A 59865-nucleotide genomic window follows, 5' to 3' on the forward strand; every position below is an offset into this window, starting at 1 on the left:
TACTAGTAAAGACTTAATTAGGTCATCACAAGATCTTGGAATCAAAATTCACTTTCACCACTTACTCTCTACAAATAATAATAATAATAATAAATAAATAAATAAAATTAGTATATGATGGCACCAAAGCCAGCATTCACAAGCAAAAAATTTAATAAATTAAAGTATTTATAAGCAGCATAGATTTATGTAGAAAATATTCTGGGTCAAGATAGATAAAACGTTTTCATTAAAAAGAAAAAACGGAGCAACTCTTCATTCATAAACCAATATTTTCACTAGTAAGATAAATTTCAAACTATAAGAAAAATAAAGAGTTTATATCATCTATTGGGATACTAAATAAAAAAAAATTATTATAAATTCTACTAGTCAACACGTTTCTACTAAAATAAAGAACAAAAAAGAATAGACCACGTAGGTTATGGTGTGTGTCAAACCAAAGGAGTAGTTGACATCTACCCTAATGAACTGGTGACCGACACCACATTACTGTCCATTAAGCTGAAAGCAAAATTAAGAATCATTAGAGATGTTGATAATACTGATGTTGATATGAGATCAGTAAAGATTTCTCAGAAATCATCAAAGAGATTCCTCCAGCACAGAGATTAAAGCTCTTCATGGCCCCCCATCCACCCCATGCACAAACATAACCAGCCTGTCAACTTAGCTAAGAGCTCCCCCCATCGACGTCTTTCCTTTCTCCTCTTTAGTGCCACCAAATGCACAAGAACCACACAGAGGAGTGAGACAAGAAGCTCCTCCTCCTTCTCCTCCTCTCTTTCTCCGGCTTCAACCATGGGCTCCTTGTTTGAAATTCTCCAAAAGAAAAGGTTCTTGCCCACCATGCCTTACCAGGATGACCTCCCCACCTTCCAAGCCCAGAAGGACACCCATCTCATAGGCCTAAGGAAGAGGATCTCCTCCTACTCGGTCAAGATCCAGCCCCTGTCCACAGCCTCCTCCGACTGGGTCTTCAGGAAGTCTAAGTCCATGTCGTCCATCGGCGAGTTCGCCGGCGGCCCTCTGAGGAGGTGGTGGGATCGGTGGTGGGGGTGGGTCCTTTCCAGGAAGCCGGCGTTCGCGCAGGACATTGAGATGAACGAGGAGGAGACAGCCCTGCTCGGGTGCCGCAGCAAGGGCAGCTGGCAGCACATCTTCTACAAGCTGCGCTCGGAGGCCAGGAAGCTCGTGCGATCCAACACTACTCTTCCGACCACGCAGGGATTTAGGTATGACTCGTTCAGCTATGCGCAAAACTTCGACGACGGGAAGCGAGAAGAGCAATGAAGAGTCGTGGCTCGGAAACTACTACTGTGATCTGCGTGTGTTTTACTACCGAATCCGTGCTATATATTCTATTCCTTTTTCTTTCGGGTGCAGAAATTTATGAGCATGCAATGATCTATCCGCTTTTGCTGTCAGAAATCTTCCACTTGACAAGAAGAGATCCGTATAGAATCGAAATGTCTGATGCGAGACAAGCCGGTTTACAGCCAGCAAACAGTCTCTCGGAAGATGATTTCTTCTGCTATCAATCATGGAATTGTTCTTTGTGCTACTGTTCTTGTTATTCTTTTCTGAAGCAAATAAGAACTGTAAATGTTTTGTGTGTGACTTATAGTACTTCCAAGTTGTATTACTACACAATTTGTGGTTAAGGAAGACAGGCTTATGCCATACTATCTCACTTGTTCTCCTCTTTGAAGTCATAGCATCTGTGCAATGCATTAAATTCAGATCCATTTGGTAATGGATGCTCACCCTTCTTCTTTTCCAACTCTGCAGCAGGAGTCACATGAACAGACTGAGGATGAATATGAGAAGTAAACACTGCATTAACAAATGTGTCTGGCTACATCCAACCTAGTAAAATATTGTGACAAGAAAATGCCAACTCACATGAAGCGTGAGAACATGATAATGGAGGGGACATGTGACATGCCACCTACATCTGGTCCTGCAAGCTGCAACCACCGTCGTGTGCTTTCATATATGTATATATATATATATATATATTAGCTGTACATGAATCGAAAGTTCTTATGCGCATTATAACAGAGAGGATATGGCTAATGCATCCACGTTGTGTTTGTTGGTCAGTAGCTTTCTTTTTGTCCAAGCTTTAACAGTGTGCATAAAATTGTCACTGTTTTCGATAGATCTCTCACCTTTGAGTGGTATGGAGTTGTCTTGCAAACTGGATGATAGACCCGATCTACTGAGAGTGACCAATTAAAAAGTAGCCTCATTTCTACACTATCATTACTTCAACCAAGGATTTGTTAGCATTTATGCATATTTTTCTAATTCGCAGTTGATAAATTTGTTTGGTCAATGAAGAATTTATGTTCGATTCTTTTTACTTGAGGAAAAGAATTCCTTTGAAATTAGTGATTTGATGTTCCATAAATCTCATCATATATACTTAAGGATTTTCTTCGTTCGATTGAGAGAGAGAGAGAGTGAGCGAGCGAGAGAGAGAGAGAGAGAGAGAGAGAGAGAGAGAGAGAGAGAGAGAGAGAGAGAGATTATTGGAATTTTACTCTCTTCAACATTAATATGGACACATTATTGGAATTTTACACATACAAACAAATTCAGCTTGATTATATATAGATAGTAAAAATAAACTGGCAGCATGCACTTTTTGTAAAGTGAATTTTATGTATGCAAACACATACACTATTCTTAAAATACTTTCTACATTCATTTTATAACTGAAATACACAATCATTGTTTTCTTGGAAACAAAGAAGAAAGATGATCCATTTTTTCCAGCTAGGCTGTTACATTCTTGTGCTCCCTCCTGTTGGGAAGCTGCTGCTAAACACAAGTTTAGACTTGAGATGGCTGAAAGATACAAAAGGAAGAAATAAAAAATGGTTATCAAAGACACAAACAAATAAACTCATTGAGGTACATCAAAATTTAATATCATGGTTGAAAACCTTCATCAATTTAAGAAAACAGGTCACTAAACAAAGAGGAAGTTTCATCCAATTTTAGCAGATGTACAGACAACTGGGGAGGCGTCTTCCATAGGAAATGTTATTACTATTTAGTTCTCAACATTAAGTGCATTGAACTGGGAAATATATGGAATATATCTTTTCCTAAAAGAAAAAGGAAAAATATCATGTCAATTTTTGAAGGGGGAAAAAAGAAAATTCTGATTTGAATGTTGTCGATGTATGTTGGCCTCAAATCTCAGTACCAAATGAGATGTTAGCAAATTGGGAAAAGAGAATTCATACTTGTCGAGGAGCATTTGCTTTGTTGTTATGAATCATATGAATATAAATTGATCACAACAATATCTATTTTAATAAAAGAGAAAACAATACATATTTCTTTTGTTTAAATCAATTACTGTGATATATATACAACAAAAGTAAACAATTGCAGGGAAGAAAAAAATAGCAAAAAGAAGATAATCATACGACTGATAAAGGATTCACGAAATAATTAAGTGAAGAGAAAAAGAATTAATAAGAAATGCATAACATTATATGATATGAAAAATACCATATATCTTTTCAGAATCCAGTTTCTGCCTTGATCTAAAATGCATCTCATCTCATTTACTAGGCTCTTTCATTTTATCCAAATATAAATTTGCAATAATTCTCATGCCATGAAGTTACATAAAAATAAAATCTACAGCATAGGGTTTATTTTCTTTTCCCGCAAACAAAACCGAACATAAATAGACAATAAGCATTAAAACTTACCCATCGTACAAGTCCGTGGCAAATCGAGATCCGTTGTGGCAGATGAACCACAGCAAAGTAAGGATCAATATATCTACCAAAGTTAAGACAAACAGCAGTCGAGCACAATTGTTTATCATGTAATAAACTGAGTGAACGAAAAAAAGCAAGTCGATCTGTTTGATGCATTGACATGAAGTACGCAAAACTTTCCTAGGAAAAGAGAGATGAAGTTTAGGGAGATGAATTGGGTGTTTCAGACGGAGGTGGATGAAGGTAAACAGAGAAGGATACTGAAGAGGCAGCGCTCCCACCAGTCGAGCATGTACAGACCCATGGTCACGTTGTACAGATGCACCTTTCGGCTCACCCAGTTCATCTTCTTCCTTCTCTCTCCTCCTGCCGTCCCAGAGATGCTTGAGAAGAGAGCGGAAACGAATCCATCTATCTATATAAAGAGAGCGAGAGAGAGCAGCCCACTTGCTGCAGGAAGTCAACCGTCGATGGTCGTAGTTGGGAGGATGGTAGCCGGGAAGAAGACGGCGTGGGAGGAGGAATTGATCGAAGAAAAAGGGACTTGGAAAACCAACGCGAGTACCGTGAAACGATGGGCCCAACCTGTGGCTCTCCAATAGCCACTCGGGTATGTCGGTGGATACGGAGGAAGAACTTAACCTCAAGCAGTCATCTGACCCTTTCGGAGGGTGAGAACTTGTGCCGTCTTCCACGAGCAGTTCAGAGTAATGGTTTGATCACCGAGTCTTGGGTCAGCGAAAGAATTCAAGTCCATCTTGGCCTGCATCATGTGATGGCCACAAAAGAATGGAAACAAGGCCGTGTCATGTACGGCTGCACTTTAATTTGTCAATGAATTGGAAGACTGTACGAGGGAAAATTACTGTTTCATTGTTATTAGTATATGTTGGGACTGCAGTGGTGCAGCTGAATGGGCGTCCAAAGTTGACCTTAGCTTTGTTCGTCATGTTGCCTGGTCGTCTGACTTCGGTGCCAAGGTTGACCGAGTTTTGTTGCGGACGCCTCCACCTTTCTTTCTTATAAACGAAAGAGAAAAACATTGAGCGGTGGAAATGGAATTGGAAGATTGAAACATGGATGATTACGAGTATTATTGAAAGAAATATATGAAAAGAGTAAGTTTGAAGGGGTATCTTATATATGCAATTTTGTCCGTTTTTATTTTGAGATAATAAATCAAGAATTGATTCATCTCCCTGCCATTGCCATGTACCCACTGTCAAAGTATCCGGCTTCATATGTAGATCATTAATATCTTTCTAAATTGTTCTTATAAGTATGTCTTTATTTATAAGCTAATTATATATTATTCTTTATAATTAGTTATTTTTAATATTTTAGATATTATACTTTCAAAATTATATTAAGATTTCTAGACTTATAAAAGTGAAATATTTAATCACGTTTTTTATCATATTTTGTTAATTTTGTTGATGAAAATACTGTACGATTTACCATTGAGCGTTTGTTGTATTACTGTCAATAAAGTTAACGGGACAAGAAAAAACAAGATTAAATATTTTATTTTTTTAAGTATAGAGATTTCAATATAATATTTAAAAGTATAAGGATTAGAACGTTAAAGATAACTAATTACAGGAGATAATATATAATTAGTCGATTATGATTATAACAACACTTATGTCATTTGCTTCTTTAATAATATATTCATCGGACATTAGGTTTGAATTAACCCTTTGAAGAATTTGCAACAACATTTATATTATTAGTTTCTATAATAATATATTCATGTAGAAGGAGGGTTCTAAGAAATAAAAGGATTTGACATATCACTTGATTTTTCTAAAATAAAATTTATTTTTTTACTTTTGATAGTCGAAGATAAGTGGATAACTTTCATAAAAATCAAATAGAGTCTAAAAACTACCTCCACAATTTCTAGCTTTCTATATCATCCACAGAACATTAGTAATAAAAACGTAAAAGGAAGTTTAGAATGGTGTGGATTATCAATTCCTTACTAATCCATATACCATCCACCCATTGATTAAAACAAAAAAGAAAAACTTAATTTGATTTGCAAGGAAGCCTCATATAACTGCACGCATACCAGTAAAAGGGGCATTTAAAGAAAATATACCATAAAGATTTGGCCACACAAAAGGCAATTGAGAATATTATCTAAGTCAAAGCTGCTTAGGGATAACTTTCAAAGTATAATCATTCATCTCAGGGTTAATTATATATTATCTTTCTTTTATAATTAGTTATTTTTAATATTTTTAATTTTTATATTTTAAAAATTATATTTGAATTTTTATCATTATGAAAGTGAAATATTTAATATCGTTTCTCCTCATGCCACCAACTTTACTGACGAAAATACCGTAGAGTTTACAACTGAGAACGCATTAACTTTATCTCACCTTATTTTACTATTGGGCATATACAGTATTTTCGTTAATAAAATCGATGATATAAGAAGATTCAAGATTAAATATTTTATTTTTGTAAGTATTATTAGGACTATTTCGGCACTAAGAGGAGGGGATGAATTAGTGCTTTCTTAAAACTTCCGAGGATTCAAAATTTTCATTCGATAAAGCTCGGGAAAGCATTTAAACTTAGAGAGCAATTGATCTTAGATTCTTTTACTCTATTCGTGCCTTCATAAGTTACTTCTAGTGTGTGTCAAATCTCATGCACAGTTTCACATAAAGAAATACGATTAAACTCATTTTTGCCTAAGACGCAAAATAGAGCCTTCATAGTTCTAGCATTTAAAAAAAAATATTTTCTTCTCTAGATCAATCCATTCGTTTATTGAGGGTTTTTGAAAGTCATTTTCAATCATATTTCATAAATTTAAATCTATAGAAAGTAAAAAAACTTTCTATGATTAAAAAATTTTATTCGATAGAGCTCATATCAGAAAACATTTAAACTTATAGAGCAAGTAAGAGTAATAAGCAAATAAATCAATAAATAATGATAATGAAAACCATGAAGGAAATATAAATTGAGTTTATAGTGGTTGGGTCGTCATGACCTATGTCCACTTCCGATTCCTCTTAGCTCGAGGCCATCGGTTTTCACTACCGATCTTCTTTCCAACAAACGAATATCAACTATTTTTACAACTCTTTCTCATTTTCACAGGCTCAAGAGAGAACTTTTACACCTCTCTTTTGTAAGTGTTCCCTCTCACACCTCCCTTGGGACTATCACTAAGCTCTAGAAGGAGGGACTCATAGAGTTTTTGTTCTACTTTCATGTGTTTATCAAGAAAAAATTTGTAGAGTATTTATAGACCCAAAATGACTTCAAAAATTGAAGCCAAAATTTAAATTCTTGGGTTTTTTGGGTATTGGTGATACCACCGCTAATATTGGGTGGTACCACTACCTATCAATTTGACACTAGGCAATACCACTACCCAGTTTGGTGGTACCATCACTTGACACACTAACACTGGACAGTACAATCGCTCGACATAGTCTCGAAGACTGTGTCTAGACGGTACCACCGCCTGACATAATTTGAGAAATTGTGTTTGGCGATACTACTACCAAACCCTACTACAAGTCACAGAATGGGCTAAATAGCAAGCCCAATTCAGCATTGATTCAAGCCCAATTGGCTCATAATTTAGTTGACATTGTATCATCCTGAACTCAATTAATCCTAAACCAACTCGATCTAAACACATGATTATAAGCATGAATCCTATGTTATCCAACATGTCATTGGTTCATCCGGCTCTTCATCTGATCGTTTGGTGCATCATTCTCTCCTTCGATGTATTGCCCAATCGGCATGTTGACCTTTGCAACATCCGATTTTCTTGGCACAATATTCGATCATTCGACTTGATGGCCGAACTCACGATATGAAGTCCTTTTGTCGGTACGTCAACCGATCATCCGGTTCGATGTCCAATCTCTTAATATATTTCACTTCGGCCTAACATCTTATTCCTTTTGCTTTAATCGATTTATCTTTTTTGATCGAAGTCAATCCTGCGTTACTCAAAACATAGATTAGATCATAATTTCATCAATTGATTTCATTATCAAAATTTGAGATTCAACGAGTATAAATATACCTATATAGTCTTTCAAAATATAGGGATCGAGAGTAACTAATTAAAGGGGATAATAAATCATTAACTCTCATCCGATGACTTTTATTTAGTTGGATCAATGAGCAGCGGACAAGTGCAAGCAATGTCCCTTTTATCAAACTTCCAAATCCATGAAGATATAAGTTACTCTTTTATGCGGCCTGTGCCATGAGGAGACTGCATATGCTTTTCTCTAACTATCAATAAACTTAAAAAATAAAAATATTTTTTTATTAAATGCAATTACTTAACATCTTTCATTGAGTTTTATCGGGGCACGAACTACATATGAAATAATCACAATTAAGCCTATAATCTTCCACTCCCATGTGTTGCTAGAATTTAATTTCTCACTCTAAACTTTTGCACGCAACAATACTGGATTATGTTGAGCTCCAAAGTCTCAAACAAATTCTAATCAACCCCCTTGATTAAGCACGATCTCCGATTCAAGTTGGGGAGCACAAGCACAACCATTACATCTATTAAACTAAGCAAAATTGCATTTGGATTACATGTAGAAAAATATATTTTTGTACAAAATAATCTATATATAGTTAATCAAATTAGTGGTAGAAAAATGCAATTATATTTTGTGGGGTTGGAAATGGGCCCAATCATGGGTATAATTCAACCCAAATCGACATATAATTGCTGACAATTATATTCAAATAAGTCTACACATCTACAAATTAATTCCATGAGAACCTATTTTGGTCTCAAACATACAATTATCTAGAGAAAATAGTGTCATTGTTCCAATTTGAAAGATCATGTGGTTAAGAATTAACGGACTTTTAATCCTGTCTTTCTACTCTCCCAAATCTTTTTGTTTATTTATTTTAATATGTTCCTGATAAATTTAATCATCATGCCAAAACATTCTAAATAAATTTAATAAATATATGTCCCAAAACGTTTTAAGACATGATAAGATATATTAGAGCAATATCATATAGACATAATAAGAACTTCAAATTGATAGCAAATAAGATTTCCTCAACTACACGAGGAAATCTCTCTACTCTGTTGAAGAAATCCTTTATTATGTTGAAGAAAATCTTATCTGCTATCACAAATAACTTATTGTTGGACTATTCGTACTACTTGCAATTCATAATGACTTATAATATGTAGGTTTATAAATATAAGACATGCAAAGCACATTGAAATCTAACAATATTGATATGGGAAATCAAACTGCGGCAGCCTTCAGATATATTTACTTGTCATCCACATTCTCATTTATTGGATATACGAGATAGGATCGATGATCATAAATTTCATCATACTTGAAACCCAAACTAATTGATCTTAAGCTCAATTACAGATGCATAAATTCTTCTTCTCCCTCCCTTTTGCAATCACATAATAATATTCCGAACCTTTTAAATCTTTTTTATGTTAAAAAGATATAAAAAAGAGACGGAAATTGAAGGAAAAAACAAGTTACTTAACAACTAAGTATTTGGGTCAAACACAACCGAAACCTTCCTACCTTTCCCCCCTTTTAGTCTTTTTTTTTTCCTTTCTCCTGATTTGGTCAGACCGATTTATTTCCACATTCACAATATATTTTATACTTGCAATCACCATCATCATAAGTCTTTAAAGCCAATTTGGACTGACTTGAGTCAAATTACCTTTGTCTTTCCCATCTATATTCTACAGTGCTCCGGTTTGCCTTCTTATGATATTTCCCATCTAAATAGTTAATAAGAACTCTATTATTTTTAAGATTTTAGATTATTCATGCTCATTGAATGATAGGTTTCAAACCCATATGATCGAGTTGTTTGAAGAAAAGTTTACCTTGATTAGGATTGACTCGCTTTGGTAGAAGCATGACAAGAGATGAAGAATTTGAGCTTGTGTGACATAAGGTCGAAGCTACTTAATTGCTTGTCTTAGTAGGATAGTGAAATCAAACCATCTAGAAATGAAGACACGGAGGACTTGCTCACGAAATAGACTTTCTTCTATTTGTTAATTGAGACATACGATCACCATCATATTTTCTACACCAAAGTCATCACCTCACTAAGAAAAACCATGCATTAGAGAGGCAGCACAATCATATTGGGAGGAGAGTTCTGTTTAGTAGTGCAGGCAATCCCGTACCCTAAAAGCCATGGCAAGAACATGTTTTATTCTTTTTCTAAGTTTTTCTACATTTATTTACTTCTTTATTTAATGCAAGGATAAGTTAAAAGATTAATGGATGATACCTGATTTATATGGGGTTTAGGTTCAATCATCTATCTGACTTAATACCATCTTCTAAATGAAAGTTTTGATGGAGGAGAGAACTATCACAAAAAGTCCAAGCGTAAAATCGAAAAAAAAAATGCTTGTAAAGCTAAAGTAATAGCTACAAGACTTAAAACGACGAGATTAGAAGCATGATAGAAGACTTATAAATGCGTAAGAATGTAGATTGTCTTTGGACATCTCGTAGGTACTCTCAACATGTTATGTATCAATATCAGTTTCAAACTCCTTATTCTTTCATACTGTTGGATCCTTCTCCTGAGGTTTGTATAGCAGGCAGTAGGTTTTGAGAACTTCTAGCAATAGTTGGATGAATCTTTGATGTGGAGTTTTGGATTTTGAGGAAGAAGGATGTGATTGGAGGATGGGTTACAACGGCATAGAACCCTCCTCTTCTCTCTTTTACTCTTTTCTCTTCTTCCTTCTAAGGCTGAAAAAGCTTAGACTAGCTAGGCTTTGTTGGGGACTTCTTTTAGTTTCTTTTAGATGGGGGCACATTAGTTATTTTATGGGGAGAGGGGTGCCCTAAGCCCTTAAGATTTAAGGACTTTTTCTTGTAGAGCATGTGAATTAATACTTTCCTTATGGGGGTGTCGTACCCCTCTTGCTTGGTGGCTATCCCTATTTGGGCGAGGGATGCTATAATTCAAGTCCTATTGAGGCTTAGATTGAGATGTGATTGCTAAAATTTAGGCTTCACTTGGCCAAACAGGACTAAATGATGTTGAGATCATCCTTGATTATAACTCTCCTAATTAGGTAATTCACATTCTATTGAATCTTGAATTAAAGTTGGGGAAACACAGTTTCAGTAGCTTCTTAAGAGAACCATCTTACTACACTTGGTTTCTACCCTTTGTATCCAATTTAGAAGATAACTTTAATGCCTCATTAGGTGGTAGTAGATTTTTTTTGTATGATAATATTCTCTTGAGGTTTCTTTTGGCCGGTCATCAAATCTTCAATAGATGGCAACTTCTCACAAAGCTATCATCTATCATCAAAGGCTTTGAATGATTTTAAGTTCTCAACCTTTATAATTGAGTAATATCCAAGTAGGGAAATAACTTGAGTTGGTATTCATCATCTTCAATTCACTTCAAGACTTTGAGTGGTCCATATATGATAGGCTTTAGCTCCTTTTATTCTCGTTTGAGTCATTCATTCCCATGGTATAGCCATATAAGATCTCTTTTATATAATCGTCCATTAACGTGATGTAAATCATATCATTTTTTATATTTTTATTGGTTTTGCTGAAGTTGCTTCTCAACCTCTTCATGCACCTTATAGATGTTCTCCAAAAATTTTGGAGCTTATTGTGTTGTATTGTTTTTGTTAGAGATAGTTAATTTTGAATTAATCATAAATTATAAATCAAAAGGACTCTAAGGTAAATAACACAAGCATACCTCAAATGGTGATTTATTAGTAGAATTATACATTGTATGATATAAAGCAAATTGAAGGTATGATAAGTTTGTGTCCCATGTCTTTGGATGTCAAGGGTTGTATCCTAGAAGGAGATGAACCATGGTACGGTTTAAGTTTGGCCATTAGTTTGTAGATTAAAGACTATACTTTTTTTTAAGTTTGGTATCCATTGCAAAAGCTACTCAAGAAATGCTCATTATGATCAAATACAATAGAATTTGAAAGGCCGAAGTGTGTCCACACATGTTAGAAGAATAATCAAGCTATTCCTTCTCTGTCGATTATCTTATTACAAGGCATGAGCACTAACATCTTTGAGAACCTATCAACCACCACAAATAGATAGTCATGTCTCTATCACATTATAGGCAGACCCTCTAAGAAGTCCGTAGATATACTCTCTTATAATCATGATGGAATGGACAATAGAGTGTACAACTCTAATTTCTGGTTGGCTAGTTTTAAAGTGCTACAAAGGATGTATGCTTGCATGAACCAAGCCACATATTATTGCATTCGAACTAATAAATATGTCATTGCAGGTGCATCATAGTCTAGTTCATGTTAAAGTGTCTTATAACTTTTGACGAGTGTGTTTCTCACATCTAATTCATATGATTTACTTTCTTCTATACACAAAGTTGAGAACCTTTGTAGAGTAATCTTCCTTAGAGCAAGAATTTCATATCAGCTCTTTCTTTGACTTTCTCCATTATGTCATTGAATTCTGGGTCTTTTATGTACATGCATAATTCTCATGGAAATTAGATTGGATTTGCATATGTATATATAAGCAAAGACTCACGATTAGGGATCACGATAATATGTCAGCTAGCTTATTTTGTACTCCCTTTTTACACTTGATCATCGGGTTGAATTATTATAATTTGGATTATGTCTGAAGGTATTATAGTCGTGATCCTTCTCTAGGAGATACACATGTCAATGTTTGATCACTTGATATAGCATGAGTAATTCTTTGTTATAAGTAGAATAATTCTTTTGAGATCCTTGGAATATCTTAAAATGGTATTTCATAGGTTTGCCATCTTGCATCAAAATAGCTCCCATTGCATACATCAATGCATTCGCCTCTAACACAAATGATCGTTGTAGATTCGGTAAGGCTAACATAGGCGTCTCATTGATTTTCCTTTTCAGTAAGTAAAATATATCATCATGCTTTTCTATCTACTCAAATCTTTGACTTGCTTTGGTGAGAGAATGCAAAGGAGCGGTAAAAATGAAGAAGCTTCAGATGAACTTACATAAGTTTTGATATGCGTCCAAAAAGCTCCAAATTTTTGTGACTATCCTTGATTTTGGCCATTCTCGGATCACCTTGACCTTGTTTAGATATGATTTCTTTTGTAGAATTCACGCTTCTTTGGGTTTCTATTATTGTAGTTGGTGCTTCATCAAGAGCTCGAACACCTTTTGCATATGCTCAACATCCTCTTCTTGTGACTTGTTATAGATAAGGATGTTGTTGAGTTATACAATGATAAAATGTCTAAGACAAAGAGCATAACACATTATTCATAAGTTATATGAAGGTGGCCGATGCATTGCATAGGCCGAAAGACATCACCAACTATTTATAGTCATTGCTTTGTTTTGAATGCTATTTTCTGAGTATCTTCTTCTTGAATTTGAACTTAATAATATCTTGATTTAAGATCCAACTTTGAGAAGACCATAGTAGGTATACTTGGTCTAGCAAATCATCGATCCATGATAGCATATATCAATTCTTCATCATTATCTTGTTCAAAGCATGATAGTCGATGCACATGTGTCAACCTCTATCTTTCTTTGGCACCATCGCTGTCAATGAGCCACAAGGGTAACTACTTATTTGAATAATATGACTATTGATAAGCTCAACAACTTGTCTACTAATTTCTTCAATTTTCACAATTGAACTCCAATACATGCTAAGCAAAGGGGTATTGGAGATGAGTTGAATTTCATTCTCCACTACACACCATAGAGGAAAATCGTCATGTTCTTCAAAAAGTTTTGGATACTTGTTGATGAGTTGTTGTATGCCTTCATATTTTATGATTTCATGGGGCTGATACAAAGAGTAATGTTTGTGTAGCTATTGTAATCAATTAGATGAGTAGGAGCATAAACTTTTGGCATGCATTCACCATTGTTTTTGCTTGGGCAAATGTCACGAAGTCGATTGGTTGTCCACTTCGATATTTCTTGATAATTAACTTCTTTCTATCCTTCTGAAACATGTATTGTTAGAGCTAGTGATAGTAGATGGCTTCTTGGTCTTATAGGTATGGACTCCCAAAGATGACATATATGTCATGGGGTATCACCTCACATGTCAATCGTTGATATACTTATTAGTGATCATATATTTAAATGTGCATTGATGATCTATCCTCATCTCATCGTCTTTATGGATCCACCCTAGGGATATGACTTTAGATAAGGAGTGGTCTCAAGTCTAAGTCTTTGTAGTAAGCTTGTGGAGATGAGATTATTTTGGCTTCTGGTGTCAACGATGACCTCTTGTTTCACTTGGATATTGAGAGTAAATGATTCTCCTTGAACTTCTAGGCTAAGGGTTAGATTTAAGTCTATAACTTTCGATTTAGCCATCAGCAATAGGCTTGAATCTATGAGTGAAACTAGTGCGATCATCATACGTTGATTCTAATTACTCTTCTTCCACTTCTTCAAGAAGAGTTTGGGGTTAACCTTCTAGTACTTCTCTTATGTATGACTTGCAAGTTTATAGTAATTGTAGAACAAATTATTCCTTTTGAAGAAGATGAGATTTTACCACTCCTAGGGTTCTTATTAGCTTTTGAATGCTTCTCTTTTGCCTTATTTGTGTTCTTCTTAATGTGGGTTTGATTCTTTTTTATTGTCACTATCTCACGCTCATTATTATGATATTATGAGTTTTGAAGAGGCTTTGTTCTATATTTATTTAGGTATGAAAACCAACGGTGTATTTTATCATCATCGAGTGGTCATCAAGGAATATTTTAAGTGCAACTACTTATCGAAACTTGATGGTGTATTCTTGCATTGATTGGTCTCTTTCTTGGCGTAGGTAATGTCACTTTTTTCATTTTTCTTTGAGATATCTTATAGGATAGAATTCTTCTTGTATAAGCTTTTTGAATCATGTCCATGATACATCTTTATTGTTATTAGTTTGAAAATAGACTTTCTACTATATAAGCGCTTGTCCAATCAAATTGAGTCATGCAAGTATCAACCTATCATCGGTGCTATATTTACATGATAAAAAATAAGTATCAAGTTGATCTATCTATGAGTCTAATTCCCTAGCATTGATCAAACCATCGTAGGCGGGTATATCGATGCAAGCCTCAATGCAAAAGAGTTGAGTCCTTACTATGATGTTTTATTTAGTAGCATATTCTTTATGGTTGTACATTTCGGATAGAGACGACAGTCTCTCCTTTGTTATGATACTCTTTGCTCTCCTTCACTAAAGGATAGTTTTGGGCTTGCATCAAACCTATGACGACCTTTATCTATCGGACTAATACTGTCATTGGGACAGTAAAGTTGGCCAAGGCTATTGGGTTATCCATCGCCATCTTATTTGTATTTCGTCCTTAGGATAATCATTGTGTGAACTCTAACTCTTATAGTTCTTGATCGAACTTTTAATATCTATGTCTTGTGACGAGCATCTACAAGAATATTGCTCTAAAACATCCTAATCTATATAAGGTTCAAGTTCGACAATTTTTCAACTTGATATCACCTTTTGAATGAAAGTTTTGGCAGAGGAGAGAACTATCATAGAAAAATCAAGTATAAACCTGAAAGAAAATAATCTATATTGCTTATAAAGCTAAAGTCCTAACTATCAAACTTAAAACAATGAATTAAAAGTGTGACGAAAGCTTATGGATGCATAAGAATATAGGTTATCTTTAAACATGTAGGTGCTCACGATAAATTATGTAATATTATCGATTTTGGTCTTCTCTTTTATTGATGGAACCTCTTCCTAAGGCTTGGACAATAAGCAGCAGGCTTGAAGCTTTGATGCCGAGTTTTGATTATTGGAACTTTGAGAAAGAAGGCTTTGTTAGGAACTTCTTTTGGTTTCCTTTAGATAGGCCACGTCCCTTGTTTATAGGGGAGGGGTGTACTAAGCCTTTAGGGTTTAAGAACCTTCCGTACGTGTAGCTAGTACTTTCTTTGTAGAGCAAGCCCCCTTGCTTGATGGCTATCCCCTATTTAAGTGAGGATTGCCTTGATTTAAGTCCTATTAGGACTTGGATTCATATGCGTAATCTATTGAAATTTGGATTTTGTTTAGCGATGTAGAACTAAATAGTATTGAGATCATTTGTGTTGCGGTAGCGAATCCATTGAATAGTTATTGCCTATCAAAATTATGGTCTATATAGAAAGAAATTATAGGAGGATTCAATAATTATAAACTTAATTATCAAAGTTAATTATTTATAAAATTTTCAATCACTCGTATGCCATATTTGTTTTTACCTCTATAGTGCATCATATTCTTATATCTATATATAAATATATATTGTACTATTATCTCACATTGATATATATATTTTTTCTTTTACATTAAACACAGTCAAGCATCAATAACAAGAGAAAGAGAAAGAAGACATTAAACATTTAAGAGAGAGAGTTGGACTAATCATTTGATATTGAGAAATATTCACTTTCATCTAGAGCTTGACATATGAAACTCACATCATCAAATAAAACAAAGACTTAATGAGCAAATCCATCATAATGAGATGTCGACTATAAAAAGACTACTGACATTAATTTTTTAGGTTGAGCTCTCTTGTCACTTCTCCCTTAACTTATGAATTGGAGGGATCATATTGGGAATCACTCCTGATATTGATCTTTGCACAGGAAGAAGATAACTTGTGTTCGACGTCATATCGGGAACTTTTGAAACCATAGGCAGTATTGATTCTACTCAGGCATAACCATGAATGCTACTTTAAGAATTATTCTCTATATTTTTCTCTTATCAAATTTTCTTTCTCTATAGTTTCTTTCTGCTTGAAATTTTCTCTCTAGACTTTCTCTCTCCTCAGATTTCTCTCTACTATTTCTATTTTTAATAGTAGGGACTCTCTCTAAAACAAATCTATTTCTCTCTCTTTATAGTGTTATTTCTTTCGTTAAATAGCACTATTTTTCTCTCTCTATAGTGCTATTTATTTCTTTAAGCAGTGTTGTTTCTCTCTAATAGGATACAATCAAGGCTCCAATAAGATATTGGTAGAGGTCTTTTGCAGAAAAGAATTCGTGCTGTTTCTCTCTCTAATATGATCTAATTAGGGTTCTAATACCATGTTACGAAAAAGATATTCCATGGAAGGGAGATAGAGATTGGAAGAGAATATATATATATATATATTCTTTAAAACCCTCACAGCCTTTTTGCCCATGCATAAATATGCCTCTCTCTTTGGCTTAGGGATAATAGGGTTATAAATAAAGGATCATATTTATAGCCCTAAACCAACCATAGATAATAGTTTCCTACTCCTAATTAGATACAAACTTTTAATTTATCTTAAATTCTTAATCTAATGTTAATCAAATTTAAATTGCAATCTCTAACAACAAAAGTGCATGCGCTAAAGATTTTTATTCCTATGGACATTTTTTTTGAAAGGACTTTACATGAGTGTCTTGCTTTCGAGGAGTTCCGCTGTGATTCGTCTCTCTGCCGCAGTGTGAATCGGTGACTGCAAATAACATATTTGGCCTATTGATTTGAGGTATCGAAATCTTGAGTTCACATCTTCCATTAAGAAAATTTTCCTTTTTAAGTGTGAGAATTGCATTTGAAATCATTTGAATGATAACTTACAATGCAATCTTAATTTAACAGTGAATCTTGTCCGAGGAATCAATCAGGTATCATCAGTTTTATCATCTCAAAACCAATCGTACGCACTCTAAATTCATAGATAAATTCCGTTAAGCATGTTCTATGGTCCTTAAATCATTAGAAACCTAAATTTCGTATGATTTGTGGATATTCTGCATGAACAGTACAAAAATGTTCATGCATGCAATTATAATCTAAGCAATCTATAATGGAACATAGAACTTGATGAACAATACAAAAAAGAAAACTTATTTAATACTTCTTACTATTTAACAAATCAGAGTACATTCTCTGTCATCAAAATTGTTTTTTCTCCATTTGATTAGAAAAATTAGAATCTTTAGAGTATTGAGATGATAATATCAAGTCCCAAACAAGATCTCTATATATATATTATTACTCCATAGAACGTACAATTGATTACCAAGTCAGTACTATAGACATGCAGTTCATTAAAACCCTACTAAAGATCTCTCTCTCTATATATATATCATTTTGATTTGTTTATGGGGACAAAAAGAGAGGTATTAATCTATTCCTAAAGAGAGGCAGCAAAACTTTTCTTCCATGGAGGCAGGTAATGCATTTGTTGCAGTGATGACTCAATGCGGTCTTTCTTTAGTGGATTAGTTCTTGAATCCATCGAGTTAGGTGGCGTCCTCAACCAATCTCGTGGAACGAGAGATGGAAACTTGTTCTGTCTTCTTTCATTCATAGAACATTCCAGGAGCTGCAAGTGAGACAATTGGAACGATGACATCCACCAAGAAACTTTTGTTGATAAGATCAAAGAGAGCCTTCCATTTTCCATCTATAAGCAAGCAAGAACGTTCATACAATCCACTTCTATCTCTACAAAAATATGTGATATGGGAAGGAACACGTTTGTACTTCTTCTGACTTTGGTAGGTCCAATTGGAGCAGGTTGCTGGGTTTTGAAATGTATGCACATTAAGCTTGAGAGGTGGCAAATTCCACATGGCATGTGATTCATATGAAATTAGCAACTCTAAGCTATTCAATGCTTATAGAAAGAAACTCTATATCTATAATATGCACTTGGTATTTGCATTTTCACATAGAGGAATTTGAATAGCTGCTACAAGTGAATTATCTGTAACTTTTTTTTTTGGTAGAGCATTTGGTTATCTATATGATTTTTTTTTTTTTTTTGCAATTTCACTTCTATATGATTTGATATATTTTATATCATACATTCGGATTGTGTTTTTTTAACGTTATCTATCTTAATTACTGTAATATTAAATTTATCTATTTTTAATAATTATTTATAAATACCTTCTGTTGTAAGCAATCAGACTTGGAAGATAGCTGCTGCAGGATTTATCTTTTTAAGAAAGAAAGAAACAGTGGAAGAGGACCAGTCAATTTTATCAAGCATAATACAGAAAAAGATCTAATAGAAGACGATAGGAAAGGTCAAAAAAAAGCAAATGACAAAAACAAAGGAGGAAGAAGACGGCCGGAGAGGAACAAAGCCAGAAACATAGAGGGAGGAAAAATCCATAGAAGGTAAGACTCTTCGGATTGCAGGTGTGCACTTGGACAAAACATGCAGCATGTAAACGACAGCATTCTAATTGGCTCTATCTTCTTGACATCACCATGGAAATTAAACTGCAGTAGCATTTCTCATCTTCCACAGACTTGATAGTATATTACATATTTATCTTATTTCGAATGTGCTTATCAAGTTGTCTAATAAAATGACTGTTTTATTAGCTGGAGGAGATCAGAATGGCTGTTTCTGACTTCTCTCTTATGTTACTGTAGCTCGTGGAATACGAGTATTTGATGCAAGATAAACAATTTAGTATCAGTAAGCCAAATCGAACAGCTACCTGAGGTTGATTGAGGTTATCACGTCGAAAGCCAACACGTGTGCTGCATGAACCCGTAAATAAACGCCACCACCACGACTGGAAGGATTCAAAGCATCACATAATGCATCCAGCTGTTTCCCCTTCGTCCCTCAAAGCACATAAAAAGATAAGAAGGGGTTGCATCTCCTTGGAGTATATGATTCTGGGTGGATTGTGCACAGATTTGAAAGTACTTGAGATGCTCCATATATCAATTAAGTATATCACCAATATACATACACCACGAATGCTCGGTATACATTTGCGTTAGCATGAAGCAAACATGCCTGTTAGATGCCATATTAGTATAATGTGCTTCCAGCATCTCATTTGATCCATCTACAGATCTTGTATATACTCGGTAATAGCATCTGATATAAACAGTATCGATAATAAAATAAAAAATAAATATTTCATTCGACTTTTGTCTGTATCTTTTTCACGATTTAAATCTGTCCCTCGAAGAAAGCAATTCAAAGTTTCAGACAAGATTAATGTTCTTCAACGCATCAATATCGATTTGAAATTAAATGGACAAGAAAATATGATGACAGCTCCAGTTCGGATTCGTGTGTATGAATCAACGGAAAACGAGCACTTTGGCACTTGCCGACATCGCGACAAATGGAGGATGCATTGACCAAAGCGGCTAAGAAATTATTTTTATTTTGTACTGTTTCGTGAAAGGGGGGAATTATTTTTCTTATTTAGTGCACTTTTAATGGTATATATATGCTGTCGATGCGATCCAATAACGGGTTGGCTGTTGTAACACCGTCTGTAACCTATAAAAAATAAGCAGAGGCAACCGGCACTTCGCTTGACATCTACCAACGTCACGTAGCCGTAGGAGGTCCCGAAAGGGCCCCATTTATCTAATCACAGGATGGGTAGGTGTTTGGGTGATTTGTAGTTGAGTAATGTTAAAAGTAATGCTCGAGAGGAAGCATCGGTTTTGGCGGTTTATTTATTTTACCTTATTTATTATTATTTTCGGGGGACGGCTATCCCTGAGGGGACTCTTTCGTTCCTATAAATAGTTTCTTCCGGTACTGACACTCTTCTGTTCCTATTACGATCCATATCGGTCGTCCGCCGATTCGATGCGGTACTTCGTCGCCGGAGATGGGTCTGGTGGACACTCTCTTGGGCGTCGTCGGCTTCGGGCTCGGCATTGCCATCGGCCTCGTGGTCGGCTACTTTTTCTACGTGTACTTCCAGCCCAGCGACGTTAAGGTGAGGAATCGATCGATGGTTTCCTTGTAATCAGCAATCGCTTCCTTTTCGATTGTTCGGAGACGGTCTTGACGGGGGCTTATCTTCTTGTGTATTTGGTTCTTCGGATTGAGTTGCGAGATCGGTGTTCTCTTGATGGTTTCGAAGATGGGGGTGGCGTTTCTCGGACTTTTTCTTTTTTGGGAATTTGACATGATTTTGTATCTTTATTTCTTGTTTGGTTATCGTGGATTTTTGTCGAATTCGATGGTAAAACTCTGCTGAATTTACGGGGAAAAGATATGATTTTTCTCGGCTCATCCCAAACATATTTGTGGTTTGTTCAAATCGCTCAGAAATTTTTAGACTGTGATAAGCATCAGGTCTCTCTCTATTGATTTGATGTTAATAGAGATAGGAGATGAAATCGACGGATTTTTCATGCACAATTTACCAAATTTTCCCCCGAGAATTTGTAGCAAAAGAGAAATGTCGAATTGTACACTACTTGTTGGTCAAAGACTCCTATCAGATTAACTCTTTCTAGGTGTTCTGAGGGTCAAACACTAATGTTTAGGTCAGTTCCGTACACGTAGGTGGAGCTGTCGAGGCTTCCAGCAGAGAAGTTGGTTCGTCTTTCCTGCATGACTGATTTTTGTCACTTTAGCACATGTTATGACCAGAACTTGCAGTAAAAATTGAAAAAGGACTTTTCACTAGAGCAGAATTTCTCATCATGTCGTGTACAGACATTCTTAACCAAAGGAATTAAATGAGTGGTATGGATGTTCCCCTTGCAGGATCCAATTGTAACACCATTGCATGAATTGGATTCCAACGCCTTGCAAAAACTTCTACCGGAGATTCCATTTTGGTTGAAAAATCCTGACTATGATCGAGTAAGTTTGTTTCCTTCACGTTACAAAATATCCATTATGTGTATTTTTCCTTATAATAATTCTATTGGTAATGATTATTTGTGCACTGTAAAACTCGCAGATCAATTTTTAGATAACTATGTCATTAAAGCTTATATGATAGGTGTTATATTGCTTGTGTTTGGACTGATTGCTGTATGTGATTAATCTATACATCAAATTATTGACTGCTTAGTGCGGTTTAGCTGTTGATCTTACTCTGTGGATAATGAGATGCATATTCTAAATGGTAGGTCATATCATATCGGACATGGATAAGTGGTTGCCAGACATATACTTATTTGATCATGACATGCATCCACAAAAAGCGAGTTGTTTGATGATTAAACAAATACATTCCGTGTTTTTTGGAAATTAGGATTTGCTTAACATTAAGATGGAAACAATTGGATGACTTATTTCAATAAAACCTACATATGTAAATATATGAGAAAGCACAAACTCAATGCCAGTGTCAATTACAGACCATGTGGTTTAGCAGGAATTACCAACAACTTCTGTTATGTTCGACAGGACTATTTTGGACAATGTATCTTCTTAATTGGATTATTAAAAACCATGTGCACATGATTTATTTCTTATTACTTGCTGGTCTAACCAGGATAGCTGTTGCAAAATCACTTGGCAAAGTTCTTGCTTAAGGTCCATTGAATATTCTGATTTAGATGGAAGTGTCATATAAGGATCACAAGGATGAGATTCTAGGGAAATTGCAACTGATGGCAACACTGTCAGACGCTGTGTTGAGTAAATTTTCTGATGTTTAGAAGTCATGTAAATTCAAGTTTCTGCAGAAAAGTAATTGTTCATGATAATAAGTTGAAGCTAGTAAAATCAGAATCCTTCCCCATTGACATGATGAGCTTGTAGCTTGTCTAGGATCCTCCTTGGAAAAGTTTTCTGGCCACAAATTTTGAATATCATTTATTTCTTAGGAAAATAAGGTTATAGCTTAGTTATTTAAGACTAGCATGGCTCTTATTCACATCAGTACACTGGTGTTTTAATATTAGGCCTTTATACTTGTCCTTTTATTTTATCCTTGTGCAGAACAAAATGCAAGTTTTGCTACACTGGAATTTTTCCAATATTCTTTTTTGTTCTCTTTGAATGGTTTACTTTACTCTTATATTTCTTTCGTTTTAATTATTTCTCCATGTATCCCTTTCCTATGATAAACTGTTAATATAGAAGCCGAAGGTTATTAATTAGGCTAAAAAAGTTTCAACTAGAATCTTATTAGTTACAAAAACAATATGGGCCAATGTATTTTGGCTTTTTGTTATATTTTGTATCAGCATTCATGATGGGCGAGACCTTTGCTAAAGATAGAAAGGTTCAAATCCAGACTGTACGATGCAGATACAGATCACTGATATTCAATTGAAATTACTTTATGATTATGGTCTATAAATGTGTTAAAAGATGTTATAATTTTTTCTCACCATGTTTAATAAACTTGTGTAACTTGGAGCACTTTCATTTGTTAGATGTTCCCTAACATGAATCAAAGACTTGGACAAAATAAGTCAAGATCATTGCATGGTGGATTAGAATAAGCTTCGTTACTTGTGATTGACACAATTGAAACCAGATCCTTTCTACATTTTCAGAAAAAAATAGTAATAAAAAGATATCCTTGACCGAAGGCGATAACTGAGATGTTAAGTCCCATAACTTAAGGTTATTTGATGGCAAATGTAAATTGGTAACAAAAAGATATTTTGAAGACAATCGATAACTTGTGAAATGCTTAGAAATATTGACTACATCTTTGATGACGTGGACTAGTCCCTGCCAAGATTAATCATAAAGGTTACATGCTATATATTCTCTCAAATAACATATGAAAATAGCTGCACCAGGAACATCTTTACTATGACTTCCATGTAAGATGTTTAACTGAGTGTCAGTTTCCTAAACGCATAATACAAGTGTTGGTCTATGGATTATGCAGGAAAAAACCTCTCTGGTACTTTGAATATATTAATGTCTTCCCTATACAAGAAAGCAGATAAACAGAACAATCTTGTTTGCACCTTATAACTTTAGTATATATTTCCAGAAGAGCTGGACTAATTCTTGGGAGAGTCCAATGGCTGAATTATTTTAAGGACCCAAAATCCAAGTGCTCTGCATTTCATATCAGAACCTTATAAAAAATGACAAACTGTCTGTATGAGTTCTTCAATCAGAAGCCAGTCCTTGTATTATGTCTAGTCACAAATACTTCCAAACTTGTAGTTGAACCAAACATGTAAAGAATATTAATTTACATTATTGGCATGAGAAATTGAGATAACCAGGATTAGGATTAGCAAGGCAAGGCATGCATATGAAATAAATTAACAGGAAAAAAAGATCCTTACACGGCCTGTTATTTGGCATGAGAACAATAAAATTATTTGGTAATTGTGTAAAGAGTCAGAAGAATGCTATTTTGAAGTTGTACGCAAATATGTAGTATTGTAAGATAAATCAAAGTATTTAAATCTGGATGTAAACTTTCAACCTTAATTATTAATAACTAGTTGAAATTCTCTAACTCAGGCTTAAATTGTACAATATATTTTGAGTTGTTCATAGTACACCAATCTATAACATTAATTATTATAAAGACAACTATTGCTCTTGATGGGTGGCTCAAGTAAACCACTATAAGCTTCTCAAATGATAGTAGTGATTTCACTCTTAATAACACCAATCTAAGCCAAAAATGGGGTTTATAATGTATGGTAGTTGGATGCACAAATAGTCAATCTAATAGTAAGAAATCCTTGCAAAAAAAATGAGAGAAAGGAAAAAGGGAATTGATATAGCTCTTTGATATCATGTTAATTCTTGAAAGTATCAAGGGTGGAATTAAGTAAAGCAAAATATTATTGAAGGTGTTATACACCCAAAGTAGATTGAAGCAGTTGTATGGGTAGGGATTCAGGTCTGTATGGAGCCCAGGTGACAAGCTTTGGAAGCATGTGTATTGTTGTTATTTCTTCTAAAAAGTTTAGGTGTGGATTCAGGTGCAGTTTAAATAATATATTAAAAAAATTACACAAGTTATTGTTTTTAGTAACTAACACACCTTCAATTGTACGAGTTAAATAATATATTAAAGAATTACACAAATAATATATTAAAAAATCGCACCTTCAATTGTACAAGTTATATTCTTTTTTATTATTTTTAATTTTTCCAACTTTCATTCAAAGTAATTTTTGGTCAAAGCCTCTTATCCATTCTCGTTCGATCACGGTGGGGGAGCAAGTCAAAATAGAAAAACTTACATTGGGTTTAGGGATAATCAGGTTCGAACTGATGACTTCCCGTCCACTTGATTCTTGATTTTGTGAACCTTGTGCAAAAATGCCTTCTATAGAAGACTGAATAAAGGTAAATATTTTTTCCATTTGAACATTTTTTTTTCAGGTTTGTTTTGCAAAAGCATCTCTGCGTAGCAGAAATATTTTCGTTTTTTCTATTAAGATTGTGAAAGATAAAGCACATCAATTTTTTAACATGGTTCAGAGAAGGATTCTGAATGTTAAGATTCATGATTGCTACATTTTTCAAGTTTTCACATAATTGGTAGCACGATGCCTAATTGGGTATTTTAGGTCTTAATGCAAGATCCCTGCTGCAAGAATACAGCCACATATTAAATTCACTGGCTTCTAGGTCTTACATTCTCACTCCTATATACATTAAAAATATTACTGTACAAGTCTCATTGTTGTATAATGCTTAGAAAAATCTTGTGTTAAAATTTATATTTTCAATTATTTAATATTAAAATCTCTTTGCAGGTTGATTGGCTGAACAAATTTATTCTCAACATGTGGCCTTACTTGGATAAGGTTCTTCCATGTTTCATATGTTTATATGGTTGTCCTAATAAGATATGATTATCTTGGAATTTTGAAGTGTGCACTATGTGATTTCTCATAAAAATTGTACTTGTTCATTCACCTACAATTGCAGGCAATATGCAACAGAATACAGAGTGAAACAAAGCCAATATTTGATCAGTATATTGGAAAGTACTGGATAAAATCAATCGAGTTTCATAATCTAACTCTTGGTTCTCTTCCACCAACAATTCACGGTTTGTATCTCTCCCTTGAACTTATATCAGATAGAACTCTATGAACTAGAGAGAACATAATTTAGAACCTTTATTTGGAGCTTTTTCACAAATAAAGTACTCAGTTACACATAGAGGGTACACACTTGTTGCCTGTATCTAGTTTGAGGGGTTTTCATTTTTTCTAGTTTCAATTGAATAATACTCAAAGCCAAAAATAATTTACACATTCATGAAACTTGGTCACATGACACATAACTGAGCCATCGAACCTGGTCGCATGGCACAACTAAACCAGAAAACTTGTTTAGATGACAAAACTGAGCCACCAACCATGATAGAGACAATTCATTTTGCAATGGTTTGTTATCTTTGTTAACACAAGGTGAACGATATATATATATATATATATACTTAAAAAGATCATACAAGAAGGGTTAGCTAATATTTATTTAACACTCATTATATTCTCTGGCTACATTTCAACTGGTTGATGAAGATAAATTTGCATATATGCATTTGAAAATTCTATTACATGTTTATCCCCAACAAATTTGTACTCCATGCATGACACTCGAAATTTTAGATTTTACCATAGACACCCTTCTCGGTTCATGAGCTTGACTTTTTATGTAGAAAATGTGTACACATATATAATCTACATTTTCGGACATAATGAGATCATTCCTGTAATGTGTGTTTGCATACTTTGAGAACTGTACCAAAAACAACAATTTTGAGATTTTTCAGTTGTAATATAATAAAATTTACTATAAAGAGATCCAAATAGTGCTATCTATTGCTATTTCTTCTAAAATACAGAAAATATTTGTACCGTAGATTTTACAAAACTAAATCACTACCAATGTGTATTGTTGCTGAGGCTTTCTCATGTTCATGCTTTTAACCAAGGATTTTAATTTTGAATGATACTGTTCGTATCGGGCGATACGTACCAGTTCGCCAGCAGACCGGTACGCGGATCGCTCGCTACCGGGCGGTATCATTGATCTAGCCTTGTATCGGACGATACGGGACAGTATCGGGTGATAACAGTCGATATTTCGACCGTTATCGCCCGAGACAGGTCGATGACGATCAATTTTGATCGTCGTCGCCCGCTATTGGGCGGTATCAGCCTAGCTGCAATGAGGGAAAAAGAAGCATCAAGGGAGAAGAGGGAGAAGGCACTCGAAGAAGAGGGAGAAGAAGAGGGAGAATCGAGAGAACCTTGACGCTTCTCGATCCGGCGCCACCCTCCCTCGACGATCCTGATCCAGGAGGTAACGGAGAGATGACGACTCGGCTTCTTCTTTGTCGCGCTCTTCGTCGTAGGCCAAAGATGCTTGCAGCCTTCACTGTGTTCTTCAGAGACATCTACAGCCTTTGATGTCTTTGTCGAACGCCACAGATGAGAAGGACCACATCTTCTCCTCATCTGGCGCGACGAGGAGAAGAAAAGGAGGCAACGTATGCCTCCTTTTTCTTATTTTTTATATTTTTATATTATATATTATAATATATATATATAAATATATTATGAGTGGTAGACCTTGACATATTGCTCGGTTCACTCATACCGTATCATATCGAGCAAAACTCGAAACGTCGATACGGTACAAAATTAAGAACCTTGCTTTTGACCATTGAAGTACGGATAAGTAGATGCTTAATCTGAGAATAATGAATGTATGTGAATGTTTAAAACTCTCAGTAATATGGAATTATTTTATTATATTGTAGTGAACCTTGGAAAATGGAAACATATATTTTGACCACTAGTTTGAAAGATGCAACTTTAGGCATCGTTAATGCAAAAATATATATTCTACCATTCTGCCATCAGTGATTAACTCTTGGATCAATATAAAAATGAGTCAATTAAAGTTCTTTCTTTGATGAAAATCCAATTTGCAACTATAGTTGGCTTACAAAAGCAAAATAGGAGGTGCTGTTCTTGTGTGCTTATGACCTTGAAAAATTTTCTAGTAATCCTAGTATGCTTCTGTGGCAGTTCAAGTGAAGATAACACATTCCTGGTTGAGATATATTTACTCGAAATTGACTTGAACAGAACAGTGGAATGTTCAGGACAACATTAAGTTGTAGACAAGATAGAAAAATGGAAAAAAATGTTGATATAGAAATGAAGAAGCATATCTGCTGCTATTATCAAGTTCTGAAATCTGAACAGAGTTGATATGTAAGTTAGAAAAAGATATATATAGAGAACAATAAAGATAACAAAGGCAAGCAAGTTGGAGATATTAAGGCAAGGAGATAGTAACTTACATTTTGATAACTTCATTGTTTCTCAGCATAAAATGAATGTGCAGCTCTAAGTCAACTCTTCTTCCTACTGGACTAGAACTTTTTAACTCGATAAGAACTAGCACAATCCTCTTTCCCAATCTTATCAAATTCACCCAAAATAGACCTTTGACTAGATTCGTATTTAACTAAAATAGAAATTAATATATTGATTATCCAGCAGCCTGCTTTTCCAAGAGTATAAATACAATGTTGCAGTTATAACTTGCGATACATTATGTGGCATCAATACTGGTATTATCGAAGGCTAATCTGATTTTGGTTATTCTTTTCACCATATAATTAGAAATTGGTAGGAAGCGATTAAATTAATCAAACTCATTTGGAGTTGACTGATCTTTTTCACTAAACGGTTTTACATCCTTAAAGAAGAAAGAGGAGAGCAGAGTTGGAGAGGATACAGAAGAAGAGGAAAGTTGAGATGAAAGAAAAACAAAAAATTTAGTTGATCACAAATGTGAAATAGACGGAGACATAGTGTTTGATTTGTATCGCAACCATCACATTTGTTGTCTACCAGCATTTATTGTTTTAATCTTTGTTATCCATCATCATGTATAATAGTGACAATGATGTAACTGGATGAAGCTGTTACTATATTTTACATTTTTTGTTTTTGTATTGCATACACTTCAAATAGAGAGCAATTAGAAAAGAAGTGGACCACAATGAAGTTTATTCATTGAAATTTTTTATTTTTTAATTATTTATAATTTTATATTATAGTTATTTACCATAGTAATATTTTCGTATAATATTGTTGCAATTTATTCTATAATATATATAATATTTATTACTAGTTAATTATTTATTATTTTTCATTGTATTTTTATCATTAGTTAAGATAATCTTTAGTATGATTCAATAATTCTACCGGTCCCAATCATATATTCCTTAGCTAATCTTGATTCTTGATCCCAATGTCAATCTTGTGAATTAAGGATATAGGTATGTTTAAAAGCAAATAGAATTCATGGTGAGATTTCAATAAAAGTAGAAGATCATATAAAAATATGTAAAAAGAGGAAGGAAGTTATTTGATGAAGAAAGAATAACAAAAGTTCTATTACATAAAAATACACAATTATACTTTTGACTTAAGGCTAACTATATTAGCTTTCCTTCACTCCTACATTGACAAAAGCCTTGTGTATTGAACTTAGTTTTTATCTTTAATTAGATAAAATAAATAACTTGACCGGTACTAATAATCTGATGACAAAACAAATTGTGACAAAAGTTATAAAAATAAGAAAAAAGGAAAGAATTGTGGATAATTTTTCACTCACACTTGAGGTATTTGTTTCTTATAATATGTGCGGCAAAAAATTGTGATGGTATCCTCCTGTGGTTTGATTCAAATTTGTTGCATTTCTTGAATATAACAGTGAGTAACCAATGGGAGTCATGTGCCTGTAAAGTCAATTTTAAGTTGGAAGGTATCTTAGATTACATAACCTAGCACCATGGCATGAAGGGTATTGCAGCATCATTCATCTGAAATCTGGTAACCATCAATTGCTCCATTTACAAAAGTCTTTAAGTACAAGACTAAAACTTGAAATGTTAGTCTCTGTAATGCTTCTTCAACTCAAATACCAATTATTCATCAAATATTCATTCTCCCAAGATATAATTATCAAGCAACGACAATTTCATATATTCATTACTTGTAATAAGAATAAAAAACGGATTTGAGTGGCATCTATCATACAAGTTATGTTAACAACTAATATTCTTTGATTGGCATCGATCTCAATATCATTGATTACTCTTTGCCGTCAAGAATATTTAAGTTGTAGCATTTCTTTTTACAAGAAATCTCCATTGTAGTTTGAAATAGTATTTTCCATGTGAGGTTAGCTCCTGATGTGCATAGCCTAGTGGAACATTATTCACATGTTAGGAATTACACTAGGGCTTAAAGCACTAGTTTATAATGGTTCTCACCATATATGTTTTCAAGTTTTTAAAGAACATCCTTATTTCTTGTAAGAAATTGATTATTCTTGAAAAGTTTAACCGAAAAAAGACTTCGACATCATAAGGTCCTAATCTTGAATCTCGTCTTCGCCACTTACCCCTTATATATATATATATAAAAAGATAACTATAAATTTGTTTGAAAATTTCTACTATAAGCTTAAAGGTAATATAGATTGAACTAAGGTTCTAGACCTTCCTTCCATTAATATTGAATTATTTACAAAGAAATGATTTGAATTATTATATTATTTTTTAAACAATATAAACTTTAAGATTCAAATGAATCAAGTAATCAATTGATGGATATACTTGGTTTTACTACCAAAAAGAATGATGGGACTCCATGGGCGATGGATTAGGGTTCTCGATCCTATGTATCTATGTATCAATTTGATATGTTTGTCGGACCCAATCCTGAAATTGATCCCACGACATAGTACATTAATACACCGTATACCATTGGTGCATCAATGCAGCGATGATCGTAGTTTGATCATCGTGAACCACATGTCCGAGATAGCTCTTGAGACAAGGACGATTATGATTAAACTTGACCAGTACTTCTTTAAGAGAGCGAAAAATATGAGAATGAAAGAGAGATGTAAGTGAAAAAGAGTTTGAGAGAGCTGAAGAGTTTGAGAGAGTGAAATGAGTTAAAAGAGAGAAGAGGAAAGGGTTTAAAAACCCTTTCCCATGGTTTAGACAATCAAATTGACCGTTATCGACCAGTACAGACCCCGATAGAGGGTCATGTAATGGGCACTGCCTAATAGAGGGCGGTCCATGTACCGGTCTCCCGTCGGACTAGTACATACTACCCATACTGAGCGGTATAACTCGGTATATTAAACCTTGGGTTGAACAACCTCATCTCACATTTACTCTAACTCGTAACCGTAAATGAGCACTTTTAATATGGTGTTATTTACCTCATGCTTCATATAATTGCTGGTAACAAATTTATTTGTAAAATTACAGTATGATAATAGACAAGGGTTAACGTTTATTAGGGTTAGTGGATAATAAGCATGGGGCCCTATATTATTGGGAGAAATAGAAAGTTTGACGCCCTGCTTCCATGCTAAACATCATATCTAATGTAATTAAACACATATGAAAAAATTAATGAATGTTTTATTCCAGATGACAAGGGGTTCCTATCATTAGACTAAAGCCCTGTAATTTTGATCTTGATTGTATTCTTCTGCAGTTATATTCTTGTAGAAATTTTAGAACTTAATGCAGATATCCTTTCCTTTCACTTATTTTGTAACAAGAGCTGGATTTATGTTCTCCTCTTATTAGGAGTTAAGGTTTATGAAACTCAAGAGAAAGAATTAGTCTTTGAGCCTGCAGTTCGATGGGCTGGCAATACAAACATAGTTTTAGTACTAAAGTTGTCTTCCATCAAAGTGACAGTGCAGGTCAGACATTTCCTGATTAATTACTAGGTGAAAATGACTTGCAGTTCATGCAACTAACATAACACTTTTCTGTTGTTAGCTATTGGATTTACAAATATCTTTGGTACCACGTGTCACTTTGAAGCCACTAGTTCCAAGTTTTCCATGCTTTGCCAACCTGACTGTCTCATTGATGGAAAAGGTAATCAACATTAGTTGTTTGGATCCTCTCCATATTGTTTACAAGATTAACTTTTCCAGGCATCACTTATGGTATTTTTCTCTCGTACAAAATTGCAGCCATATGTTGACTTTGGGCTCAAAATTTTGGGTGGAGATTTGATGGCGATGCCTGGCTTGTATCGGTTTATTCAGGTGAATTTGGACACTATGGCTAACTGCGAGATACTTGACCAAATAACATATTATTAACATGGTCAAATCATAGAGATTTCTTTTTGTTTCTTCTTTTTTGAGTTCTAGTTTTGCAATTAGTTTAGTACCCAACTAACTACTTTTGGAACCATTGTTGACCACAGGATACAATTGCAACAGAAGTTTCGAATCTATACCATTGGCCAAAGCTTATAGAAGTGCCTATTTTAGATAGTTCTAGGTAAGCTCATTGTTAGAGTGTTCACAAGGATGCTAACAATTGCATATTTGTCTTTCATGGGTTGGTTGATTGCTGTAGTATATTGCTTGTATCCCTTATATGGTTTGTTAAGGTTTCTTTTCTACTGCATGTATGTTTTATGGCGCTATTATGTCTTAATGTAGACATTTGGGCTTGTTATTCCCAGACACATGCAACAAGAAGTCTAATGAACTACATAATGACAACAGGAAACTTGAGTCGAACTTGTCATTAAAAGTAATTAAAAAATGGTAATACAGTGCAAGAGACTTCGGCAAATGCGGGGCCTGATGTGAGACTTTTTTTTATATTATAAATGGATCTGTTATCCTTATTGAGGGGATGGAAATAGAACTCTGCACATAATATAAACTCAATTTGTGCTTCATATTGTTAACATGCCCTTGATCAACCTAGCCTTGTGAAGGGTTGCTGGCATCAATTTGTTGTTAAACAAATGGTTGGGCAAGACTTTTAAAGTCTTATCGTCTTATCCTTGCAGTTGTGCAACAAAGAAGCCCGTGGGAATATTGCATGTCAACGTTGTTCGGGCATCTAATCTTCTCAAGATGGATTTGCTCGGTAAATCAGATCCATATGTTAAACTCAGCTTAAGCGGGGAGAGACTGCCTTCAAAAAAGACCTCAATAAAGATGCGTAATCTAAATCCTGAATGGAATGAGCAGTTCAAGCTTACCGTGAAAGACCCAGAAACTCAAGTTCTTCAGCTGCATGTCTATGACTGGGAAAAGGTTTAGATCCCTGTATGCTTCTTTTCTCTTGTTTAGTCTATCTCCTTACCTGGTTTATCTCCATTTGAAGTTTCTAACTACTTCAAGACACTGAAATATTCACTCCAAATTAATTTTTGTTGGTTATTATTGATGATTTTTTAATTTGTTTACTGTGATAGATAATTTTACTCTTGCATAACATCACTTATCCTTTTGGATGAATGAGGGCATCATAAAAAATTCGATTTATTTTGATATGATTAAACAGGTGAAAATGCACGACAAGTTGGGCATGCAGGTGATTCCTTTGAGTTTGCTTACTCCTCATGAAACAAAAGAGTTCACTCTTGATCTTCTCAAGAACCTAAACCCCAATGACCCACAAAATACAAGAAACAGAGGAAAGATCATAGTGCAATTGACATTTGACCCTTTTAAAGAGGATAATGGCAGTTTCAATATGGGTTTAGATGAGAAGCTTAGTGGCAGTGATAGAGCTACCCAAGATACATCATATAACGGTGGGCTGTTGTTGGTGACGGTAGAAGCTGCAGAAGATGTGGAAGGAAAACGTCATACTAATCCTTATGCCATGATCCTTTTCAGAGGTGAAAAGAAGAAAACTAAGGTAAGTCCAAGGACATAGATGATTACTGAGCAAGATAATGGCACATTACATATACATCTTTTATGAAGTGCACTCACATGCCAATGACCTTGTTGTTGGAGTCTTCCAACCAGTACATCCATTTATAAATTTTATGAAACATAGACTAGCTTTTCTTTATCAGCTACATATCAGTTTTAATATGCATTGTTTTTTTTTCACTTTTCTACAAGTATACGTCCAGCTCCTTCATGCATAATAATATCAACAAAAACAAGCCATGATAGCCCAACTATTTAGGATCATTTACATGGATTTCTTGCTGCCTTGAGCTCTATAAAAGCAAGACCCTTAATCAAATTAAAATATTTAAGTCATATTTTTAATAAAGTTTTCTATAAGTCTTCCTCTATCTCTCCTTGTACCATTATTACTAATCCAACTCCATACATTCGAATTTCAAATGCTATTCTAAATTTCATTTCTGGTCATTGTATTATTTCTGTAAATAATGTCTTCTTTTGCTTATGAAATTATTTATTTTTTCAGTTTTACTATGTTTTACTTTCACATTGACCTTTGGCTATGTACATTTTTTTTCTCCTTATATCCCACATTCATGAGAGCTTTATTTCATTGTGTCTAGCTATTTTGACTTTGATTTTCAATTTATTCATAGTGATCAAAAAAATTCTAGCCTCAGAGAACATCTAGTTTTTAATTTGTTTGTAGCATTGTTTCAACATTTATAATCTCATCCATTATGCTTACCTTACTATTTGTAGACATATGGTGCAACTAAGCTTGGTAATGATATCCTTCCCATTTTACTATTGCTTTTTGATTTATGTCAAAGGGTCCTTTTCTCTTCTTTACCTTTCAGAATTTAAGAACACATAATTTAGGTTTTATGTGCCGGGTTGGGTATCTGTATCTGAATGATCATCATTACAAATATTTATCTGGCTTGCTAATGCTATGGCATTCTCAGGTCATCAAGAAAAGCAGAGATCCAAGATGGAAGGAAGACTTCCAATTTATGTTAGAAGATGCCCCAATTGACGAGAAAATTCATGTGGAAGTACTGAGCAAGGGGAGACTTTTTAGCTTTCACCCCAAGGTTAACAACATATTTGGATAAAGCTTTTTTCTCCTTTTTTTTTCTTGTGTCTTGTCTTCTTTAGTATTATTAATTTTCATTTTCTTTTCTCATTGGCAGGAGTCCCTGGGTTATGTTGATATCAATCTTTCAGATGTTGTAAACAATGGACGCATAAACGAAAGATATCATTTGATAAATTCACGCAATGGAGTTATTCATCTTGAGATCAAATGGAACACTACCTGATGGTGCATGCTCTGCTGCTGTGTATATCCCAGAGTTATGCTATACTAGTGTATGTAATTTCAATTTTCCAGTGTCTTATAAAATTACATCGTTGATTTGTTTTGTTAATATATATGACTTTCATCTTTTGATACCATGTAAGCCTTAAATGACAATGATCATGCTACAGCATGTTCTTTCCGGTGTCATATGGCATTGGCCTTAACAGAGCAAATGCAACATAAATGGAGTGGAGGCTTATTGTTGCTGCGTGCAATAGCATTGGAGAGATTACAGAACATGTGTGAGATTGACTATTGGGATTCAGTATTCCACAGTTAAGTTATTGAAATAAGATTTGAAGGGTCAAAACCTTATTCAATATATTTTTTACATCTTCATTCAGGTTTTTCACTTCATGATCTCACAAATAAGTTACAATAATTGTCGAAACAAAGATTGAGAGTTTAGAATGTGATAATGATGTTTCAGGTCTACCTATCAAAATTTTATTTAATATATTTTTAAAAACATCGACCGATTTGATTGATAAATATTTTTATCAAATTATCGTAAAGTCTTAGGATCAAAATGTATGGTCACGTATAAAGTCTCGCTTCGTTATTTCTTTTTAAGCTTAGAAACCCAATTTTTTTGAACTTTCAGGTGTGTCGTTCAAAGTAAGAGTATAATGTTTGAACGCCCAAATGTCTTTCGAAAGTCTGTTATACCGCTTTCTTTCAACAATTAATTATTAAGAAAGTTTTATGCTAACTCATACTTGAGGACTTTAGGATTGCATAGAAATTTTTAGAACAATGAAACACAATTTAGAGATTGTTTACCTGTATTTTTTTCATATTTCAGTCGTATATTATATGAGAAGGTATCAAAATTTTAAGAATTTAGAGATTATAAAGCATTTTAAAGTTAGCACATAAATTTGGACCTAAATATTCCAGAAATCCATTTACATTGTTTTCTAAAAAAAATAGTAGATAATATTCTTTTTGACAACTCGAATACTCAGGATCAGAAGATTCATAGTCATACAATCTAATTTGATTAATACAACACGAAGGTTTAGAATCCATGTTTCTCCTGGAATCTTGAACGATCCTTTCCAACGGCACCTTCAAGAAATAATACTCAACAGCGGTGTTTGCCAGTAGAAATCTGATCGAGAGAAAGTACTGTATCTGATACTGCCCTCTATTTGCGCTGCATGAGATAATAGTCTCTGCTCTTTTTGGATTCCCGGTGCCAGTGCCATGCATCCGCTTCCATTCGATCGTATCATCATCAGCCCCATCATGCCTCCTTCATAGTTCAAGACTCATCAACTGGCACAACCTGATGGTGTTCATGGGCTGATGATACGCAGCATCGGGCTTCTCCTTGGACAACTCGTTGGATATCCACCGCATGTCCGGTCGTGACTTGGGATCAGTTCGCACGCATGTCAACGCGATCATCGCGGCTGTGGTTATCTCCTCTCTGACGCGATCCGTGGGGCACGGAAGACGCCGATCCAACACATCTTTGAGGAGTGTGAGTTGTCCGCAAGGCGAAGACAGCGATAGAATGAGCTCCCCGGGGTGTCTTCCCATCATCACCTCCAGCGCCACCACCCCAAAACTATACACATCGCACTTCTCCGTTACCTTCATCGTGTAAGCAAACTCTGTGAGAAAGCAAAAGTAGCTGTGATTCTTCTCCTGTCCTTAAGCAGAATGATTCGGTGGTACATATCGGGTCATACCTGGGGCGACGTATCCCATGGTGCCTGCAAGCGTGGACCAGTTCGATGAATCAAGCTGCATGAGCTTCGCAGTGCCGAAGTCGGAGACGCAGGCCTTGAACTCTGAATCGAACAGGATGTTCTTGCTGGACACGTCGCGGTGCACCACGCAGGGGATGCAGTCATGGTGCATGTAGCTGAGCGCGTCGGCCACGTCCCTTATGCACGTCACCCTCCTCTCCCAGTTCAGCTCCGCGGCTCTCTCGTCCTCCTCCAGCATGCACGCCAAGCTCCCCCTCTCCATGTACTCGTACACCAGGAACATCCACCGCGAGTGGTTACAGAAGCCGTAGAGCTTCACGACGTTGCGATGGCGGATCTCCATCAGCGCCCGGATCTCGTTCCGGAAGCCCTTCTCGTTGAGTAGCTCCCCGTTGTCGCCGAGGTGGAACTTCTTCACGGCCACCACCTGACCGGTCGGAAGTTCTGCCTCGTACACGCTGCCACATCCACCAATTCCGACGCAGTAGGCGTCGTCGAAGTCCTCCGTCGCGTCGATGATGTCGCAGAAAACGGCCCTCCCGTCGTAGTTCCAGATCGAGAACAAGTCCGAGTTGCTCATCTCGGCTTCCTCCTCCTGCTCCCAGATGCCGATTCTTTGGCGGCGGCAGAGAACAACACAAAGGTATACAAGGGGAACAAATATCACGACAGAAATCAGAACCAAGATGCAGACAATAACGACTCCCAACTTGTGTGGTGGTATTAGGCTCCACATCTCTCTAGATTTAGCAGACAAATGAACAGACGCTGTTCTATTGATCTTGTAAGAAGACTTCGAAGCAGTACCTGAGACCAGTGAAGACAATATCCGGGTTCTCGTATCAATCAAGAAACTACAACCACAACAACTCGGATGCCGTTTGAACGAGCAAGGTGCGAGTGGTTTAGTGCTTGACGGGGAAGATGAAGTCAAGCACGTGGACTTAGTCTTGGAAGAGAATGCATCTGGAGGACCCCACGGAAGACTACATTTGGAATCTCAGTCTGCGAAGACTTGACAAGTCAAGGAAAGACTCACTTGAGATATCATGACTGCTTATGTGAAGAAGAACTAGCCAGCCAAGGCACGAAAAGATGTGGAAGAAACCAAAATCTTGTGGAATAAGCACGGAGAATGGAGACAGATGAGAACAAGAGACGTCTCTGGTTATCGTACCGTATTGGCGTCGACATCGATCACTAGTCTTCGCCGGTGAGCACAGTTTCGATGGTGTGATTAACGTGTTAATGATAAGAATGTGTTTCGTGCGAAGTGAAGGTGTTCTTCACGCCTAATGATATATCAATGTTTATTATATATTTGAAAGCCAAATTGAAGGATTCAATAAAGAGATATCGGAATACCTCTGACATGAGGTTAATATATTAGAGAAAATTGTGGCAATAGGAACATTTCAGAAGATTTATCAAAACAATGCATCTGTAAACACTCAGATCGGTCAAAAATCAATTTCAAAAAATTCATCTTAATATGATAATTATTATGCATCAAATGAAATAAATAGTTGATAATTAATGATGTTATAGTTATGATGGAATTCTTAGATATATGACGTCAAAATTTAAGTATATAGTTTGTTTAATTAAAACTTAAAAATGAGTGAATAATCACGATCGAGTTGATGAGATGTTGGATGAATCATGAGCAAAAGAAAATAGCCAGTATGCACGACTTAAATAATTTGTAGAATTAAAAGCATCCGTCGGTGATAGCTCGAAAAAGAGGCAAAAGCACTGAAAACTAGAAAAAGGTTGAGTGCGTTAAGAATTAAAATTATATAAGATTCTTATTTTTTATCATAACTAAAAGATAATTATCCTTCAAATAAACTGATTAGATGAAATTTTAGTTGTTTAAAATAAGTGACATGATAATATTATCTTAATTTAATTTGATATTCTTATACCTATAAATAGATAACAACTTATACGTATAGATCCATCTAAGTCTCATGTCTGTAAGTCTAGGGTCAGAGATCTAAGATGTTGTAAGTATTTTTCTTTTGAACAGTTTAATATATATTTATTTTTACTTCTATCTTGATTTCTATTTCTTTTATTTGGTTTGATTTTAGGTCTAATATATCTTTACTAGTATTTGCTAAAAGATTATACTTACATGTGATCCCTTCCTTTCTTCACATGCTATTAGAGTCGAGATTTTCTTAGTGAAGATGATAATATTTTTTTGACTAAAAATTACAATAGGCAGGTTGGTGGATTTGATATTGAACTTATCAATCAATCTAACTAAAAGATCTGAAAGACTTGGAGTCCTATCTCATAGAGGAGAATCTATGAGATGTGGTTAGCAACAAGTTGAATTTATATTAAAAAGATCTTTATCTCTTTAAACATATTATTGGTTGTATTACTTCAGAGATGTGGATCACTCCTTCATGTATTAATAAAAAGAATATGGATCGACTTTAGTATTTGAAAAATAATTTAACAAATACTATCCAATGGAATCTCTTAATTTCTCAATATTTTTTGAAGATTAAAAACTTTATATTCAGAGATCCAAATGTGCTTATTCAATATGTTACGTATATTCAAGGATGGGTTCTAACAACTATCCTTAGTAGAGCTAGAAAATCTTCTTGTTTCTCATTAATCCATAACTCGTCAGTTAATGATGGGAGTCTCTACTTCAAGGGAAGATGAAAATACCCGTATATGAAAAGGGATAATGATTAAGATAAAGAGAAAAAGGATGATATTAATAGTAAGCCATAGTCTTCTTCTAACAATGTGCAAATCGAAAGAAGATCAAGTGTTATAGGTGTGACAAGAGGCCATGTCAAGAAAAATTATCGTTTTAAAATTAATAAAAAAAATATTACAAATAAAAAAGATTGTTCTAATACTACTGATGAAGATTGGGTCAAATATTTTACGATTGAAATTAGTATAGTGGAAAACATGACATTTATCAACTTCAAACGTGGCTTAGATAGTTAATTCAAGATGTGATCATCATCTTACTAGTGATGGTACCAAATTTATCAATCTTCATTAATGTAAAGGTTATGATGCAATTATCATGATAGACAATACTATTCACTAAGTAGAAAAAGAATGCTTCAATATAACATCATATAAATATAGTGATTCTATTACATTGAAAAATGTGTATCATGTTTTAGGTACGAAGAAAAAAAAAGTTTCTCTTATAAATATAGTTGATGTTAAAAATTATATATTTTTTAATCCTTATGAAGTCAAGTTTTTTTATAATATAAAAGAATTAAATATAAATATAATACACACTAGTAAAAGGATTAAATATTTATATATTTTATCAGCATCTAACTCTTATGTTGATATGATGAGTACAAATGATTATATAACAATCTGACATACTAACTTAGTTATATAAACTATCTCAAATTAAAGATCATGATATAATCTAAATTAATGATCTTCTCAATCTTATTATTGTTAGTAGTGATGAAGTTTATAAAGGTTACCGATATAGTAAATCACAAGCAACCTTTCATTAATTACTTTCGAGGTGTAAAGTTCTCTTAGAACTTATTCATAATAATCTAATGGGCCTACTCAAACTCCATCTTATTCATATGTTTATTATATACTTCTCTTTATCGATAATTTTACAAGATTCAGTTAGGTTTATTTTGTGAAGAAAAAAATCAAAGGTTTTCACCCAATTTCAAGAGTTAAAGTTAATAGTTGAATGTGATTTTGAAAGAAAAATTAAAAAGCTACCCATGACGAATAGTTCACTTTTGGTATATTCTTCTCCTTTTGCAAACAGCGTAGCGTCGAAAGAGAGCTCACTTGTATAAATATACCAAATATACCACAACAAAATAGCGTGACAAAATAGAAGATTCAACATCTTACAGAGACTTGTAAGTATTGGTTTCATGTAAAGAATTTACCCAAAACCTTTTGGATAGAAGATATGACATGTGCAACTTATATTATTAATCGAAGTCTTATTAGCTCAATCAATCTGGTCTTCAAATGAGCTCATGTTTGGAAAGAAACTAAATATTAAATATTTTAGAGTATTTGATTTTTCGATCTATGTTCACATACCAGTCTCAAACAGAAGTAAACTTAATGCTAAGGCCATGAAATACATATTTAATAGCTATAATAAAAGAAAGAAAGAAAGATTAGAAATACATAAATCCATAAATACATATATATATATATGATATCTCAAGATGTGTTTGATAAGTTTTTTCTTATTATCTTTCGCAACTAGTTTCTTTTGGAAATATCAATCATAATAATAAAAGTGATATATGTTCAAAGTACTCCTGCAAAGTTTGACTCATCTTCCTTCAAATTTATATATGCTCCTATTATTTCTTTATCACAATTGTGGACAACTGATAGAAAAAACAATGATGCTCGTGAAGAGAAAGTGTCAATATTAAAAAAATAAAAAAGAATAATTAGAATAATTATCAAACTAGTATGTTATAGAGATAGAGACAATATACATATATATCGTTATTTCTTTTCTGAACTAATTGATGATCTTGGGCCTAGGAGTTAACTAATGCAAAAGTATTATGGATGAAAAATAAAGACTTGTCATAAAGATGAAATTTGGAATCTTATGTCAAAGTTTATGAATATAGATCCAATTACTTGCAAGTGAGTCTAGAAGGTGAAACATAAATCGGATGGAAGTATAGATCACTATAAGATAAGACTTGTTATAAGGAGATTTTTTAAAAAATATGAAGAAAATTATGAGGAAATATTTAGCCTTGTGGCCAATATTTCATTTGTCTTGGTAGTAATCTTCTTAGTAACTAATCTTGAGTGGAAGTTTTGGCAACTTGATGTGAAGAATGTATTCTTATATAGTGAAATTGATACTGACATTTATATAAAGCAACTATCAAGGTATATTTATATTTTTAAACTAAATTATATTTATAAGCTCAAGAAGGCTCTTTATGAGTTAAAATAAGCTCTTAGAGTTTGGTATGAAAAAATTACTTAATATTTATATTTCTATAGTTATTTTTCTTCTCATTTAAATCTTAGCTTATTTATTAAAAAAATAAAAAAACCTACATATTATTATTTTTCTATATGTGGATGATATGATTATCATTGATAATAATATCCTTGATATTTCGAAGCTTTATGATGATCTTTCTTTTCGGTTTGAAATGAAAGTCTTAGAGGAGCTCAATATTTTTCTTGCTCTAAAAATAATAAATATAAAAGAAGTCATATTTATCTCTTAAACAAGTTATACAAAAAAAATTAGAATTAACAAAAGTAAAAAGGTTTATACTCGAATTGATGTAAATATAAAGCTAAGTTGTGATGATGACAAAGTTCTTTTGTGTTTTTATCGGTGAATCACTTTATATAATCTCCGAGAAAGTCACATCTTAATGCAACAAAAAGAAATATTAAAATATATGAATTATATCCTTGATTTGGGGTAATTTTATAAGAATTGCATAATTATGTAGATTCACTTTTAGCTATCTTTTTGTATAGTTCTACTCAAATATGCGGTAAGAAAAAAAAAAAAAGTCTCTCATTCTACAACATAAGTATATTTTTTATTTGCTAATCAAGAATGTGCTAGTTACAAGTGCTTTGCTAGTCAATCACGTGAGTGATGACACATATGATAAGCTGCACAGTCTTTTTACTTATTATTATTATTAGTATTTTCTCATCTTATGTTGCTTGTTATATATATTATGATGTCATTGGATCTGTATAATAAAAATTAGATCATGAAAAGATCATAATAATGAGATCAATTAACCTATAAAGACAGACCCTAAATATTTTCGGTCATCGGTTATTCGAGAGGGATATCGAGATAATTGGACAGACCGGTGTACTATATACTCATTCATATGATGAAGGTAGTTGGTCTCATAGCTGCTTGTGTGAGGACACTATACTGAAAATGCTCTATATTAGTACTCAACTCTTTGATACCAGACTTATAGATCTAGAAGTTCCGGATCTAGTGCAGTCGGTCATCGGGAGTAGTAGCCAACCTTACGAGGGCGATTGAGTGTTGATAGAGGATCATTCACTCTCAATGTCATGAGAGGAATATCCCACGTGTTCTCGCTCAAGCAAATCTCTAGCCCGAGTCGTTCGAATTGAGAGAGAAAGAGTTCTTTAGAAAAATTTGATTAGAGTGAAACTCGAGTAGATTCCGTAGGGGCCTGATAGTAGTACTATGATCTATGGGATATTAGATAGATGAAGGACTATAGATACATGGTAACTAAGGACAAATAAGTCCAATTGATTGGAATCTCATGTATTGTTTGAAAGCTATAGCGTAGTAGCCTAGTACGTAATTGATGAGTCAAGTGAATTATCGTGGAGATAATAATTCACTGAGTCAGAAGGAGTTCTAATAGGCATGACTTATAGTTTACTCAATATTGAACCTAGAAGGTCACACATATATGGTAGATGTTACGACGAGTAGAGGTTTGGATATAAGATATCCGTCGAGCCCTTATATTATTAGATCTTTTTGATGAGACCTAATAAGAGTAAATAATGATTATTAGATATAGATCCATTAATCTAAGAGGTTTAGGTAGTTGAACAGAGATCCAATACCTAATAGGACAGGATCCATTAGGGTTAAGTTGATAAAGATCTTTATAAATATGAGAGAACCAAAGAGGTCATGGACTAGACTCTTTTTGGTTGTCACCTTCTATTCACCTCTCTCCCTCTCCTCCTCAATTGACAATCCTCTTGATGGTGCAAGAGGATAGCAAGAAGAGGTCAGTCCTTCTTGATCATTGCTACGAGGTGGTGCATGAAGACTATGAGGATTCGTATAGCAAAAAGAGGAGTGTCATTGCTTCATCTACCATCTGGATTACCGCTAGAAAGGAAAACATCTGACCTCCTTCATCCAAGCAATTGGATCTATTTTTTTGGGATATATAATCTCACCTAGGTAAATCATCTCATACGTGTTATGCGATTTTTCGATTTTAGTGCATCAATCTTCACATGACAATCCGATATTATATTCTTGGAAACCAGTTTTATTTTTTATCCTTCCATGCATGTGATGCTCTATTAAAGTTTTCCAACATAATGTATATGGTTAAGGGTTTTGATCGAAACTGTTTACTATCAAATTACTAACTATTTTATAATGTGACACTCAAAGTACCCTAAAATTAGTTACAAATATGTTTTGTTATTCAAGAACCAAATATATTAAAATTAAATATTATTTTATTTGGAAAAAGAGTATAAATAATATTATAAATATCTTTATCAAATCTCTTTGTAAAGGATAGTTTTGAGGATCTTCTAAGCAAATTGGGACTTATTTTCAAAAATATATTTTAAGAGGAGTATTTAGATTTGAAGTTATATCTTTCTTTTTAGAGGATTTTAAGATTCTTATATTCTATCTTATCATGATTAAAAGATAATTATTTTTTAGATAAGTTTGACTACATAGTCTTTTTAGTTGTTTAAAATAAGAGATGTAAAAAGATTCTCTTAGTTTAAGTTGATGTTCTACACCTATAAATGGATGGAATCTACATATATAGATCCATCCAAGTCTTAAGTTTCGAGACCTATAGGGCTTAAATATAAGGTTCGATTTAAGATATTATAAGAATTTTAATATATTTTTACTTTTAACTTCTGTCTCATTTTTTTCTTCTTCTATATGGTCAGGACTAATAGTATCTTATTTGAAACTGGATAGTCTTGATTATATTAACCGTTCTAGATAACTAAAAATGTCTCAGAATGAAGAGGGAAGGTACCAAGTTACCTTTATTGATAAGGTCAACACAGGTCTGGGAATTTGTTTGGAGCAAGACTAGTTGGAGCCTAAGTTCAAGGGCTTTCTGTAAACCTTTTGAGTATAGCAAAGCCTTCGGCTTGTAGTGGGGAAATGACATTATAAGATGATGCACTTGTTGCAAGACAAGTTCCTTACTTGTCTTCTATGGTAAAACCAAAACCTGCACAAACCAAAGGAGGGTTGAATGAGCCATCGCAAGTGATGGGAAAGTTTAAGTTAATACATTGATTTGTGGTTGAAGAGGTTATAGAGTAAGGTTGTGGGATGGGAAGCGAAAGCCTCTTATTTTGTACTAAATCGGATAAAATCATCACTCAATGAGATCACCTTTTCCAAAGGATGGGAGCCTTGGCCGAATGGTTGCAAAAATATCAATCAATTCTGTTTAGACAAAGGTTCCATAAAGTGATAGCAATATTTTTTCCAAGAAGAGAGGACTCAATGGAAGCAAAGATCCAATATGCCAACTACCAGAGTTTGAGAAATCAACTTTCAAACATTACTTAATAGTATTTCAGAGCTCAAGAGCCAATTCACATTCAAAGAAAATATACTATGAACACTTGCAAATATGGCAAGAGTCAATTTGTGAGTGAAAAGTTTTAGAAAGATACAAAGAGGTGGCAAGTTTTTTGTAGAGATGTTTTCAAAGAAAGATTTTAATTTTTAGATAAACCTTGAGGTCCCACATCACCTTCCAACTTTGGCCAATCAAGCTCCTCCTTAAGGTTTTCTTTCCTCGACAAAAGGATCAAACCCACTTGTACTCATTGGGGCTTTCGGCTAGATGAATTTGAAAGATTTTTTTAGTAAAAGAAGGGTAGAAGCCATGATGGAGGAGAGAGGTGTTCTATCCATTTGGAGTGATTAGATCAGTCATCGATTGGAGTGAATCAAGGATAATAAGGTTAACAAAAGTGGGTCATTTGTCGAAAGGAATATTAGACATATAGGGGTCAAGAGAGATTAAAGTATTTACTATAGAAGATAAATTAATGATGTGGACAAGTTATAAATGCCACTTCATTTGGTCCAATCTTCATACTTTTCTTTCATTCATTAACCTTTTCTTTTTAGAACATACATACTCATCACCATCAAGAATTTGCTAGCCTTGTCGAGAGTTGTTTAATGGCCATCACCTAAATATGTGTATTCTGAGTTGGAAGTGGTCAGGAGAATAAGAAGAGCGCCATTATTATAGTAAGACCTACCTTAAATGTTGTTGATTTTTCGGTGAGATGGTACATGATTTTTACCAAACTTCAAATACTCATTTGAGAGTCATCTGAGTTGACATAATCTAATTCTTGAAAAATATAATTTTGCATCAAAATGAAAAATCATCTATGTAGTTTTATATTGTTACTCCTAGACCTAATCAAGTTTTTGAGTTAACATATATGATCCTTATAACTGAGTTGAGTTGATTAGTTCTCCACTAAAATCTTCATAATTATATTATGTATGAACAAAAAGAAACAAAAACCTACATAAAAATTATCTCCTGGCTTGAAGGTACATATAAAGAAGACATACAAAACTACATTTAAAGTCTCTCAACTTTTTTTGTTGGGTTAAGTTCAAACCTCATAGTGTTTTGTTGGCTCATTTAGAATAAATGATGATGAGATGATGGCTTTCTTAACCAAATGAAATTTACCGAGTTTGAGTCAAGTTTGAGGTAGTCGAGTCGTCGAGCTTACTCAAAATTCTTCTTGATTGAGTTATTTGTGTGGCTTCACATTATAGTTATAAGATGGGTTGTAGACAACTATTTCAAATAAGCTCCAAAATTAAGAGAAGATGGAAGGCTTAGAACCATAATAATGATTATTAAATTCAGAAATCATATATGTTTAAGACTAATGTAAATACAGAAGGTATATAGCATATAATATAAATATACAGAATTCAGAAACTATTATTGTGTGTCATTTTAATAATCGACAGACAGAGCGTTCTCAAAGTCGTCACGAAGTTTGACAGCTTGAGATGAACCAATCGGAAGCCAAATCTGTGAATAATCAATCAGAATCATCCACCAGCTCAAACACCTTCGGCAGTGCTGCACATTTGGCATGTAATGAATGCATCGTTCATCTTCTTGACCACACACACTCAGTAGCAAAAATTCCCTCATGTCACTCCTCCAATTCGTAACCCGAGCAAAGCAACCGTGAGGTCATCCCCTCCATCCTCCTCAGGATTAAATACCAAAACAGGTTCCTCACTAGTGGTGTAATCCACTGCTTTACACAGTAAGGAAGCGATACGAGGATGACGATTGCCATGAAGCCAATCATTTATATGATTCCATAAGATTCAGTACTCCTATCCTCGTTACTCAGGTTCTTCCCTCATGCCACTCATCAAAGAAACTAAATGTAAAGGTGAGTCTTTGTCACTAGAAAACTTCAAAAACTCATAACCAATATTATGTAATGCAGGTAAGAAGGACAAGGTTGAATAAGCGAATTAGACTGCCTACACGATCCCATGTTAGAATTAATGTAGCCCACATAACCAACGTGATATAGGCGATGATTTAATACACGACTTAAATGTTATTGATTAATGAGGAAGATAAATATGAATTTAATTATAGATATTAATTATGAATTGATGTCTTGATGGAAGGCATCTTTTATGTCACTATATATATTCAGAATCAATCTAGTCCTCTCTCCCCCCTAGAACAGAAATGATATTTTCATTAATAACATATGTCAAAACAAAGGGGTAAGGGAGAGAAACCAAAGATGTATTTATCTGAGTTGTTCTTTAGAAAATTGGAAGCTCTTTAAGGTATACATTGATGGATGGGGGTATGTGTTTTCAATTCAAATTTATATCTGTGAAAATCACTGAGTTCAAAGATCATGGGATTTATGTTGCGCATCTTGAAGTTTTATTTGTGCATAGATTTAAATGTATAGGCCATGTTTTAGGGCTTTTGATTTTTTAATATTGAGTTTTTGTTCCTCTTATGATCGATTAAAATTATGATTTTGTTGTTTTACATTGATTTCGATTATAATTTAACTCATAACAATCGAATTTAACTTTGTTTATATTGTACCGCCCATGAAACTTTATTTTCTTTCATTTTTATGAAATGGATGATTATAAGTCATATTATGGTAATAAATTAAATTATGACATTATAGTTTTATTTTATATATCATGAGTTAAAATTATGATTAACTTGATTGATATTTATGTTTATGTGATTTATTAGTTGCTAAAGTGGTCGAACATTAAGATCACATAAATATCAATTACATAAAGTTTATAAATTAATTACCCATGATTTTGTTGATGCTTATAAATGAAAATGACATAATAGTGAACTTTGTAATTGATACATTGGCATTCATAGTTTACGAGAACTTTAAAGATCCTAATATGCTATTCTTATAACTAATGAATATAAATATGATACTTGTGTATTCAAAGTTAGCAAATATATCTGGTTTGAATATATTCAATTGTCAAGTAAAATGAGATATAAAAAAGTATCATTACATTTGTATATTATAGTTTCGCCCAAAGGAAAATTTTGATATGCATTTACAGTTTATTTGCAAGTCAGAATCTGATTTATGCAATGGTGTTTATACTCAAAGCATTAATGTGAGATCATTTACCCCTTCATTCATTCGCATGCCTCGTTTGTTTCCTTATTTATCAGATTAAACTTCTCGATACTGATTGATTTTTCCATATGACCTTTATTATTGATTTTTATAGTATATTTTGATGGAGAAAAATATTTTATGACCTTTATTATTGATTTTTCATATTATGATTATATTTATCTATGCATAAAAAATATGAATGAATGGATTCCCTTAGGTGTACATTAAGGAGGTTTAGCGGTAATTAGATAAAAAAATTAAAATCTATAAGATCAAATAGAGATGGCGAGTATTATTATAGGTATAATAAATTAGAACAATGTCAAGATTTATTTGTCAAATTCTTTGAAAGTCATGACATATGTGCTTAATATACTGTCAGGTACAATGCAATCAAATGGTATAATAGCAAAAAGGCATAACCATATCCTGTTAAGTCATTTATCTTTATCTATTTCATAATACACATATAATATATATATATATATATATAATAGAGTTTTTAATAATATAGTTTCAAAGATTTTATTTAAAACACTTGAATGTTTAGAGTTGTCTAGCACAAGTAAGAAATTATAATTTATAAGAAAGAAATTTATATTTTAGAAAGACCAATGGATTTTTCATTGGTTATCTAGAAAAATCCAAATGATATAGATGTTATTATCCTAGTTATAGTCCAAAAATTATGGAAACTAATAATACTATATTTATTCGAAATGATGAGATTAGTATGAGTGGTGAATCATGAAATGTGGTTATTCAAGAAATTCAAATTGAAGTACCTTTACTAGTAGCTTGGTAATGTAGGAGAACAATAAATAAATGATCAACCATTTCATAATGAATTATCATGCATAAATCTACAGCAAGTGAATTATAAGGAATAATATTAAGGAGATCTCAATGATAAAAAAAATATCAGCTATTCTCAATGATTATGTGATCTATTTACAAAAGTTATAAAATGACTTCGATATATATATATGATAATCTGGTTTCCTTTTCACAAGTCACTAAAAGAATAAATTTTAAAAATTGGATCGATGATATAAAAAGATAATTGAAATCGATGAATAAAAATTTAGTTAGGGACTTTGTTGAATTGCTTGAAGGAAATAAAAATATCGATGGTAAATAGGTCACCAAACACTATTCAAATGACAATATTGAAAAGTACAAAATCAAAATGGTTACTAAAGGTCTCACTCAATCATTGACCACATAGAGACTTTTTCCCCGAAAAGATTCTTTTAGAATTATTATGATTTTAATAGCTCATTATAACTTAGAGTTATACCAAATAAATGTGAAAAATATTTTTCTAAATGAGAACTTAGAGAAAGTAGTTTACAAGGACCAACTTGAAGGATTTCTAGTTAAAGGGAAGGAACATATGGTCCGTAAAATTAAGAAATCAATATATAGATTTAAATAATATTTTTAATAATGATATCTTAAGTTTAATGATACTATAATTTTTTAGATTTAAAAAATATTATTAATCAATGTATACATATAAAGGTCAATGGCGGTAAGTTTTTCTTTTTTATTCTATATATTGATGATATTTTGTTTGTTACTAATAATTTTGATTTATTATATGAAACCATAAAATATCTCTTTAAGAATCTTTGAAACGAAATATATGAGAGAGGCAACCTATGTGATAGGAATTAAAATATTTCAGGATAAACCATAAGAATTGTTTAGGTTGTGTTAGAAAGTAAATATTAATAAAGTTTTTAAGGGATTTAAGATGAAAAATTGTTCAGGGTATAAATTTAATTCTCCAAATAATGAATTAGAATGAGAACAGATAAAAAGAATTTCTTCTACATATATTGTGGAAGCTTAATGTATGTCGAAACTTGAATCAGGCCAGAATTTTATTATCTGAATATTGGATAAGTATCAAAGTAATCCTGAAATAAATTATTAAAAAGTTACAAATAAAATGTTAATATACTTAGAAAGACTACATGCTCACTCATAGGAGATCAAATGATCTTAAAGTGATTGGATATTCAAATTCAGATTTTGTTGGATGTATTAATATAAAAAAAATTTATTCCTTGAAGTTTGACGAGCAATTTTATAGAAGATTGCATAGTAGTCTATCATGCTACTACACTATAGAAGTCAAAGTTTGTGACATATTTTGAAGTCATAGTTTATGGATTATGATTACAAAATTTTATTTCAGAATTTAGGATTGTCGAAAGCATTACCAAGCTATTGAAAATTTATTTTGATAATTCTACAGTAGTATTCATCCTAAAAATGATAAGCATTATAAGGAGTACTAAACATATGGAAGTAAAATACTTGATTATAAAAAAGGAATTTCTGTCAATTGAATACATTAGCACGCTCTTATGATTATAGATGTATTAACAAAAAGATTGTCTCTCAAGTTATTTAATAAATATGTCAAAAGACTGCATAATACATTATTATTGATATTATGTTATGTTCATGAATGATTATCTGACACTCTAAGCTCATTTATGTGTTTATAATTTATTCTATTTTTTACATTGTATACAACTTGGCCAGATTTATCTTTAATAAAGATACTATCATTGGACCATTATGAAAATATCATAGTGGATTATGTTAAGTAAAAAACTAATGTTGTGATACGTAGAAAGAAATATATCGAATTTTAGAATTAATATGACTCATGTATCCTTTTTGATTCCTTTGATATTAATGATGATTTAATAAATAACTTAAATTCTATTGATTAATGAGGAAGATAAATCTGAATTGAATTGTCATATTTATTAATGATAAAGAATGTTACTCTTAGGTAGATGTATTTTCGAAATGGATATTATGGTTAGATATTAATCCTGAATTGATGTCTTGATAAAAAAAGCACCCTTTGTGTTTCTATTAATTCAAAACTTGTTTCTATTAATTCTATAAAATAGTATTTCAAAGTAAAGAAGTAATCCCTCCGAATCTATTTATAGAGGTGTTTGTATTTCGAGTTGTATCATATGGATAAATCAGCTAACTTATTAATTTGATTCTTAAGTCTAAGTTACTGATAGTTGATTGTCTTAGTAACTAAAAGATGATTATTTGATAGAGTTCTTTCGAATAGGACTGTAGCAAAATGACAATATAACATTATTCAACATTTTCAAACTTCTCAAATAAATTGATCTTGGTGGATGTTTGGAATGAGTCTTTTGCCATTCCGAACTATTATCCCACCTGGTGGGTGATGATGATCGTTGTGTTGAGCCCTAAGCGTAGATGAGTCTAACACTTGTTATCGCGGGTTGGGAATTGGCACCATACCATTGCCACCACTTAGATTAATCGGTGATAAATTAACATTTGATGATTATTTTGTGACCCCGTAGGCTCATGAGACTAAGGATAAAAGTAATCCGACAGATTTATAAGCTTTTGGTTCTCTTACTCCTTGATTAATATAATACGAGACTAAATATTCTTATCAATTGATTAAATGCATAGGCTTTGTAAAGTTTACGTTAACAACATAAATCATAGATTATTTCTCATCTATGATAATGGCCAATAATATAATATAATATCTGATAAAAATATTTTATATTTAAATCTTATTTTAGCTATGTATTAAGAAAATAAAACTGATTGTTATAAATTTCAGTCAAACTGATCAAAGTTCAAGTCATATACTAATTTTATCCAAAAATTTAAATTTTTATATTACAGGTCAAAGTTAATATATGTAAGTTGACTCTTTTGATTCTTAGCTATATGGAATTATGCTCTTAGTATATCTCTTTTTATTTTATGTACATGAATATTTTTAATAATTTCATTATATATATGTGTGTTGATTATTTTTTTGTTACTCTTGAGGGTTCATACTTAGTTTGTATTTTTTTTAATGCTATGAGATAATTCACTCGTTCACATCTACTCATTCAATTAAACCCTAATATGATTGGCTCAACTCATTTTTCTAACTTTTTTTTTTACTCATTCAAACCAAATTTTATCTAAAAACTTGAAAGTTTATAAATTATGAATCAAACCTAATACATGTAACTTGAGACTTTCCTCTCAATATATCTCTTTTGATCTCATACATATAAATATTTTTAATACTCTAATCAATCTAAGTTATACATATTGGATTTAAATCGATCTATCAATTTAAGTTTTATCGTTTGCAGTATAATCTGATGGGTTAAAAATAAATTGATGTAAGATTAATATGATTCCACACTTCTTTTCTATATCAACTGCAAAGCTATCGAATTAACTCAACTCAAGCACAAATCTTTTTGTACACCTTTTCAAATAAATCTTTAAAAAAATTATTCTTTTTCTCGCATCGTAGAAATACACATGATATTTATATAATAATTAAATTTTAATTTTTAAAATATTCTTTCTTTATAAGGAGTCCTTCTATAGTTATGTACTAACATTCCTTCTAAAACATTTGGCTCTAAAATCCCAAAAAATATATCATCCAAAAAAAAAATTTACATGTATAATCTTAAAATCTTCAGTTTTGTAGTATTTCTTTGGATCTCTTTTTCTTTTTTTTTACCATGTATTTTTATTTTTTATTTTTATTTTTTCTGGTGGTCTATATTTTATTATTTCTACGTATGAACAATTTGGCACAGAAGAAACAAAAAAGTGTAATACACAAAAGTTTGAGAAGCTGGAAACCGATAGCGACCCTAAATCACCCCCACCCCACAAGACAGCCTTCTCTTAGTCCACATCTCATCTTGTTCTTTGAGCTACGGGAGTCAATGTCTCGGCTCTGACCACACGGGAAAAGACATCACAGCAACTTAAAAAAGCTTTCTTGTAACGAGTGCCATATCCTTGAGATGGCACAAAGCTGCAAACGCGGATCAGGTCGACACCTTTGACTTGTGTGTGTCACACTGCCGTCGAGGCCAAGGCCAAGGCCGCAGCAGCACCGCTTCCCAAACGGGACGTTACGGGAGCCGAGAAGGCGAGAGAGGGGGCAGATTCCGCGGACCGGGACGGCTCAGGAACCGGACCGGTCGGCCGGGAACGAAGCCCGAACCGGACACGGTTGATGTCAGACTGCCTCGGCACCCCATGTCGTGTCCCTCTCGCCGCGTTGGATCTTTCAACGCCCAAGCTTCGTTTTGTGCTGCGAGAGGAGGGAGGCCAAGGGCGTGGTGGTTTAGGCAAGTGCTTTGGGTTTACCATCATGTTTCAAGGCACTGAATGCAAAGTGGCATTTGTTTCTGTGCACAGCATTCGAGGACGTCTTTGACTCACCCAGCCAGCCAGTTTCTCGAGTCAGTGTGGCATGCGTCTCCAACAGACAAATGTAGATCATCGCCGCGTTGGATCTTTCAACGCCCAAGCTTCGTTTTGTGCTGCGAGAGGAGGGAGGCCAAGGGCGTGGTGGTTTAGGCAAGTGCTTTGGGTTTACCATGTTGTTTCAAGGCACTGATTGCAAAGTGGCATTTGTTTCTGTGCACAGCATTCGAGGACGTCTTTGACTCACCCAGCCAGTTTCTCGAGTCAGTGTGGCATGCGTCTCCAACAGACAAATATAGATCATGATGTCGCTATAAAACATGGAAGAAATCCATAAATAAAAACGAGGATGGAAGTAAGTAATGCGTGTGTCCCCGATTCAATTCCCTCTTCCTCGTTGCTCGTGCCGCGCCTTGAACTACGGCGCTACCACCGTTCCCGGTCAACGGACAGGCGGGGACCACAAGACGGCGTCGCTGACCTGTCCCACACGTGCGGGTCGGACCGCATTGGCTACCGGTCCGGTCCGGGCCTATAGCATTCAATTTCGTATGTTTTGTTATTATAATCGTGTCGGTTCGGCGATCCCCAAGTCTGACGCAGTAGTTTATTCCCTATCCCTACGGTTGCGCCGAGGGAGATGGGAAGAATTCGCGGTGCAGTCTTCGACGAGGCTCCTATTTAATTCTGCGTGTTTCTGATGGATTCTTACTATTATAATCTTGGAATCAAATCATATGAGATTTACGTGCTGATTAACCTCATGTCACATCTGCTGGTTACTGTGTTCATGACCGACGACATAGCAGTAGGGAAACATTCTTCGGTGGAGCATTCTTCAGTGCATTGGTCTCTTGATGAAGGAAACACAGTCGCCAATCGAAGAGAATGCTACCAACCTCGTTCGACAGCAGCATTTGATGAAATAGAAAGTTGCAAGTAAATAGATCCACGATGGTTATTAATAAGGACAATTTGCATCTACGTCCTTCAAAGCAAACATGCTAATCTTGCTTGAAAAACACAGTTCGAAGAGTGCGCTACTTAGCTATTACAGGTTCACAAACGCAAAGAAAAGCTCGAAACAGACGTCCATCACCTGGCAAACAAGGAGACAAAATGAAGAAGCAACAACCAGCATTATGGGTTTGTTGAATACATTCTCTACTCAATTTGTATTTCTTCCAACTCCAGACAACTAAACAAAGTCCATGCAGCTCCCCACGGCTTTGTGAATCAACTGCAGCACTGTAGGTTTGCGCTGAACGATCCTGGTAGCATCGATCTGAAAACCAAAAATAATAATAATTCCAATCAATCAAAGACACCAACATGTCTCAGAAGCCAAATGTTCCTTTGAAGACTATTGTCATTTGAACTAACAACAACAACCATAACCAGGTTCTTATCAAGTTCATCAAGAAAAGAAATAGACTTTACCTCTATGAATAACCAAGATACAGATGAATGTTCAAGTAGTTTATAACCTCCATATATCTACTATACAAAAAAGGACATCAGAAAGGTTGCACTTTCTGAAAGCATCAAAGCAATGCCCAGGAGAAAAAAGAAAAAAAAAGAAAGAATAGTCCTGTAGGTAAATTAATCTGACATAAATGACCAATGCTCAAAAGCTCATCTCAAACAAAATGATAGATAAGACTGGATTCTGGATCTTAAAAATACTTGGAAGGAAAATTGTCCAAGGAGGAACACTGAACAAGATGCTTATTTAAAAGTAAATTCTGACAATTTTTCCTACCTTCCTATGTTATCACTGCCCGAATCTGTTAATATTGTCAGCCTCCGTGCCGTTTTCATAAAGTCACTGCAACAAGACCAGAACAAGTTCCATCAGAAAAACACTCTTGGGTCAAAAAGACATGTTCACATTTCTTAAACAAATGAGTGCCTCCTGTCACATAAACGCAACTGAAAGTGCAGCCCACGAAAAAACAATTATCTGTGACGTAGTCCATGGAAAGAAAGAAGTTACAACCAATTACAGACTGAAATCTATGACACAGTTTGTGAAACTCTACAAATTTGAACTAGTGTACTAAAACAGGCTAACTAATCTCATGGATCCCTTAATAAGACTCAAGTTGAAGTCATCAGTTATAGAACCATACCACGGGTTGAACAGGCAAAGACAAAGAAATCAAGTGGGAAAAAGCAAGAATTAAATAGGTGTACTGTTCAGAGAAATTAGGCAAAAGACCCAATTTATGGAAGAGGGATGCAGATTGTTAAGTATGGTCTAAACATATAAATGTTCTTCAACAATGAAATGACGATCTAAAACCACCACAAGAGATAATGGACACTCCAAAAACTTGATTGTGGCTGTTATCGGAATCCTAACCTGAAAGGTTCATCTCCAGTGAGTTTAACTGCACCAGCCGCATCCTTATAAATCACATGGCTCATCATCTCAGATTTCTCAATCCCAAACATGTCGGCTAGCCTTCTGTATAGTTCTTCATAAGAACCAAACACAGAGAGATCAAGGGTGCGGCCAACATCATCTGATTCCATAAAAACCTTGCAATGTCCAGTCTCCAGACCAAGGTCTGATGAATGGTGATCCCCATACCACTCAAATCTGTTACAAGATGAATTATCCACAGCCACATTTTTGTTAGTTGCAGAACCAGATGCTTCTGGAAATTTGGTTTTCTTCTCTAGATTCCCATCAGGAGAACTGTATCCAGTGGCTCCAGGGGAGACCATATCCCCAGAGTTGATCAGAGAAATTTGCTCCTCGGTTAGTATTGGCTTCCCAAAAAGCATTAATTGTTGTGGCTTTGCATTGCAGGGATTCTTTATGCTTTGGGAAGTATTGCCAATTGTTAACAAACAAGAAATGTTTTTATCAATGGCAGGACTATCAACGGCTACACCTGCTGATATTCTTGAGAGTGAAGATGTGTGATTAAGGCGGTGAAAGCCAGCATGGAACAGACCTGACTGCAGTTTGTTATGGTGGAGATCTGATAAAGATATACCAAATTGAGAATGCCTGGCTCCCTGTATGCCTGCAGGAGTACTGTCTGGGAAACAGAATAGAGGACTGGTGCAGTGACCAAGGGGATTTCCGGGGAACATTGGTGTTGAAAGTTGGCCTTCAAGGGGAAAATCAGGGTGTTGAGGGATGCGGAGCTTTTTCCTTGGCGGAGAGAAGGGAGCAAGATGGATAGCTGGCATGTTTGAGACCAGTTCAACTAGCCATGGGTTCACACGGTTCACATTTTGTAACAGATCTGGTTCATCCCATGTGACCTGCAAAGGCAGTTTGAATGATGGTTACATTTCAGCAGGGAAGTGCAGGAACAGAGAGAGAATGAAACTAAGAAAAAACAACCAGAAGTCTTAAGTCATAAAGCAAATAATTCATTTCTAGTATATGCAAAGCATGATAGTGCAAACATTTCTGGGTAATACACAAAATACAATGAAAACTTACAGAAAACAAAATATAACTTGTCAAAAGCAGCAACATAACTATTTGAGAAGGAGAGGTATCAAATGCATGAAGCCTTGATGGATTTTTTTTCCTACACTGGCATATTCTAAATCAATTTTCTTTGTGTCCAACTAGAAAGCACAAGACATTTGCTTGATGTTTCTACTGAGATACTATATGTCAAAGGAGACAAGCAACCTTCTGCCAGGTATCTTTTGAAGAGACTTCCTTTACGCAAAGTCATTATTGGCTTATCACTAATTGAAGAAATCCAAGTGCTACAACATAATGATTTATAAATAGATGAATCATTGACAAATGATCCAAATTAGAAACAAATTTTACAGTAAATTTGTGAATTTTGTTAGGTGGGTTCCACAAGGAGCAAGGATGTACAACACTGAAAGAAATCAATCATCAAGATATATGTTCAAGGGACCTCATTCATCATGCCTACTAAGATAGCCATTACTTATGCTCCAGAACTAGAAACTCCATCTGGTGCCTTCATCGGTGGCATGATTATCCGAGAAACATAATGCCTATAATCCAAAATCAACATAAATATCAAGCAGATAATCATAGGTACAACCACGCGAAAAGGGACCATAAACAAGAAAAGAGGCTAACTAACAAATCACAAGCACAATTAGTATGGGAATGGAAGTAGAGAGAAGGAAAACTATTCAACACTAACCCTAATTTAGCTTGTGCTACATCAATTAAGCTATTGATCAGAACAATGATGTTTACATATCAGAAAGGTGAATAGGAAGGTTTTCAACAAAAAGAGATCAAGCACAGAAACTATGAATAATCTGTAAAAGATAAAAGAAAATGAACAAACAAATTAACACTATAGAATAACAAAATTATGTATCTTATTTTTAATGACCTATAAAGAGGATACCTGCAGAAGTCTCCAAGGCGAATTAGGCCACCGTACAGGATCTGCAATCTGAACAGAAGATATCGTCCCCATGAACCAACTAATCCGTGAGGAATCCTCAGTTTCAAAAGCCATCTTAAATCTCATCCCTGGACACCATTGGATCCTCATTGCAGCTTTTACTGATGCAGCCTTCACACAGAACTCTGGTGTACTTGCTCTAGGATAATACACAACCTCAAAAGGTTGCCCATTAGCCGCAAGTGTTGCTGCCTCGATGACAGAATCTGCCCTTACTCTTCCACTAATCCTCATAGCCCCACCAGCACCACCACCATTGCCATTTCCCCTCATCAATTTATTTTCTTCCTCCCTTAGGAAGACAGAGAAGCCCCCATAGCTAGATGCACAATTCCCACCCGGTGGGTTCCATCCTGATGGGATATCTGGACCCCCACCAATCCCACCTCGTTTAGCCCGTCGGATTCCCACACAGAGATCCCCATTCTCTGTTCTCAAGAACACAATTGAATCGCCTGCCACAAGCTTCTTCTGGTTAACAAAAGTGCTCCACCCAGTTGTCAGCAAATGCCGACGAGGTGTCCCCCTGTATATGTGCCTAAACTTCCAAATCTCACCATGCACATCCTTTGCAAGCACGGTCTGCACAGGAGGGTCAGCCGAGTAGTCCAACCTCGGGAAGATGGTCTCAGCACAGTAACGTGGGACAGAGAAGCCCCCACCATTATTGGCATCCGATTGTGTCAACGTCTTGGCAAAAGATGCCGGCTTTTCTTGTACATCAACTCCATTTATACTGAGACCCAGTCCATCATCTTCTCCAAAGTCTGGCTCGTTGGGCCTCAGTGGAACCAGGCTGATTTTTGCAAACACCTCGTCAGTCTCCAGATCAGCCATAAATTTCACAGCAGTTACACAGCAAAGGATCAGAGGTGGGATTCGCTGGGAGGTCCCAAAATCCACAAGGCCTTGGGCATGCTCCGTGTGACCCTGTGGGAAGTAGTAGACCTTGGAGTTCACTGCCGGCATCTGAACCATTCCGCCGGCGCAGGCATGCCACAGCTGGGAGTCCAGGCACTTGTCACTTTGCTTCATTGATGATTCTTTCATCGATTTGCTAAATGTGAGCATGGGCAAGAGCAATTCTAGCTAGTTTCAAAAGAATGCTGTAAAAAAAGAAGAAAAAAGGAAAGAAGAAGAAAATTCTACTGGTTTCAGGCACAAGTTCTACAGAAAGAACTACACCAGAAAAAGGAAAAACATGAGATACAGCAAGGTTCCAAAAATTCTCACCTTTTAGCCAACCGATGTATAGATTCAAAAAACTCCCACCCTTTTCGCGATCTCCTGAAGATAAGGAATAAAAACAGGACTTAGGATCCCTAAGCTACAAGAACAAAGTGACCCAAAAGTAACCCCGAAGGTGGGTGGGATTCTGATACCTAAAAGAAAGAACAAAACCTAGAACTCATTCGGAACCGCAGTAATCAATAAATCGAATCAGTTTCTTACCTTTCGGTGCGCAGAACTGCTTGGAGAGCAGAAAAATCAGATTAAAGTGGAGAACCGATCGACTCCACTTGTCCTCGTACTTCCCTTCAGAATAGCCCAACAATCTGAAATCCGAGTCACCTCCACCGAACACCACTCCCTCCCTTCTCCACGAAACCTAAGGCACAAACAGGAAACAAACACCCCACGACTCAACTAAACGCCTCGATACTACACTCCCGAACCCTACAAAACCCAGTCCATGACTACCGAAATCCCTATCTTAAACCGAAATATCTCAACTTTCGAAACAAAATAGCACCATTTCTTCACCCATGACTCCAACGGCCCGAGACGGACACAAATCCACCACCAAAGACTGCAGGTATCATCTATTCTAACTCCAGATTCAGCAGACAACACTACAAAAGGCGGAATATTTCTCCTTCTTCGTCCTCTCCCGACTAAGATCCACCCGATTCCAGCGAGAATTCAGAGGGCATCGCCCCCGAATCCGTTGCTAATCAAAAGGGAAGAGAGAGAAAGGGATCGCCGCACTGGTACCACTCTCTCCTCAGATCTTAATGTAAAGAGCCCTCTCCGCCCGTAAAAAATAGAACCCCAGAATGAGACTTTTGCATATATATTCTCACCAAGATCGAAATAATGTCGTTGCCCCTTCTCAGGGGTAATATGCAAGAATTTCTAGAACTGTTCTCACTCCTATATATATATATATATATATATATATATATACGAAATTAAGATCTTCTACGGGGGTATGTTAAAAAAAAAACCGAGAACAAAAAAGAAATAGAGAGAATTATTATTGATGTCATGTCGCTGTCATGGACACTGTAGAAGTG

The 59865-nt window shown here is 34.5% G+C and overlaps 4 protein-coding genes and 1 long non-coding RNA gene across 8 annotated transcripts; 2 read left to right on the forward strand and 3 right to left on the reverse strand.

Annotated features, from left to right (window-relative positions):
• The first annotated feature begins 648 nt into the window (after positions 1 to 648).
• Positions 649 to 1693, forward strand: LOC103981932 (uncharacterized). Its single transcript, XM_009398700.3, has one exon. The coding sequence runs from the start codon at positions 802 to 804 to the stop codon at positions 1291 to 1293; it is 492 nt and encodes a 163-aa protein (XP_009396975.2). The 5' UTR covers positions 649 to 801; the 3' UTR covers positions 1294 to 1693.
• Positions 1694 to 2689: 996 nt separating this feature from the next.
• Positions 2690 to 4148, reverse strand: LOC135635240 (uncharacterized). Its single transcript, XR_010495570.1, has 3 exons — positions 4011 to 4148; positions 3738 to 3810; positions 2690 to 2856 (listed from the first exon to the last, which is right to left on the reverse strand). It is a non-coding gene; the product is annotated as an uncharacterized LOC135635240 (long non-coding RNA).
• A 16236-nt stretch (positions 4149 to 20384) lies between these two features.
• Positions 20385 to 34849, forward strand: LOC103981931 (synaptotagmin-3). 3 transcript variants are annotated; one of them, XM_018825606.2, is made up of 13 exons: positions 20385 to 20565; positions 21345 to 21443; positions 25286 to 25336; positions 25461 to 25584; positions 31186 to 31304; positions 31384 to 31485; positions 31584 to 31658; positions 31823 to 31899; positions 32423 to 32672; positions 32923 to 33282; positions 34253 to 34381; positions 34481 to 34658; positions 34779 to 34849. In XM_018825606.2, exons 1-12 carry the CDS (start codon positions 20455 to 20457, stop codon positions 34607 to 34609), a joined length of 1626 nt encoding a protein of 541 aa, XP_018681151.2. In that variant the 5' UTR covers positions 20385 to 20454; the 3' UTR covers positions 34610 to 34658; positions 34779 to 34849. The 3 variants fall into 3 exon arrangements, with proteins under 3 accessions (XP_018681151.2, XP_009396974.2, XP_018681152.2); XM_009398699.3 differs by having other exon boundaries at positions 34481 to 34849; XM_018825607.2 differs by lacking the exon at positions 25286 to 25336 and having other exon boundaries at positions 34481 to 34849.
• A 669-nt stretch (positions 34850 to 35518) lies between these two features.
• On the reverse strand, positions 35519 to 37306 carry LOC103981979 (MDIS1-interacting receptor like kinase 2-like). Of its 2 annotated transcripts, XM_065145608.1 has the most exons (3): positions 37179 to 37306; positions 36351 to 36985; positions 35519 to 36272 (listed from the first exon to the last, which is right to left on the reverse strand). In XM_065145608.1, exons 2-3 carry the CDS (start codon positions 36949 to 36951, stop codon positions 35911 to 35913), a joined length of 963 nt encoding a protein of 320 aa, XP_065001680.1. In that variant the 5' UTR covers positions 36952 to 36985; positions 37179 to 37306; the 3' UTR covers positions 35519 to 35910. The 2 variants fall into 2 exon arrangements, with proteins under 2 accessions (XP_065001680.1, XP_009397039.2); XM_009398764.3 differs by lacking the exon at positions 37179 to 37306 and having other exon boundaries at positions 36351 to 37166.
• Positions 37307 to 54114: 16808 nt separating this feature from the next.
• Positions 54115 to 59653, reverse strand: LOC135637000 (auxin response factor 18-like). The gene is made up of 6 exons (XM_065149295.1): positions 59021 to 59653; positions 58802 to 58855; positions 57509 to 58674; positions 55498 to 56414; positions 54895 to 54960; positions 54115 to 54417 (listed from the first exon to the last, which is right to left on the reverse strand). The coding sequence occupies exons 3-6, from the start codon at positions 58637 to 58639 to the stop codon at positions 54369 to 54371; spliced, it is 2163 nt and encodes a 720-aa protein (XP_065005367.1). The 5' UTR covers positions 58640 to 58674; positions 58802 to 58855; positions 59021 to 59653; the 3' UTR covers positions 54115 to 54368.
• Between the last annotated feature and the right edge of the window lie 212 nt (positions 59654 to 59865).

The sequence above is a fragment of the Musa acuminata genome, chromosome BXJ3-4 (assembly GCF_036884655.1).
Source record: "Musa acuminata AAA Group cultivar baxijiao chromosome BXJ3-4, Cavendish_Baxijiao_AAA, whole genome shotgun sequence".
Lineage (NCBI taxonomy): Eukaryota > Viridiplantae > Streptophyta > Magnoliopsida > Zingiberales > Musaceae > Musa > Musa acuminata.

What these genes read in the sequence shown, in the direction of transcription:
- LOC135637000 (XM_065149295.1), bottom strand. Translation starts at nt 58,639, where the DNA reads ATGCTCACATTTAGCAAATCGATGAAAGAATCATCAATGAAGCAAAGT. An exon ending in CGCCTTGGAGACTTCTGCAG is followed by an intron (nt 56,415 to 57,508) that starts GTATCCTCTTTA and finishes CTGCCTTTGCAG; the next exon opens with GTCACATGGGATGAACCAGA. An exon ending in GGCAGTGATAACATAGGAAG is followed by an intron (nt 54,418 to 54,894) that starts GTAGGAAAAATT and finishes TTTGGTTTTCAG; the next exon opens with ATCGATGCTACCAGGATCGT.
- LOC103981931 (XM_009398699.3), top strand. Translation starts at nt 20,455, where the DNA reads ATGGGTCTGGTGGACACTCTCTTGGGCGTCGTCGGCTTCGGGCTCGGC. An exon ending in TCCAGCCCAGCGACGTTAAG is followed by an intron (nt 20,566 to 21,344) that starts GTGAGGAATCGA and finishes TTCCCCTTGCAG; the next exon opens with GATCCAATTGTAACACCATT. An exon ending in TCTTCCACCAACAATTCACG is followed by an intron (nt 25,585 to 31,185) that starts GTTTGTATCTCT and finishes TCCTCTTATTAG; the next exon opens with GAGTTAAGGTTTATGAAACT.
- LOC103981979 (XM_009398764.3), bottom strand. Translation starts at nt 37,107, where the DNA reads ATGTGGAGCCTAATACCACCACACAAGTTGGGAGTCGTTATTGTCTGC. An exon ending in CATGGGATACGTCGCCCCAG is followed by an intron (nt 36,273 to 36,350) that starts GTATGACCCGAT and finishes GCTTTCTCACAG; the next exon opens with AGTTTGCTTACACGATGAAG.
- LOC103981932 (XM_009398700.3), top strand. Translation starts at nt 802, where the DNA reads ATGGGCTCCTTGTTTGAAATTCTCCAAAAGAAAAGGTTCTTGCCCACC.